The 72089-nt window shown below is 40.3% G+C and overlaps 2 protein-coding genes across 4 annotated transcripts; both read left to right on the top strand.

The window, feature by feature from the left end:
* Positions 1-14915: 14915 nt before the first annotated feature.
* Positions 14916-28156, top strand: LOC118654608 (integrin binding sialoprotein). The gene is made up of 7 exons (XM_036306032.1): positions 14916-15003; positions 17368-17435; positions 17529-17579; positions 17675-17752; positions 22226-22288; positions 26402-26560; positions 27120-28156. Exons 2-7 carry the CDS (start codon positions 17382-17384, stop codon positions 27639-27641), a joined length of 927 nt encoding a protein of 308 aa, XP_036161925.1. The 5' UTR covers positions 14916-15003; positions 17368-17381; the 3' UTR covers positions 27642-28156.
* Positions 28157-42884: 14728 nt separating this feature from the next.
* Positions 42885-53274, top strand: MEPE (matrix extracellular phosphoglycoprotein). Of its 3 annotated transcripts, XM_036325761.1 has the most exons (5): positions 42885-42938; positions 48073-48126; positions 49079-49171; positions 50310-50312; positions 51805-53274. In XM_036325761.1, exons 1-5 carry the CDS (start codon positions 42885-42887, stop codon positions 53272-53274), a joined length of 1674 nt encoding a protein of 557 aa, XP_036181654.1. The 3 variants fall into 3 exon arrangements, with proteins under 3 accessions (XP_036181654.1, XP_036181663.1, XP_036181672.1); XM_036325770.1 differs by lacking the exon at positions 50310-50312; XM_036325779.1 differs by lacking the exon at positions 49079-49171.
* The last annotated feature ends 18815 nt before the right edge of the window (positions 53275-72089 follow it).

Raw genomic sequence — 72089 nt, forward strand, 5'->3', positions numbered from 1 at the left:
TAAAGGCTTGCTCCTCCATGCCAGCCTGATCTCGCCCCTAACTGTTTGCTCTCTTGCCGGCCTGATCACCCCTAACTGCTTGCTCCCTGATGGCCTGATTGCCCCCAACCACCTCTTCCTCAGCCCCCACCACTGTGGCTTTGTCTGGAAGGAAGTCGGACATCCAGAAGATATCCGGTTGACCCAGTCTAATTAGCATATTACCTTTTTATTAGTATAGATTGTTTAATTTTTTTAAAAATTGAGGGAAGACATGTCATCTCATCTTTTGCCTTTAAGCATGGCTGTGCCTGCAGAATATAAAGATATAGACAATCAGCTTGAGTTTAAAAATCCCTCTGAGAAATGCATTTCTTAGGCATTTAAAAATTTGAATCTACCTGCAGCTAATATAATATGGTATCTCAACTATAATTGAAAAATAAAAAATATATTTAAAAAATTGAATCTAAATAGCTGATATTTTATTAGTTGGGGTTGTGGGTAGGGTAAGGAGGAGGAAGGAACTTATGTCCCTAGCTCAAATTCTGGTATAGAAGGAAGATTCCTCTTCAGTAGCAAGGAACACATTCAAGAAAATTAGTCATTCAGTTAGTTACCCAATATTTAATAAATTCTTCCTAAATGTGCAGTATCATGAAAGCAATATAAAATCTTTTGGGAATGGAGAAAAGCAATGAACTAAGTAGAACATAGCAAAAGGGAAAAAAGGAACCTAAAACTGGAAGTTTTTAGGACAGGCTATCTACATCAATGTCTAGTTGAAAGGGGTGCAGTACAGGAGTAAGCTGCAATAAAATGAGACTTACATATAGAGATTATTCCTCTATAAGAGAGAAACTTGTTTGGAATGTGCTAGGCCAGAAGTATCCCTAAGAATCCACACTAGATATGTTTAAGCAGAAAAAAAACTAAACTGAATCCAACAAATGTCCACCAAGTGACCAGCTGGCCTTGGATGTCCAATGACTACTGCAACTTTTACAGTTGGTGCAGTGGAGTGAGCCGTATCACACAGAATCACAACAGACCACAAGGAAAGAGGGGCAGTGATTTGTTTTTCTGTGGAATCACAAACTGTTATTATTGCAGGTCACTGCAGAAGGTCCAAGGCAATGGAAAACCCATGGAACACCAAAAATATAACCCCAGCTAGTAACTAAAAGACTATATTTGTCAGTGGTGGAATCCCTAAAATGATGATTTCTGAGAACACACTTCTTAGTTTTTCACTAAAGAATGTGCTGATATAATAGAATATTGGGTATTTTAACACTACAAAGTAAACATTCATGAAATATTCAGGTAATTCACAAGCTAACTGAATAGCTTAGGTAATAGTATGAAACAGAAGATTCTCTGCTACTGTATTCTGGTAAGTAAAAAATTGTTTTTAGCTGAAAACACAGAAAAGGTTAAAGAAAATCATTAAATAAAGAGCAAGATAAAAGTTATCCCTCAGTCTGCCCATATGTAGAAAAGAATTTTGTTTGTTTTTTTCTCAAACAAAACAATTTAATATTGTTGATATAGATATAAACATGAGGCCTTCCCTTCTCAATTCTCAGGTATTACAATGGTTTGTGGCCCTTTAAAGCTCAATTCTGCCCAACAAAATCTTATTCCATAGTATTAAATGTCTCTCCTTAGGGATATATCACATTTAAATTGTCTCCTTAGTGGGAAATAATTAAAAAAAAAGTTAAGAAACACTGTGATAGATGGTCTTTTACTCATTCATTCTTAGTCAACTATTATTTCAAGAATCCTATATAATAAAAGAGAAACATGTAAATTGACCATCCCTTCACTATGCTCACCAGCCAATCAGGAGTGAGAATGCAAATTAATTCAACAAAGATGGTGGGTTAATTTGCATACACAGGCACTGGGGGTGGGTAGAGCAGAGCTGGAGAGCTGGTGGCTTGGGGGGACGTGGATCCCTCGCTCACTCCCCTCAAGCTGCTGGGTGGAGAGCAGAGCAGGAGAGCCGGCGGAGAGTGGAGTGGCTTGGGGAACTTGGCTCCCCAAGCCACCAGATGGAGAGCAGAGAGGGAGAGCTGGTGGCTTGGAGGACTTGGCAGAGTGGGAGGCCATGGGATGGAGACAGAGCAGGAAGGGAAAACCAAGAGTGTGGGGAGCACCAGGAATTCTGGGAATCATAGTTTTGGTGGCAGACGGATCTCCTAGACACTAGAGCAAAGTGAGCCTGGAGCAAGTGACTGTTGTGGTGGGGGATGGAGGGAAAGCAAAGGTGAGAGACATAAGTAAAATCAGAGTGTCTAGGAAAAATTAAAGGGAAGATATCCTAAAACTTCCAGGAAATCTCCACCAATGAAGCAAAGGAAAAAAAAAGCCTCTATTTTTCTGTGAGCAACAAATCAAACTGAGTTGGGGTCTCAGACAATTAGCTCATATGATTGCAAAGACAGACAGAAACTCCTGGATTGGAGAGGGCTCCCCTGAGGGATCCCAGATTGGAGACGGTTCGGGTCAGGCTGAGGGGCCCCCACACCCCCCAGTGCAGTAATGTCGTGCACCAGGCCTCTAGTATTGAATAAATGCCTTACGTCAGATGCTATGATGAGTGGAGATATAACGTAAGTAAGATCCTATCTCTGTGCTTAACAACTCCTAATCTATCCAGAGGGCATGAGAGATGAGCATCCAGCTGCAACAGAGAAGGATCGGTGTTATAGGAGTGCTTTGGAAATATATAGAGGAGGTACTCAACCAAGGTGGGGATAGCAATCAGGACAGGCTTCCTGAAGGATGTGACTTCAGAGCTGAGTCCTGAATGACAGATCAGAGTTAAACAACAAGAGCATGTACAAGGGCTCTGAGAAAATGATATGGGGTACAGGGAAGGAAATGGGCTATTTCAGTGTGACTTGAGCTTAGTGGGAGGCAGGAAGTATAAGAGGTAGGACTGGAGTCATATGTAAGAGTCAGATTCTGAAGGACTGTCTATGCACTGAAAAGTTTACATTTTATCCTGACAGTATTAGAATAATGGAGGATTTTAAGCAGAGATTGAAAATATATTATTGTGTTTTTAAATTTTATTTTGAATTTTTTAAAAATATATTTAATTGTTTTTTTTACAGGGACAAAGGGAGAGGGATAGAGAGTTAGAAATATCGACGAGAGAGAAACATCCATCAGCTGCCTCCTGCACACTCCCCACTGGGCATGTGCCCGCAACCAAGGTACATGCCCTTGACCAGAATCGAACCCGGGACCCTTGAGTCCGCAGGCCGATGCTCCATCCACCAAGCCAAACCAGTTAGGGCTTATTTTGAATTCTTTATTGTTGAAAGTATCACATATGTCCCCTTTCCCCCCATTGACCTCTCCAAGCCCGCCCCCACCCCCCAGCCCAGACCTTCATCCCTCCTATTGTCTGTGTTCATTGGTTATACTTATATGCACACAAGTTCTGGTTGATCCCTTATTACCCCCCCGCCCCCCATACAAACACACACAGCACACCCTCCCCTGCCTTCCCTCTGAGGTTTGACAGTCTGTTCAAAGTTTCCATGTCTCTGGATCTATTTTTGTTCATCAGTTTACATTGTTCATTATATTCCACAAATGAGTGAGATCGTGTGATACTTATCTTTCTCTGACTGGCTTATTTTGCTTAGTATAATGCTCTCCAGGCCCATCCATGCAGTTGCAAATGATGAGTTCTTTCTTTTTTATAGCAGCATAGTATTCCATTGTGTAGATGTACCATATTTTTTTTAATCTGCTCATCTGCTGATGGGCATTTAAGCTGTTTCCAAATCTTAGCTATTGTAAATTGTGCTTCTATGAACATATGGGTGCATATATTCTTTCTGATTGGTGTTTCTAATAAAAAAATATATTATTGGTGTTTTAGAAAGTTTATTTTGACCATAGTGTGAAAACCAGATAGGAGAGAAAGATGCCAAGATATTCTTGTAAATAACAGTGAGAAAAGAGTAGCCTCAAGTAAGAAAACTGGTAGTGGAGGTGGATAGACATAAGATTCAAGAAATGTAGAACTGACAGGACTACACTTATGTAGGGTGATAAGGGACTGATAGGTGACAAGGATGGCATCCAGATTTCTAGCATGAGCAACTAAACAAACAAACAAATGGAAAGAAGAAGAAGGCAGGGCAGTTGGGAAATTGAGATAATTTTGGAACTTCCAAGTTGAGATTTCCACAATAAGTTTTATATACAACTCTGAAGTGCAGGAGGAAAATCTGTGTATATATTTGTAAAAAAAGATAAGTACATGAAGTCATGGGAATCAAAGACATAATCTGGAGACAATCTGAAGAATAAGGACAGATTCCTGAAAACATAAACATCTAAAAGATAGTTGGAGACTTCTCAGTATATATATGAAGATACTCAAAACACTAATTCGAAAAAATATATGCACCCCTATGTTCATTGGAGCTTATCTACAATAGCCAATCTATGGAAGCAACCCAAATGCCCATCAATAGACAAGTGGATAAAAAAGCTGTACATATACAGTATATATATAATAGATTATATTACTTGGGCATAAGAAAGAATGAAATTTTAGCATTTTCAACAGCATGGATGTACCTTATTTCATGATAAGTGAAATAAGTCAGCCAGAGAAAGTCAAATACCATATGACTTCATATATATGTGGAAACCTAAATAACAATATAAATGAACAAACAAAACAGAAGCAGACTCATAGATACAGAAAACAGATTGATGATTGTCATTGGGGAGGAGGATTGGGGGACTAGGTGAAAAAGGTGAAGGGATTGAGAAGTACAGATTGGTAGTTACAAAATAGTCATGGGGGGGGTTACCCAAAATAGTAAAATAGTCATGGGGGGGGGTTACCCAAAATAGTAAAGTAGAGCATAGGAAATATAGTCAATAATCCTATCTAATAAAAGAGAAACATGGTAATTATCCGTACCTCCGCTACCCTTCCCATTGGCTAATCAGGGTGATATGCAAATTAACTGCCAGCCAAGATGGCGGCTGGCAGCCAGGCAGCTTGAAGCGAACATGAGGCTTGCTTGCTTCAGTGACAGAGGAAGCTAACATTCCCCGCCTGCCGCTGCCAGCCTCGGAGCTTGCAGTTTGAAACATTGTTACAAATATAGAATCTAAACAAACTCCAGAAACCTGCTTTCAGCCAGCCGGGATCTCAGAGCTGGAGTTGAAACAGTGTTTCGATTATAGAACCCCAAAAAACCAGATACCTGCTTTCAACAGCAGAGGCCTCAGAGCTGGAGCCAAGCCTCAGAGCTAAAGCTGGCCCAGAATAAAAAAAAAAAGAAAAGAAAGGAGCAGTTGGGAGCTTCAGTCACCCGCCAGCCTGAAAACAGCCCTCAGCCCCTCACCCAGACTGGCCAGGCACCCCAGTGGGGACCCCCACCCTGAAGGGTGTGTGACCAGCTGCAAACAGCCATCATCCCCTCACCCAGGCTGGCCAGGCACCCCAGTGGGGACCCCCACTCTGATCCAGGACACCCTTCAGGGCAAACCAGCTGGCCCCCACCCGTGCACCAGGCCTCTATCCTATATAGTAAAAGGGTAATATGCCTCCCAGCACTGGGATCAGCATGGCAGGGGGCAGCACCCAAACCCTCTGATTGCCCTGCGGCTCTGTGTGTGACAGGAGGCAGGGCCACAACCTCCTTATCTGCCCTGCTCTGTTCATGACAGGGGAAGGCACCACAACCCCCTGATCAGCCCTGCTCTGTGCCTGATAGGGGGGAGCTCCCCAACCCCCTGATCGCCCTGCAGCTCTGTGTGTGACAGGGTGCGGCTCCCCAACCCCTGATCCGCCCTGCTTTGTGGGTGATAGAGGGCGGCGCCCCAACTGCCCCCCACGGGCCCTGCTCTGTGTGTGACGGGGTAGAGCCATAACCTCCCCATCGGCCCTGCCCTGAGTGTGACAGGGTGTGGTGCCCCAACTCCCTGATCCACCCTGCTCTGTGTGTGACAGGGGGTGGTGCCCCAACTCCCCTATCGGCCCTACTCTGTGAGTGTCAGGGGGGAGTTCCTCAACCCCCTGATCGGCCCCGCTCTGTGCGTGACAGGGCGTGGCGCCACAACCTCCCCATCAACCCTGCCTTGAGTGTGACAGGGGGCAGTGCCCCAACCTCCCAATTGACCCTACCCTGAGCGTGACTGAGGGTGGCATCGCAACTGCCCAATCCGCCCTGCTCTGTGCATGACAGGGGGCGGCGCCCCAACTCCCCAATCGGCCCTGCTCTGAGTCCAACCAGGGGCTGCACCTAGGGATTGGGCCTGCCCTCTGCCACCCGGGAGCAGGCCTAAGCCAGCAGGTCGTTATCTCCCGAGGGGTCCCAGACTGCGAGAGGGCACAGGCCGGACTGAGGGACCTCCCCACCCTCCGAGTGCACAAATTTTTGTGCACCGGGCCTCTAGTCTATATAATAAAAACCTAAGCGACCTTTACGGCAGAATTACCGGAACAACTGGTCGCTATGATGCACACTGACCACCAGGGGCAGATGTTTAACACAGGAGCTGTCCCCTGGTGGTCAGTATGCTGCCACAGGGGGAGTGGCTGCTCAGCCAGAAGCTGGGCTCATGGCTGGTGAGCGCAGCGGTGGTGGCAAGAACCTCTCCCAACTCTGTGGCAGTGCTAAGGAGCAGCAAGCTAAGCCGTAAGGAATGAGCAAGCAGGAGGTAAGGAGTGAGGGTATCCTGGATTATGAGAGGGATGCCCCCCCTCCCCCATGGGGATCGGGCCTAAGCCCACAGGCGGACATCCCTTGAGGGGTCCCAGACTGTGAGAAGGCGCAGGCCAGGCTGAGGGGACCCTCCCCCGCACTGCACGAGTTTTGTGCACTGGGCCTCTAGTCTCGTAATAACTATGGATGGTGTCAGTTTGGGACTGGAAATATCAGGGGGAACACTTTGTAAAGTATATGATTATCTAACCACTAGGCTAAATACCTGAAACTAATATAAAACAATATTGAATGTAAATTAAAATTGAAAAAAATTTTAATATTAAAAATATAAAAGGCAGCTGGAAAAAAGAGTAGTACATAAAAGCAATTGAGAAATAGCAGGCAGGGAGGGAAGAGAAAGCCAAAGAATGTAGCACCATGCATGTGTCAGGTAGGTAGAGTTTTTGCAAAAGGAGGAATCAGTCCATGGCACCTACAACTATAAACATCACCTAGGAAAGTGACTGAAAAGTGTTCATTTCAGTTAACAGGCGAGAACTCTTTGGTCAACCAGAATGAAGTCGTTGGTAACCTTTATGAGACAAGTTTCCACAACGTTATGGGGCCAAAGGCCTTATTTCAGTGGGTTGAAAAATGAGTGGAAGTTGAAGAAACTGGGTCATTAAATGTTGACAGCTCTTAAGAAACTTGGCCATCAAGAGGAAGACAGAAATATATAAGTAGCTGGATAAAGTGGGGCTTTTATTTCATTGTTTTATGAAAGAGACTTGAAAATTAAATGCCAATGAGAGAAGGCCAACAGGGAGAAGTAGATGATATCATAGAGAAGGAAAGTACCTGGAAAGGCTATAGAGAGATCCAACCAGGTTTAAATAAAGAAGATTTGGAAGGAGAAAAACAAATTTAGGATCTTTCCCTTGGAAATAGGAACCACATCCAGAGAATAGTCTGTAAGTACTCTGCTCTTAGATCCACTCTCTGCTAACAGCAGTGTATGTTCATCTTTGCCTCCTCTTTCAGAAAGGATAAAAAAAATTGACTGATATATCTCACTAATGTTCACCTGATGTCAGGTTCTGTGAGAACTTCCAGTCTCATGTAAATAACTATAGATGTGGTTTCCATGATTCCATATACAGTAATTTAAATAGATACAGTCCTTGCCTTCCAGAAACTCACAATAAAAAACAGATGACATGGACACACAGCCACCACCACCACTACCACACGAGGACACAATATTATAGTAAGAGAACATGATGGTTCTTAAATAAGAACTTATATTAGGTACAAGTCTGGTATTTGCTATTTCTGGCTATGGAATGCATGAACCTTTTGCTGGGAAACTGGGTAGGGTAAGGAAAAGAGTTACTTGACTTTTATATAAACAGGAGAGGCCTGGGAGGGAAGAGAGGAGTGAGAGCTTGACTAGATTATAAACTCTGAGGGGGGAAAATATGACTCTTTTTAAAAATCTTTATTTTAATTTATTTTTTCTTTTTATTGAATTTATTGGAGTGATACTGGTTAACAAAATTATATAATTTTCAGGTTTACGATTCTACAACACATCATCTGTACGTTGTACTGTGTGTTCATTATCCCAAGTCAAGTCTCCATTAGAATACTGCTCAGCCACACAGAAGAAGGAAATCTCCTTTGCGACAGCATGGATGCACCTGGAGAGTATTACGCTAAGTGAAATAAGCCAGTCAGAGAAAGACAGGTACCATATTTCACTCATATGTGGAATCTAATGAACTTACAAGCAAAATAGTGACAGACTCAGAGATGGAGAGAAAACTAACAGGGTGTTGGGGGAGGGGGAGGTGAAGGGATTGAACAAAAAAGAAAAAAAAAAGAGAGAGAAGTAAAAACCTCATGGACATGGATAACAGTGTGGAATACAGGTTGGTGCAGCCACTGTAGAAAGCAGTATGGAGTTACCTAAAAAAAAGTTTTAAATGGTATTGCCTTACGACCCAGCAATTCCACTTCTGGGAATTTATCTGAAGAAACCTGAAGCACTAATTCAAAAGAATATATGCACCCCTATATTCATTGCATCGGCATTTACCATAGCCAAGATTTGGAAGCAGCCCAAGTATCCATCAGTAGATGAGTGGATTAAACAATCTGTCTCTTGTATCCTCCTCCACCGGGGCTTACAAGAGCTTAATTTGTGATAGCAATTGACTGACTATATAGAGTCCTAAATCCAGAGACTTACTGATAAAAAGAAAACTAGGCAAACATTGAACAAGTAAGCCTGGATGGAAGGCAAATGTATACTGCAACTCAGAGTAGAGGTATAAAACCTTAGACTGGCTAGAAAAGGTTTCCAGTGATGGGTTTATCAAAGAGCAAGCAGGCTGATGGTGAGACAGCTCAGGAGAATACTGTAGAGGTGAGGATTGGTGCCCAACCTTTTGGCTTCAGAGAGAAAACGTGGATGTAGAAGACATTGAAGGAACTGTATAAGGGTTTATTAATAAATAGAATGTTGGTATAGCCAAGATTTTAGCATTTTTCTGATAAAGGAGAGGAAATTTTGTCATTTGTTCCATAAAATTCTAGATTAGTGTACGATCCATTAAGAGCTGCAAAATGTTTTAAAGTACCTATATTTTTGACTATTCAAAAGTCTTATATAAAGCATATTGAAATGTATTCTAGCAGGCAGGAAGTATTAAATAATATTGGAAAGGTAAGCTGGGGTCAGATTTTTTAGGTTGAGAAAATTTTATAAGCTAGCAAGAGACAGCACCAGGACTTTACCTCTATTTGATGCTAAATCCTGTCATCACAGAGTTGCAGACCACTTGTAAATCACAAGATTTTATCTTCCCCAACTAAGGACACCCTGAGAGAAAATGGTTAATAACTCTCTCCCTAATCAGAGAACAGGAAAGGCGAGGGGGTGGGGGGGAGGAGAAGGGGGAATTTTATCTCACTTATTGAACAAAGAAGTCAGCAGTCTTGGGACTTGCCAAGATAAAAAACAATTTCCAAATGTTCTCATAAATTCTGGGAAAAGGCACAACAAAGTAAAAGGGGGACCTTGAAATCGAGTTTGTTGCCCAAGATGTCCTGCAGAAGAACCTTGACACTTGTAGACAGAAAAATATAAAATCCCTAAACCTTTATAGGTGTGGTGCTCAGATTAGCTGGGTGCCCACTTGTGCTATATGCCAAGTGTATTTTTAATAAATTTGCCTGCCTTGCTTCCTTAATACATTCAATTGCTTTGCTATAATGCTGCTGTCTGTCACTCATCTGAAATATTTCTTATGAGAGGAGGGGACAGCCCTCTCCCTCCAACTCAGGCAGCTGAGTATGAATCTCTAAAAGGTAAGAATTCTGTTCAAAAACATAATAATATCACTATACCTACAAAATTAACATAATTTCTCAATACTATAAAATATTTGGTCAGCAGTCAACATTTCTCCAATCTATATATATAAAAGCCTAAGCGATCAAGTGACTGGAACAACTGGAATGACTGGAATGACCGGTCGCTATGACAAGCACTGACCACCAGGGGGCAGACGCTCAATGAAGGAGCTGCCACCTGGTGGTCAGTGTGCTCCCACAGTGGGAACACTGCTCAGCTGACTGACCAGTCCTTGCACTCACTCTCTCAGTACTACTGCAGTTACAATCTCCAGAGAATGGACCAGGCACTGATGGACCAGCGCTGCTGGCACAGTTCCAACCATGACCCCTTCCCCTCCCTAGGTGCTCCACAAGGAAGAAAGGATATAAAAGCAGCCGCCAGGTGGCTCCTGAAAACTGGTGAAAATGTCAGCGGGACAGATCCAGATCCTGGGTCAGCAAGGGCATCCTACCGCCCGCCTGGAGGACTGATTGCATCCTGCCCACCCACCCCCCAACCCCCTTCAGGACCCCACCCAGGCATGAATTCATGCACCGGGCCTCTCGTTGTTTCATAATTTCTCTAGATATGTCCCTGAGGCCCTTTTAATCTGTTGTTTCCTTTTTTTTCCGTTTTTTCTCCTGCTAATAAAATAGAAAAATAGAAGTCAGATACTACGTCTTATAAAGTTTCCCACATTCTGGATTTTGCTTAATACATCCCAGTGGTGTCATTTTACACATCCTTGTGTTCCCTGTAATTCCTCTAACCTAGTAGCTACAGAGACTTCATCAGATTCAAGCTTTATTTTTTGGCAAGAATGCATCACAGGTGATGGAATCAGACAATGGCTGCTTCTTTTTTGGTGTGAAAACCGCTTGTTTCTAAAAGATGGATTAAATCGAAGCCTTGGGGTGGTTAAGTGCTTAACATAGCAGTAGAATCAAGAGCAAAACCCCAATCTTATGGTAGTCAGTATGCTACACCTTTCATTATATAATACATTTGTAACAACTTGCTGAGTGATTATAGTACACCAATTACTCTGCTAGGTTTGTGTGAGATAGGGTTCCAGCATCCATAAAACTACCCACGCCACAAATCCAGAATCCTAGGGTCTAGGCTTCTTCACTTTCCTTACTGTTATTAAATCCTATTAATTTTTTTTATTTAAAATCTCTCTCATTTGTTGAATGCTTTCCATCCCCACTGCTACTGCTTTAGTTCAGACTTTTATCATTGCTTTCTAAAATGATAAAGGTCTGATAGCTTCTGGAAGCTCCTCTCCTTCATAATGATATTGCCATTTTTAGCCCAGTTCTGCCTTGAACACAGAATATTGTTTTCAAGATGCAATATTAAATATATTATTATTCTGCTTTAACCCTTTGATATTCCTAATTTCCAGGATGGAGTCCATACCCCTTAGTGCAACCTATAGCCCCATTCCATCCTCTAGTCTTTGCCTATCCAATCACTGTCATTAGTCAGTACTTTCACTCACTCTATTCCAATCTATTGAATTAACAAAGCTTTCTGAACGTGCCAATGAGGATATGTAGTGATTAAAAGTAGACTCTAGAATTAGACAGACTTAACTTTGGTCCCTAGATTCTCCCACTTATTAGCTGTGAAACCCAGGGTATACTTACCATCACTGTGACTCACTTACCTCACCTATCAAATGGGAATGATAGCCCGAGTGGAAGAAATAGCATGAAAGCACTCAGCACAGATGGTGCTTATGCTGTTCGTACATTTCCATGTCTTTTAAACCCATTCCCAAGAATGCTTTCCTAGCATTTGATAACCTAGCGAATTCCTATTCTGAAGTCAGGACCCAGCTCCACTGCCCTTTTGTCATTTAGAATTAAACCTCCTTATTTCTGCAGCAAAATATCTTGTAGGTAGTTTGATTGCTGTGTCCTAGGACTATAAGTCTGTCTCACTGCACAACAGAAAAAATTTTAAAGATGGGGACCAGATCTTTCTTAGATTTGGCTCTCTATGTCCTGGTTCATTGAGTCTCCATTACCCTGGTTCAGGACAATAAGTGGAAGGCTCAATAATTTAAAGTTTGGTAAGCTGACCTAAATTGATGGGGTTGAATGAAATCAAAAGGGCCTATCTACATTCTCTTTTTATGAGTCTATATTTTCCAGGCAACTTTTCTGAAATAAAAGGTGATTTATTCAAAACATCTGTGGCAGGTTAGTAAGAAGCTAGAATATTCCTTGGCAGGAGGAATGAGGAAATTGAGACAGATATTTAAACAAATGGTTGAGCAATTAACAGACAGCTAATAAATTACAAGATTTTATCTTCCCTAACAAAGGACATTTAGGAGAAAATGGTTTACATCTCTCCTCTCCAACCAGAGAGTGAGTAGCTTAAATCACCCTAGTAAGGGAGACAGATATCAGAGACCCAAATGGTGCCATTAGTGCCAGCCAAACCCCAGAATGGATGAAGTCAGGGAAACAAATAACACAAAAACCAATTAGAACCAGACAAATCCAAGATAAAAATAAAGCTGACCAGAAAATTATCCCAACCCTCCCCATCCCCCATATGCTCATTTTGATTCATCAGCCTATTAAAGGACACACGTGGAAAGCTGATGAATATTCTGTTGAAACTTTACCCTGATACCTCCCCTAAAATTCCTGCCTTTAGAAAACAGATAAAAAACTTTAAGACAAAGGATGCTCTCCCTTGAGCATGCATGTCCCCCTCCTTCTTTGCTTTCTTTCTCTTAAGCTGTAAGGATTCCCAGGAGACTTGCAACCAGGGAGCATTGGGCAGCGGCACTTCATCCTGGGCGGCACTAACCCCCTGAACCTGCTACCAAGGGCCCTCCTTTTGCCTCTGTAACTTGTTTCCTGAGTCCATGCTGCCCAGCATGGCTCACTTCTTTTTCTATGACTTTCATTCTGAAAGAGCCAAGGCAGGCCCTGGTCAGTGTGGCTTCGTTGGTTGGAGCATCATCCAATATATCAAAAGGTTTTGGGTTTTTTGATTCCTGGTTGGGGCACATTACTGGGTTGCTGGTTTGATCTCCCATCAGGGCATGTATGGAGAGCAGACAATCAGTGTTCTCTCTCACATCAATGTTTCTCTCTCCTCTCCCCCCCCCCTTGGGTGAGGATTTAAGTATATATATACATATACTAGTTATATATATATACTAGTGTCCTGGTGCATGAAATTCATGCACGAGCATGGGGGGAGTTTCCCTCAGCCCCGCCTGCACCCTCTCCAATCTGGGACCCCTTGGGGGATGTCTGAGTTCCAGTGTATGCCAGATCCCTGTGGGATTGGGTCTAAACCGGTACTCAGACATCCCTCTCCCAATCCGGGACCATTGGCTCCTAACTGCTCACCTGCTTGCCTGCCTGATCACCCCTAACCACTCTGCCTGTCAGCCTGATCCCCCCCAACTGCCACCCCCTGCCAGCCTGTTCACCCCCAACTGCCCCCCCCGCCGGCCAGCTTGCCTCCAACTGCCCCCCCCCCGCTTGCCAACTCGCCCCACCTGCCCCCTGCTGGCCTGCTCACCCCCAACTGCCTCCCCTGCCAGCCTGCTTGCCCCCAACTGCTCCCCCCCACCAGCCTGCTCACCCCCAACTGACCCCCCCCCCCGCCCCACTGGTCTGCTCGCCCCCAACTGCCACTCCCTATTGGCCTGCTCAACCCCAACTGCCCCCCGCCCCCCCGCCGGCCTGCTTGCTCCCAACTGCTCATCCCTACCAGCCTGCTTGCCCCCAACTGCCCTCCTCTGCCAGCATAATTGCCCCTAACTACCTTGGCCCTGCCACCATGGCTTTGTCCAGAATGAAGTCCAAAAGGTCTCCTGGAAGGTCTACCAGTCTAATTAGTATATTACCCTTTTATTAGTATAGATATATTTATTAATTTTTGATTTCTCAGGTAGAATAAAATTACTTGGGGAAGAATAAAATTACTGAACAAGGAGAATATACAAGCTATTAAACTAAATTTCCCTTTGCAAATTAAAAAATTTAGCACTTTAGTTTATCAATTAGTCCTTTGTGTGTTCAGTTTTCATGAATCATTTCAGTAACAACAGATCACACTTGCCAGCTCTAATTCTATTTTTCTATATATATAAAACATTAAATATGAAAATGAACAGAAAAGCGCTATACAGAAGCCCAAGGGAAAGAAAAATTTGGTTGCATTGCTTCTGCAATAAGAAAGGACCATATAAATAACTAATCTAAGAGGTTTATTTTACAAAACAAAAACTAAAACCTTCCTATCAGTAGCATGATCCTTAAAAGTTTAAACTTTTATCCTCAGTGATATTTTAGCAAATATATCTTATAAATCCTGACATTTAATTATACTGATTTTTAACTCATGAAGCAGTGAAGCATATTTCAAGAAAATATAAGATAATTGATATGAAATATTGTTATTCAGTACTTTATTATTTAATTGTTTTTACTAAACTAATAATGTAGGACCATATTTGATGACTAAGTATTTTTCCTTTCAACATAGTAAACACTTGTATAATTATGACATTTTTAAATGGTTAAATGTTTTGCTATTTTAATTCAAATCCAGTATATTATATATATTCAGAAAGCAAACTATTCATCTTCATCTAACCCTTCAATTAAACTCCACAATGCAAACTTCTTGGCACTAGAACTATGTTTCATGTTTATTCAACTGAGCCTGTGTCTTGAAAAAGTGTTGATGTTTGGGGGTTTTCTGGTGAGAATCCACATTCTGACATCACCTTGACCGTGACAGTGATTGGCTGTTGGAAGGCAAAGGAGAGTTTATATCCAGCAAGGGCAAGTGAATGAGTGAGTGTGAGGACAGAGGAAATACTCAATCTGTGTCACTCACTCCTGTGAGCCTGCCTCCTCATTCCAGGACTGCAAACGGGTAAGATTTAATATGACAGCTTCGTTATCCTAAAAATCAAACAGTCCATGTTTTACATTTCTGGACTTGGCTTTAAATTTTTTTATTTAAATGTTGATATTATTGAACTGTATAGAATGACTATGTAATTTCATACTTGTTTACCATTAAATTAGTACCTCAGACTTTAGATTTTTCCCTCCAAAAGACTGAGCTTATTAACTAGACAAGTATGCTTCCTGCTTTCTATCTCTGCATCTCATAGATAACTGTTTATTTCCTCATTCTGAGACAGTCCAGACAACCTGAATGAATTCTATTTTGCATTTGCAAATCTGCCTCATTGTATGCAGATCACTCCATAAGTTATGCCTAATTAGCATTTCCATTATATAAAATCTTTTCAATACATTATACATTCAGTTTCAAAGTGTTACTATCCTATAGCTCTGAAATCAGCATGGAAAAATATTTAGTGCTAGAGAAATAGATGATATTGGTGGTTTATTGTACTTTTCCCAACAAAAACTTGTAATCAGAGTCACAAAACTATCCTTTAAGAATATTTAAATTGTTGTCTGGGTTATTATGGTCAATATAGAGGTCTTTGCTTTTGCTGAATTGCAAAGTAAATAAAATGAGATTTATGTAGGCAGCCAGTTGTTGCCTACCTGAATATCTCGGTTCTTTTCATATTGCCCCTGCTATGTTTTCATCTAGTTATCTTTATGGTTTGTTCTAAGAAATTTACATAATGAAAACTCTTTCTACAGCCCTATGTATTTAACTTTTTATCTCTTTAAGATATTATTAATATCCCAACTCTTTTTCATAAAGCTACAGAACAACAATCTTTCTGTTTTTGGGGGAGGGGTGGGGGTGGAGGTAGGGGGGCTGGATTATAGCTGGCAAAGTTCAAAGTATTATTCAGAGCACCCCAAGGACAATGAAAGCTTCTTAAACAGATGAACCCCCTTCAGGGGCAAGATCTCTTTATCCAGTGTGACCACCAAGAACTTTTCCTAAAGTAGGAAGACTGTGAGGAAATGTGTCGGCATCAAAATCAAAGACCCACTCTGCCACAAATAGAATGTGGCTTAGGACCCAACAAGCTCCTTCAGGCCTCAAACCTTCCCTGATGTAATGTTTACTTTTAGCATGAGATACCCAGAACGGATACAATAAATCTTGTGAATGGTGACAAAATGTAAATCAACCTCCATGGTACAGTATATACATGGGTTTTACACATTTTAAATGTAACTTTTCCAAGTGTGCCTATAGGGAAATTGCCATCACCATTACATATTGCTTCTAGAAGGTAGCAAAGCTGTCGCTCTGACTGAGAAAGCACTCATGGTTAAATGTGTATGTCAGTGCAAGTGGGTGGGTGTTAGTAGGCTGTCAGCTAGTTTATGCAGCCTCTATTAAACTGGGTTTTATCAAATACAATTCAATTAAGGTAGGATTTCACTAATTCTCTTCCCTTTACTTATGAGGATTCCACATGGAACTGAAATCTTTGCATGGCTACAAACCCCAAGACTGTTCAGGAATTACTCCCACTCTGAGAGTGGCATCTTCAGTTCCCTGACCCCAGAAAACCTCTGACCTACCCCATGACAGACTCCCCTACTAGTGACGGAAAGTGTAAATGGAGCTGGAGAAAAACCTAATTTAAGGAAATTTGCCCCCGATATTTTAAGGTGACACTCTGATGAACTCTTCCCACAGCAACATCCTAAGACATGGCTGTTGGTGCAACATGCTATGAGAATAGTATTTCACATATTATGGATCACTCCACACACACACAAAGATACCGAGTATTCTAAAATATTCATAGGAAAATGGTGCCTCATCTAAATTTCACAAATGACATTTTAGTTCAAAAGCTACATAGAAGTTGGAAACACCTGTAGAATCATTGGCATGAAAACAATCATTTCAATGTATTCAATTTTTGCTTTGTTTTTAATTAAAAAGAAAAGAAACAGATCTCATAACCACACTAACAACTCAATTCACTTAGCTAATAATCCTATGTCAGTGATATTAGGAGGCCTACCAGCCCCAGTGTGACGTGTGCTAAGCATTCATACCCTTTGAAGTGAAGAGATGGTCTTCTAGTGACACATCATAGCAGATAGGTTAAGACCAAATATGGGACTAAAGATTATTTAAACAGGTGGGTACAGTCAGTCTTCTATCCCTTAAATAAAAGGAACAAATTTTAAACAAAAGCAGAAATTTGGTCATAATTACTCAAAACTATAATTGGGGAGAAATAAAAACAAATTAAATATTTCATCATCTAGTATGAGCAAAAAAAAATTGCACTTTTATTTTTAATATTTATTAACTTTACCACTTCATTAATTCCAGAAGCAATCACCAAAATGAAGACTGCTTTAATTTTGCTCAGCATTTTGGGAATGGCCTGTGCTTTCTCAGTAAGTTCTTTATTAAAAACGTATATTTATTTCCATTTTTATCTTTTTTATGTCAATGAGAGGATATGTAATAATTAAATATTTTTTAAACAGATGAAAAATTTTCACAGAAGAGCCAAATTAGAGGATTCTGAAGAAAATGCGGTAATTAATTTTAGCATACTTCCTTGGCCTGACTACACTTACTCTGGGTGTATTTGCACATTAAACATGAATATATATTTATTTTGTTTATGCAGGTTTTTAAGTACAGACCACGGTATTATCTTTATAAGCACGCCTACTTTTATCCTCCTCTAAAACGATTTGCAGTTCAGGTAAGTATAAACACTAATTTTTCTTTTTACCCATTTCAATTGAAAGAGAATCAAATTTTTTTAAATTTTGTTTTATTGCTTAAAATATTACAAAGAGTAGTACATATATCTCCTTTTTATTTTCCCCCTTGACCTTTCCCTGGCCTCCCCTACTCCCCAGTGTCTTGTGTCAAATTTAACTATGAAACACTGAATTAAACTCTCACTGAAACTCAGCCAGAAAGATCACTTAATACACAAAGTTTGTTTTTAACATAATAAAATAAAATTTATCCTTAGTTCTCTTTTAAAGCAAAGATATACCAAACAGAGTAAAATCATTTGGGTCCAGTCTAGAATATAATAAAAGCAAATCCCTTGGCATATTGAATTCAGGTATTTTGGCTAACTCACTGACAAAAGTGGACGATTTCATCAGTTGTTGATAACTGTCAATGACAAGGCCATTAATCATCATGTTATAGTTGATTCAATACCGTCATACAGTTGTTTTACATCCAACAATTTTAGAAACCTTTAATTGGTAGAAAAAATTGACTTTATAAACAGTGGAGACCATTTAAAAAGAAATTTTTGATAATCAATGTTGATTGCTGAGGATTTTTTGAACCTTTGACCTGTGTAGGTCACATTGGAGCATAATTATTATAATGACTCAAGAACTGCAGAGGAAAGAGAGAAATTCATGAAGTAAACCAACATGCTTATGAGAAAAACAAAACATTCTTGAAAACAAAAAGAAAAATAGCCAAACTAAAAATACAAGTTTCCATTTTTATTGGGTTACCTGTGAAGAGGGCCTTTGAAAACTGGAGGGTGTGGTGTTGATTTTAAATACACAACAAACCAGAATTGCACTATTTTTATTCCTATACAGTTTGGGTTGAGGGTACCAATTATGCACCATTTGACTCAGGACTCCTGAGACACTAAAAGCAGTCAAGATACTGAAAAGAATGCCTCAGCATAGTGGCTTGGCACAGCATTCTCCCATATGTTGGGCCAACCCATCTCTAACTCATACAATGATAGGAAATGATCATTTTAAAGTATTTCTAGCACCATGATAATTATGGGAAATGTGTGTGGCCAAAGAAATATGAACACAAATGATACAAGAGCTGTGGGTTTTCAGAATTGTCTTCCATTCTTTGGTTCACCTCAAGCCCATAAATAAACACTGTTCATTTGAAAGTTTACTTCGTTTTCTTTCTTAAATAAAACAGAAATGATAATAAATTCAACTTTCTGAGTAGCTCCTCAACTTTCTAAAATATCAGGTACTTAAAAAGATATTCACACCTAGAAATTTATATATGTGGTCCAATTAAAATATCTATACCGAAATGATATTAGGAAAAGTTTTATTTTCCATTGACAGACTCTAAGTATATCTTTAATATACAAAATTTCCACAAATTATCTGCAAATTGGTCCATCTCAACTAATTAAAAATATGAAAGTAAGATAGTTGTTTTTTAAAAAAAGAATCCAATAAAATATATCTCCCCATTTAACACTCTTACATAGTATTTATGATATACTCTTCTATTTTGCAGTTTGACTTTCAAGACTTTTTTCTTACGCTTACTTGTATATTTTTCATTGCTCTTCATTATTTATTCTCTCAAGCCTATTACTTACTGCTCAGATTGTCACTCCACAATGGATTCAGCTGTATTGACTTTGGAATTTGTGTTTTATTTAAACAAATCTATTTATATACAATTATTTCTAAAATACCAACTTGTATGAAACATGCTATAGTGATTGCAAAGCTATTAACAGTCTACCATAACTTATCTATTGGTGTGCTATAGACATTAAAGTATAAATAAGGTCATATCTTAAGCATTTTTTAATTGAAGAAATTGCTTTTTTATGATTTTTATGATTCAATTGATAATTGATTAATATGTGAACTATTTGAGGGCAGGAACATTATCTTATATTTCTCACTAGGGGCTCAGTGCACGAAATTTGTGCACTCAGGGCAGGGGGTCCCTCAGCTCGGCCTGCGCCCTCTCACAGTCCAGGAGCCCTCAGGGGATGTCTGACTGACAGTGTAGGCCTGCTCCCCACAGTTGGACATCCTTAGCTCTGCCGCAGAGGCGGGAGAGGCTCCTGCCACTGCTGCTGCAGTCGCCAGCCATGAGCCCAGCTTCTGGCTGAACAGCACTCCCCCTGTGGGAGCACACTGACCACCAGAGGGCAGCTCCTGCGTTGAGCAAGATCAGGCCAAAACTGGCTCTCCAACATCCCCTGAGGGGTCCTGGATTGCGAGAGGTCACAGCCCACGCCGAGGGACCCCACCGGAGTATGATAGGGGCCGGGAGGGATGCGGGGGGTTGGCCAGCTGGGGAGGGACTGCGGGAGGGCTCCAGGGTGTGTCCTGCCAGTCTCACTCAGTCTGATTGGCCGGACCACAGCAGCAAGCTAACCTACCAGTCGGAGCATATGCCCCTTGGTGGTCAGTGCATGTCATACTGACTGGTCAACTGGTAGACTGTCTGCCCCCTGGTGGTCAGTGCACATCATAGTGAGTGGTTGAGCGGCCTTAGCATATCATTAGCATATTATGTTTTGATTGGTTGAATGGATGACTGGACAACTGGACACAGCATATTAGACTTTTATTATATAGGATATTGAATTCATCTCAGCTATCACAGTGGTCAATACAGAGAAATTGTCCATATTTCCAAACTCATCTCTTGTTATGACCCTCATTCTCAGTACAATGCCTGGAATGTATACTTGGGAGTTGAATAGGTGGAGTGATAGAAGTTAGAAGGAGTAATGGTTAAAATATATATATGTACACTTTTGGAAAATCCATAGGATTTAGTGACAAATTATAATAGGAATAAATGGAAGACAGGAAATGAAGGAAAAGCCCAGGCTTCAAGGCATTACATTCAGTTTTACAATTGTTCTCACTGTAGATATTAACTGAAGAGGATGTGTTTGGGCTAGGAATAAAGCTAGACATGAGAAAGTTTGGAAAATGATGAAACACTCCCACTGAAGCAAAATATGCTGTCCTCTCTATGTAATTTAACTAACAAATAAAAGTAGTTCAAATATAATATCTTTCTTTATTTACTCTCTGGGCTGGGAAAAGAACAACCATTAAGGTCATGGCAGTGGAAGAGCAGGTCTAATTATTCTCTTTTCCACCCAAGGTTATTCTTGGCTCAAGGGGACAAGCATTCCCTTTCCTTGGGTGGAAGGTGTGGCCACCTGAGGAATAAGCCCAGCAGGATGGCCCTGAGTAGGATTGGATCCGGACTGTTTCCTAAAATCCGATTTCTAACCTGGAGGTTCTTCTGCAGCTATATTGTCTAAGGCCCATGGAATTTAACTGAGTCATAATCAAAATTAACATTTGCAAAGTAGAAAATGACAGACTCATAAGTTGGGTATCCATTTGTATACCTGCTGCCTTTAAAAGTTGTGGCACAGAAAAAAGGAAACTTCAATTAGATTAAAACTGGGAGAAAGATGAAGAATCTCCTCCACTGTCTTAAAGGCTCTGAAAGCAAAAGTTTAGATTTGCATTTTCCTGTAAAAAGTAGCAAAGCTCATTAATTTATAATTATATTTGTATATCAGATTCCTTGGTTCAATTTATTCTCATTCAATATTGAGCTCTACAGAGGGATGGTACTCTAAAATTTCATAAATGAATTAATTTTTCTCTTAAATAACTTCCAATATACAGGGTGGCCAAAATAGGTTTACAGCTGTGAGTATGCAAGAGAGATTATTTTTATATTATTATTTATTTATTTATTTATTTATTATGTTATTTTTATATTACAACTATAAACCTACTTTTGCCCATACCTGTATACTAATACATATTACAATTTTAGATATTAGTTTTATAGAGAAAGATAATAAAAATTATATGCAAGTTTAATTTCAAGTCAAATTCTAATTTAAACTCACCGGGAACATGAATTACTTAAGAGAATCATTTTACTAGTATAATAAACCTAATCATCATTTTATTCATATTTTATAAAGAAAAGAAAATAATGTGATCTACGCCTAGCCCAAGATTTGCCTTGAACTGGTTGATGTCATGACCATTCTTGGCTTCAGATTCCTTCTTTGTAAAAAAAAGAAATTGGACCAGATAATCCTCTTGGTCTCTTAGAGCTAAACAATTTTGTAATTCATTGCTCTAGTTTTTACATACAAAGTGTTTGTAACAGATTGTCTATGCTTTGAGGGTAAAAATGGAATATCTCATACATATCTTGATCATTGTAAAATACCTTTTCCTCACGGGCGCCCGGCTAGCTCAGTCGGTAAAGCATGAGACTCTTAAAATACCTTTTCCTCTCTAACGTCATTTTATTTGTGCCCAATCTCCTTTTTCACATTAGCACGAGAACTGTTCTAATAAATGTAAATCTACGTATATAATCACATGTGTATGAATTCATGTGTACATTTTCTTAGAACAGTGACTCATCTGAAGAAAATGGAGATGGTGATAGCTCAGAAGAGGAGGAAGGGGAAGAGGTAAGAAATTTCTGCAGTTTTTTTCTAACAAACCAGGCAGCACAAAAACAAATAGGAAACTAGTTTACTGTAGTAGGGACTCAGCAAACAGCATTGCCAGCTTACCAACTGCCCACAGTCTTCTATTTTGGATAAGTAAAATGTTACTTAAATTAGAATAAACTAAAATGACCTGTTTAAAACTATTGCAGTTTGGGGTTAAAGTGACCTGTACACAAAACCAAAAGTGGCCCCATTTTAAGTGGAAGAAGTTTGAATTCTGATAAAAAGGAAAGAAAGTGTTATTTATATTTAAGTGGATAGAACATGATGGTAAAATACAAGTGTATAATAGTTCTAAACTCAGTGAAATGCTTATTTTAATGACTAAATTTACCAAGTGAGTAGTATTTGAAAAATAATCTTATATCCTCTACACTACAGTGTTATTATGGTTCATCAGCCTTTCTTGACCCACCAAAGTAGCATTGTTCTTTTTAATAGGAATTTCATGTCTTTTTTGATTAATGACAAAATTCATGTTTTTACAGAAATGCAAATACTCAAGATGTAAAAATGTCTTCCAATATCGTACTAAAAATCAGTGTAGTCATGGCTAAAATTCATCTATATATCTTGGAAATTGTGCTAACATGTTTATAATTGACACTCTTACCCAAGGATATGTACTAATTCGGTACATTTTTCTGGGTTATCAATTATAGCAATCCACTGGTTTGGGAACCTTCTAAGTTCAGGTATTCATAGGTGCTATTTATGAATGGACAATGACAGTAAAAAATGGATCATGAATAAATGTTTGTTAATCTTGAAAACAAAACAGTGCAGGAACTTTAAAAATGACAATTAGTTTAATGTTTTAAACTGTAAAATTAACATTTCCAGTACAATAATTTACCCTACTAGCTTAAAGAAAGGCCTTAACAAGAATATCAAGCCAGTACCAGGAAAAATGCCACCTACTAAATCCCACAAATTTCTGCCTGTATCGAACATAGTAATCTTACAGAAGAACTAAGCTAGGATAATCCACTTAACTACAGCTGTTCACTGTACAGTGATTGTAAAATTGCCTTGCCAGCTAGATTTCCCAAGGCTCTTCACTTGTAATGGTGGTTGGGGATGGAGGAGGAATAGGATGCCTTTACTACTCAGATGCAATCACACACACTCAAAATTTTGCCAATAACCACTGAACATATATGATCCTCCAAGAAATTATCTTTAAACTCCCCATGACCCAGGGAACTTAGAGAATCCAGGGGTCCTCAAACTACGGCCCGCGGGCCACATGCAAATACAAATATTGTATTTGTTCCTGTTTTGTTTTTTTACTTCAAAATAAGATATGTGCAGTGTGCATAGGAATTTGTTCATAGTTTTTTTTTTTAAACTATAGTCCAGCCCTCCAATGGTCTGAGGGACAGTGAACTGGCCCCCTGTTTAAAAAGTTTGAGGGCCCCTCTGTTAAAATACAATACACTTAGCACAATTATCATGAGTATGCAGATTGCTGAAATTTCAGAAACTGAACACACAAGTGTAACGGGCACTCATATAAAAAAGCAACCCATGCTTTGGGCTCTATTCCATTCATTAACCAACCCCCACCAAGGCAACTGCTATGTTGCCTCGCAACAGATTTTTTTACCTTTCTGTGTATTGTATGCATATATGGAATCACACAGCATATACTCTTTCATGTGTGGCCTGTTCTACTTTCAATTTCAGAGACTGATTCATATTGTTCTATAGTTGTAAATTATTCACTCTCATTGTTAGTATTTCATTATGTTAATGTACCACAATGTATTATTCTTCTGTTTATGGGCATTTTGGTAGTTTCTATGAACATTCTAGTATTCCCTCTGGTGAGCATATGCATTCACTTCTGGTCACCAATTTACTTGGAAGTGAAATTCCTAAGTCAAAAGGCTATGCATATGTTTAACCTGAGTAGATTAAACTAAACAGCTTTCCAAGGCAGGTGTACCAACGTGAACTCCCACTGTCAGTAGGAGGGTTCTCACCAACACTTTTTCTTTCAGTCATTTTAGCATTCTAGTGGGTTAATAATACTTTTTAAAGTACAAGTTACTGCTAATAAACAGATTGGCCTATTTTCCTTTATAACTTATTGCAGCAGGACATCCTCAAATAGAATATCTAGGAAAAGAAAAGGTGTTGTAGGAGAAAATGTAAATGTCTATAAATTGGGAGTTTGGGCCTTTATTCATGACCCTGCCACTAATTAACTGCTGTCTATTGACCTCATATGAGTCATTTATTTCATTGGACCTCAGATTTTTCACCTGTGAAATGAGGGTATAGGACCCAACTTGTATATCTCCATACTCTAAGGATCATCCCTCCTCCACACCTGAAAGATTTCATTTGTTGGACTAAAACGTAAACATGAAAAAATAAATAAACAGTATGGTGTTTGTGGACTATTTAACACAATTAGCTTGGAGATTGTTTTGGGGTTGACTCTAGCATTCCCAAGAATTCACTGAAACAGTGGAATTTATAAATTTTCTGAAGCAAACATTTATTTTTATATTTAAATATGTCTTTATTGATTTTAGAGAGAGTAAGGGAGACAGAGAGAGAGCAATAAAAACATCAATGATGAGAGAATCGTTGATGGGCTGCCTCCTACATGCCCCCTACTGAGGACTGAGCCCACAACCTGAGCATGTGCCCTGACCGAGAATTGAACTAAGATCTCGTGGTTCCTGGGCTGATGCTCAACCACTAAGCCACACCTGCCGAGCAAACATATTCTTTTTTAATAATAAGGCAGACTAAATCTGAGTTTTGTTTGTTTTTCAAGTCTTCAAATATAGGACCCCTAGTTAAAGTAATCCTAACATCACACTATATTTAAAAATACATTAAAATAAATTCAATTTCCAGGACTTAAAGTAAATAAATTCTATAGAAATGAATTCCTGATTTTTAATATTAGCTATGAAATACTTTGTGAAATTAATTCAATTAACAAACAGTTGCCTAACAACATGGAGTAAAGGAAAAAGACTAAAATGTTAAAAGATTATAATAAGCATTCATTTGAGGAGAGGTAATTTTTAAAAAACATATTCATGCAGAGCATAATATATTACTAGGGTTTCTTGGAGTGTCTAGTTTCCTCATTGCACAGGAAAACTGATTGCATGTCAAATTCTTGACATCTTTTGAATACTGCATATGCCATAGAACTGGCTTACAATTGGCAGATAGATTTTGAATTAAATATATCCTTTTTCTTTTAATAAGCTTAAAAACTAATGAGATGCATTCATTATTTTTTTTTTTGGTAATAAATAAGACATGCTATCAATTTGTTTGAAAGGAGTTGGTTTATATAAAAAAATTCCCTTTTGAAAAATATATACTAGTGGTAATGTGGACAACTCAGATAAATTCTAACCATCATCAAAAACTTCAAAGGCTCAGCTTTTTGAGTTAGAAAGATATAGTTTCATCACTTACCATGAGAACTTAAGCAAGTTTTTAGCTTTTCTGAGCTCAATTTCTTTTTCTAAAGAGTAAGAACAATAATCCTGCCTTACAGTGCTGCTATGAAGAATTAAAGAAAAATAGGTATAAAGTTCTCAGCTAATTTGTCAACAAGTATAAGAATTAATTTGCTACCATGTTGTAGTAGTTGCTAATAAGATTTTTTAAATTTTAATTATTTAAATCAAACATTTTTAATCAACTTAAATTGAATCAACTTAAATTATATTACTTCAGTTAACGAAAAAGACTTTAATTGTGAGACTTTAAGAACCTAAATCCTGTATGTTGTGATACCGGATAGAAAGATATGCTGAAATTTTTATACAAATATTTATGAATTAATTAAATAGAATGTAAAAATATCTAAAACACACCATAGTGAGATACATAGCATTTGGTAACTTTGAGTTGAGTTATAAAAAGTTAGAAGTGCAAATGGCATAAGAGGAAGCAGAATTATCAACATGGGTGATGAGCTGGCTGAGCAATACAAAGCCTTTTTCCCAACAGTGGTCCATGACTCCAACAAATCTCGAGTTATCTTCTGGCTAAAATAACTTTTTTTGCTCTGGACGTTTCTACCAGGAGAATTCAAATGAAGAAGAAAACAATGAAGAGTCTAATGAAGATGAAGAATCCGAGGCTGAGAACTCCACCCTTTCTGCTACGACACCTGGCTATGGCGAGGAGACCACGCCTGGAACGGGAAATGTAGGCCTAGCTGCCATCCAACTTCCCAAGAAGGTAATAATTTACCCCAATGTTAAATATGACCTCATTCCTCCACTGAAGCTTAAGGTTATCCTGACACTATATACAGAGAATTCTGTATTGTCTTTTTAACTTACTGAGAAAGCAAGAGCAGATACAATTTTCTGGTTTACAAATAAGGAAAGATCTTTTTCCATGCAAGTTCTCTTCCCATGATATTACAGTGACTTGTATATTATAACAGAAGATTAAGGACAAGCATCTTAGCAATGGATTAAAGGTCTTGAGAGATGCCATTACATTTCAGAGAACAGGATTCAAGACAGAAAGCGAGTAGCAAAGCTATAGAAAGCATCTCCTACAGAGATAGCTCATTTATCAAGTACATTTTTCTCCTTCAAAACCCAGAGACAAAGGTCCAAATTCTGAATTTTTGAAGTCCCCACCAATCCTTTTGTAAGTTAAATTGGCTTCAATTCAGAATTACATCTAGAACAAGGCTATCAGTACAATCGGTGTTGAATGAAGTGATGCAGCCTTTTTTACAATTTTTCATGCCTAGATTTGGATTCTTTCAAATTTTCCCTTCCAGGCTGGAGATGTAGGAAAGAAGGCTACAAAAAAGGAGGAAAGTGAAGAAGAAGAAGATGAAGAGGAAGAGGAAGAAAACGAAAATGAAGAAAACGAAGCAGAAGTGGATGAAAATGGGCAAGGCATAAATGGCACTAGCACCAACAGCACAGATGTAGAAAATGGCAATGGCAGCAGTGGTGGAGACAATGGAGAAGAAGAAGGAGAAGAAGGGGAAGAAGAAAATGCAGAAGGAACCACAGTGGCTGGAGAGCAGGACAATGGTGGGTTTGAACCCACCACTCCACCACAGGAGGTCTATGGGACCACCCCCCCACCACAGGGGGGAACCACTACCACTGAATATGAGGGGGAGTATGAACAAACAGGCACCAATGAATATGACAATGGATATGAAGTCTATGAAAATGAGAATGCGGAACCTCGAGGGGACAATTACCGAGCCTATGAGGATGAGTACAGCTACTATAAAGGGCGTGGCTATGATAGCTATGATGGTCAAAATTACTACTACCACCAGTGAAGGCCCAGGCTGAGATGAAGTCATCCATTTTGGTGTTTCATATGGCTACAGTTTTCAATGTCCAACTCAGGAAGGTGCAATGTAACACACGTGCATATAGTAATGTGGAACGGTGCTACTGTTCCGAAGGGATTTTCTGTAATTGCTTCTGCAAGTGATGGGCTTCATGCTGCTTTCCCCTGTTATGTTATTGAGAGGTCATTGTAAATCAGGGTCATTTGTCAAGTGGTAAACAAATCTATGAGATCGAGTTCAATTGAATGTTTTGAAGTTGTAGTTGTTCTATAAGTAGTATTTTTAACGTGTTTGCTCTATTACTGCTAAAACATACTTTTTGTGCAAGAAGTGCTTCTAAGAAGAAACTCATTGACATTAGTGACACTGTATACAATAAATGTGTAATTCTTTAATCATACTACCTATCCAACACTGTATAGTTTAATTATCATCCTCATGTATTTTTATGTGACCTGTATGTATATTCTATTATGGGTTTTATCACAAATAAAAATGCAATCCTTAAAATGTGTTATATGAAGAAAAGTGAGAGATTAGGAATGAAAACAATGTGAGGCAAGTAGGGGGACAATTCAGCTAAAAGGATAAAGGCTTATTTCCACTATAATTGAAAATTCAGAAAAACTATAAACATTTTCTTATAGATAAATCAACTTATCTAAGATTTTTACATGCCTGTGGGCAGGGTCAGCCATATACATCAGGGGGAATAAATGGCTTTTATTAGGGTTACCATATTTAACAAATAAAAAATATGATGCCTTTTACAAATTGAATTACAGGTAAACAATGAATAATTTTTAGTATAAATATGTTCCATGGAATATTTCGCCTTTGTGAACTATTTGGACCATACTTATATTAAACTAGAGGCCCGGTGCACAAAAATTTGTGCACTCGGGGGGGGGGGGGAGGGGGGTTCCCTCAGCCCAGCCTGAGTCCTCTCGCAGTCTGGGACCCCTCGGGAGATAACGACCTGCTGGCTTAGGCCTGCTCCTGGGTGACAGAGGGCAGGCCCAATCCCTAGGTGCACCCCATGGTCGGGCTCAGAGCAGGGCCGATTGGGGAGTTGGGGTGCTGCCCCCTGTCATGCACAGAGCAGGGCAGATCAGGAGGTTGCGATGCCACCCTCAGTCACGCTCAGGGTAGGGCCGATTGGGGGGTTGGGGCACCGCCCCCTGTCACACTTAAGGCAGGGTCGATGGGGAGGTTGCAGCGCCACCCCCTGTCACACACAGAGCAGGGCCAATCAGGGAGTTGGGGCGCTGGCCCCTGTCACTCACAGAGCAGGGCTCATCAGGGGGGTTGGAGCTCCGTACCCTGTCACACACAGAGCAGGGCCAATCAGGGAGTTGGGGCGCTGCCCCCTGTCACGCACAGAGCAGGGTCGATCAGGGGGTTGGGGAGCTCCCCCCTGTCACACACAGAGCAGGGCCGATAGGGCAGTTGGGGCACCGCCCCCTGTCACACACAGAGCAGGGCAGATCAGGGGGTTGGGGCACTGCACCCTGTCACACTCAGGGCAGGGCCGATGGGGAGGTTATGACTCTACCCCGTCACACACAGAGTAGGGCCTGTGTGTGTGTGGGGGGGGGGAGGGGGGTTGGGGTGCCACACCCTGTCACACACAGAGCAGGGCCGATCAGGGGGTTGGGGCACCGCAGCCTGTCACACACAGAGCCGCAGGGCGATCAGGGGGTTGGGGTGCCTTCCCCTGTCACGAACAGAGCAGGGCAGATAGGGAGGTTGTGGCCCCGCTCCCTGTCACACACAGAGCCACAGGGCGATCAGGGGGTTTGGGCGCTGCCCCCTGTCACACTGATCCCGGTGCCGGGAGGCCTCTCAGCTCCGCTGAGCCCGGTGCTGGGAGGCATATTACACTCTTACTATATAGGATAGAGGCCTCGTGTACGGGTGGGGGCCGGCCGGTTTGCCCTGAAGGGTGTCCTGGATCAGGGTGGGGTCCCCACTCGGTTGCCTGGCCAGCCTGGATGAGGGGATGATGGCTGTTTGCAGCTGTTCACACACCCTTCAGGGTGGGGGTCCCCACTGGGGTGCCTGGCCAGTCTGGGTGAGGGGCTGAGGGCTGTTTTCAGGCTGGCGGGTGACTGAAGCTCCCAACCGCTCCTTTTTTTCTTTCCTTTTTTTAATTCTGGGCCAGCTTTAGCTCTGAGGCTTGGCTCCAGCTCTTAGGCCTCAGCTGCTGAAAGCAGGTATCTGGTTTGTTTGGGTTCTATAATCAAAACACTGTTTCAACTCCAGCTCTGATATCCCGGCTGGCTGAAAGCAGATTTCTGGGGTTTTGTTCAGCTTCTATATTTGTAACAATGTTTCAAACTGCAAGCTCCGAGGCTGGCAGCGGCAGGCGGGGAACATTGGTTTCCTCCGTCACTGAAGCAAGCAAGCCTCATGTTCGCTTTAAGCTGCCTGGCTGCTGGCCGCCATCTTGGCTGGCAGTTAATTTGCATATCACCCTGATTAGCCAATGGGAAGGGTAGCGGACCTATGGCTAATTACCATGTTTCTCTTTTATTAGATAGGATGATTCATTGTTGCCTGAAATCCAAATTTAATAGGATGTTCTGTTATATCTGGCAACCCTACTCCTATTTAATTTGCTTTAAGGTGTGGTAGGGAATAGGGTAGGATATTAAACACTTAAACACATACACCACACATACGCACACAGAGCTGATATGCAAACGCTTAACTGCAATTTATGCTTTAATCTAACCCCACAAACAAATTTCTAATGGGAGTAGAAAAGGAAAGTAAGTAGTGGTAAGAAGCAAGAAGACAAAAATTTATTCATCTTATTATTTAGTCATGTATAAGTTGCTTTGAGCATTGACTATGGAGCAGGACAATGTTTAAACATTGAGTATATGAAAACAAAGAATCCTGTCCTCAAAGTGATTTCCATCTGATAACTAATAGTTGTAAGGTATTACATGCATCAATTCATTGTCTTCTCACTTTTTATTTTGAAAAATACAAAGCTTTCAGAAAAGTTGGAAGACTAGTACATGAGCACTTTTATTACACCTTTCACCTAGATCTACCAAGGCTTAACACTTTGCTATATTTATGTTACCTCTTTCTGTCTATTTCTGCATGTCTGTCTTCATATGCATATGTGTATATACTTCTTTTCCAAATGACTAGAGTGATTGTAGATATCATAACATTATGACTCTTCACCCTAAATACTTTAAAATTTGGTGTAAGAATAAGGGATTCATATACATAATCACAATACTGTTCTCTTTCGCAAGATGTAATATTTTCTAATATACAATCTATATTCAAATTTTTCCAATTATTACAATAATTTCCTTTATTGATAATTTATTCAATTCTTGCAAAACTCTATCAGGCACAAAGAAGTTATCTGTGAAGTTTATTTATTTATTAATACCCCAAAGTTATTCATTTTTATATAGCAAAATTGGTTCATCTTTCCCTCATGGTTTCTTCCTTTGCTTTTGACTCATGGATTGTGGGTAACCATTATCCTCCCTCAGGGATTTGAGCTAGCTCACTTCCATCCCTGAGTGCAGAATGATAACTATTCTTCAACATTGCTCCAAGCATCTAGGCGTCTCCTTTAGACTAGTGGGGTTTGTTAAGAGAGCTGTGGCAAAGTATTTCTTAGAGTAGGCAATTCCAGCCAGCAGAGGGAAGATTCCTGGCCTCCCCCCAGATGCCAGCATGAGTAGGCAGTCAATTGGAGTCTGTAGACAACCAACTACCCAAGGGCCTAGATGGAAGCAACATAAAGTTCTTAGATGAAGACAAAGGGGTGGGCTGGTGAGAGCTATGATTTAACACAATTCCTAGGCACACCAATGCCTCTTTCAGTAGTTCTTTCAATCATACCTGCAAAATCTTCTGTATGGAAACCCCCCTCTTGAAATATTTATCCTACTTAGGATCACATATTAGAGTCTTAGCCTCCTTCTCTCATCCTAGCTAGCTAGGCTTGCTGGCCTCTTGCTCCAAGTTCTCTTTGACTTTCCCTACTAAAGCTCTATTTTCTGTATTCCCCCATGGATGACCTATTTGGAAGAAATTTGATGAGAATTCAAAGTATTTGAAAAGAAAAGAGAACACTTTTATTCTTCCAAGATAATCCTTCCCCTGAGAGTGAATCAAATGGCTCTTTTTAATGGAGGAAAGATTAAGAATGAAGTAAGCTATGCTCATGGCATCTCTTCACCAGGCTGCTTATCCTTTCTTGCTCCAGATGGAATCACAAAACACTTTGCCAAGACTTGGGAAGGAGCGCACTCAGTCCTTGCCCATGTGTCTATCTGGAAACAGGTCAGGTTGTCAGGAAGTGCCTCAGAGCTCCTCCCCTACATGCCTCTTCCAGATCCCAAAACTTGGGAGGCTTATGAGTGTCCTGGGCCACTCTAAAGGACGCTGGCCACGCAGCGGAGTTGGCATAAGAAGAAAAAAAAGGTCTTAAGGCATAAAGAGGATTACTTCTCTGAGTTGAGCCATGGCAGGCATGTAGGCCCTTGCCAGGCAGCAGTGTGCTGAGAGGTTTCTCAGCACAGGCCTCATGGTGGGGTGGATGTCTGTGGGTGTCAGCATGGCCACAGGGCAGCTGCTTCTCAGAGATGACTCTGTCCCTCTCCCTGTGGTCATCCTAGGTCCTGTTCCCTCATTTTAAGTCCTTCTTATTTACTTCAACATGATGCCTCAATCAATATCCTCCCCAGATAGTAACCTGGGGTGTGTGCATATTTAATCTATGGGAAACAATGAATAACTCCCCTTCAACCCTCTCAATTTATTAGGTGACATAAATTCTATACCCTGCTTCTTTCATGGCTAACCCTGTGAATGTCCTACCACCCTTTCTTCTCTTTACTTAGAGACCATAGGTTTCATTCTTTACAAAATTTTCGCCTTGAAAAGTTAAGCTTTGTCTTTCAAAATGATTGCATCTATTGAGAGCTCCAAGGGCCTATTTCAGAACCAAAAAAACAAAAGCTGACTTTCTTTCCATTTGGATTTCACTTATAAAACAAAACAAAATAAAACACAATCCATCTCTAGGCAAAGTGAATCATTCTGAATGGTGAGAAATAATTAAAGTGAGAGAAAAGTAGAAAAATAAATACTCTTTTGAAAAGGATAATCCAATATCAAGAAATATTAGTCTCACTTAGAAAAAGAATCAATATTAATTAAAAGGAAACAATGAAGCAATCACTTGGATGTTTTGTTTCAGCAAATGCAAATATTTGTAAATATTTTCTGCCCTTAGATTTTGAAAATACTTAGTGGGTTAAAAACTCATTAACTTGATTTGTTGGTCTAAGACTGAAAGTTCCCATGCAAATTACATTCTATTATATGTTCTTTCTCAGGATATTTCCCTCTTGCATTTCACAACACCCAGGGTCCAACAAAGTAAGACCTCCATCAATGTGTACACAACTTGTCTTATCTCTTTTTACAATACAAATTCAAACTTCAATATTTTAGTCAGAGGTAATCAAACTTTCTCTGCAGCAAAAGTCAGCAAACTTTTTCTGTAAAGGATAAGATAGTAAATATTTTTGGTTTTGTAAGCCATACGGTTTCTGTCACAACTACTCAAATCTGTCATTGTAACAAAAGCAGCCATAGATAGTATGCAAACAAATTGGCTTGGCTGTGTTCCAATAAAACTTTATTTGCAAAAACAAATGATGAGTCAGATTTGGCCCACAGACTATAGTTTGCTGACTCCTTATTTAGATGATTGACTAAAGTCATTACTATGAAGAACTGATTAAAATTTTAACTGTTTAATCACTTCGGATATAAACAAAGGATCAGTGAACTCATTATCATTCTCTTCTTTTCTTCCAACTTGAAACTTGGTCCTTTGTTTGAAACTCTTTAAAAATTAGTAAAATATCTGGTGTTTAATACAGTAATCGGTGAGTTATCTCCTTTTTGCAAATACTTGATAAAATGCTCCCTATAGTTCTTGGGCCTAAATGCATCAAAGTATTATCTTTGATAAGTAATATTTGAGGATATCTTTTTCGCTATACTAATTATCTTTAGAACTTTTATGGAAAGATATTATCAGGTAAGTCTCAACATTTAGTCAGCTGAGAGAAAGCTTGACCTTGATTCTAGCTGTGGGATAGTTATGTAAAGACTGCACAACATAAGCCATTACTTATTCTGTGTAGAATGGGTTATCATCAAATCTAGTATTGTGATAATAAATTCTGAGTCAACTTGACTGGGTCGAGGGGTGCCCAAATTAAACATTATTTTAGGATGTGTCTGTGAGAGCATTTCTGGATAAGATTAGTATTTGAATAGTGGACCACAGTAAAGTTGATTGCCCTCAATAATATGGGTAATCATCATTTAACCCATTGAGGCCTAAATAGACAAAGGGCCTCAGAAAGGAAGAGGCCTCCTGAGAAAGGACAGAGTATAACAAACATAATTTGCATGAAAACTTTTATTCTTAGCCCAACAAATCCAGTTAATGAGTTTTTAACCCACCGAGTATGTTAGGTCTTAAGCCATGATGTAGGAAGTCCAGACTATTCTGCTGAAGAGAGATGTCACACACATGAAGAAGCACCAAGGTGCTATCTTGGATGTGCAGGCTGGTCAAGTCTTCACATAACTTTTACACCCACCCCTCTCTGACTGTCTGAAATGAGAGATTCTGAGTGAGGACCTTGCAGCTGAGCCAAGTGAACCCATAAAACATTGAGAAATAACAATAAATTGATGTGTTTTTAAAATATAATATTTTGTATTGATTTCAGAGAGGGAGGGAGTGATAGAAACATCAATGATGAGAGAGAATAATTGATTGGCTGCCTCATGCATGTCCCCCACTGGGGATCAAGTCTGCAACCGGGGCATGTGCCCTGACCAGGATCTAACCATGACCTCCTGGTTCATGGTTCGGCTCTCAACCACTGAGCTATGCCAGCCAGGCAAATTGGTGTCGTAAACCACTAAGTTTTGTGGTAGTTGATTACATAGCAATAGATAACTGGGACAGTAACTGACAAGCATAGAGAAAATCTTAGTTCATGAGAATTAAGAAAATCATGAGAGAAGAGCTAAAATAAAATAACAATGCAGATAAGTATGAAGTTAAAAACTTAGAAGACTAAATGTGCTCCAATCTGGTAGGAAAACATCAGTATGTGTCCAGCACAATGAATAACTAGCTGGCAAATGTAGTCATATTTTGTATCCTAAGGAGAAGAGTCTTGGTTTCGAAAGACAAAGCGCTGCCTCAGAAAAAGACTATTTTGAGAATGAGAGATATTTCCCCCTTGAGGTCACACAACAAAGTTTTGTAGCCACTTCCAGCAATATCATCATGTCCTGAAGGAAAGGGTTGGTTCATAATTACATTTTAACTACATCCTCTGAGTTACATTTTAAGGTGTAATAAGACATCATTCTAATATAAAAATAAAATAAAATTACATTGACATGTCTTCTCTTTGCTAGTAACAGCGGAACAAGTAAACAAATGGCCTAGAGAAAAGAACACAGCTAGCTTCACGCTGTTCCATGACCCTCCATGGTTCCGTATCTGGCAGGAATTTTTATGTACTTCTGTTGAAATTCCCAAATAATTGAGAGAGGAAATAAAAAAACTACCTTAAAAATAAAAATAATTTTGGGGTAGATGAGAAAGTTGGTTGTAAGTGATGTTTTAGAAAAAAAATGACCTTTTAAAAACTTAGAATGAATATTGATACTTATGAATGAACATATTTAAAACAGAAACATTTCCTTCTGCTAAAAACAGGGCAAGACTCCCAGCACACCCCACTCTGGGATCAGTGGGGAATAAATGCCTGAAGCCTTGTCAAAGCTTTAAGGGTCTTTATGGGAAAGTGGAGACTGTTCAACAATGGCCCCTCTTCCCCGCTCACAACACTGTAATGATTCCTCTGAACCAGGGAAATGCTGTATATTTGTTGTGTATGTAAATTACAAGATAGTTATTTTATGTCAAAACACATGAAAAAATATATATAGAATGTGTTTATGTCTACCTGCCTAAGACGATACAGAGAAATGTGTTATCTAATAGTGTTAAGAATAAGTTGGAAAAGAGGATTAAAAGATTGCTTTCAATGTTAAGTTTTAAAAAATGTAAATCAAAGCAACTGGGCCTAGTATAATGAAATATAGAGGATTTGGATGGGAGGTTCCAGAAATAGACGGGAAAAGAAAAGAAAACAAACAAACAAAAAAAAAACCAAGTCCTTACTCCTGGATGAGGGTTTACTAGCTGAAACTTGTGTTGCAGCTTGCTAGTTAGGTCTATTTTAAATGATTGTTCTCCCTTGAGTTAAGGGTAAGAAATGAAAAAGCCACCACAGAAGGAAACATGCTCCATGAACTGCTTTTACCAAAAATCTCTTGGAGGAGCGACTCCACGCGGCAGCCTGAGGAAAGCCGGGCTAGAGCACCATCGGTGATGTCTGTCCCTGAACCATGAACCGAGGACCAGAGAAAGTTCCAGTGTCCATTGCTTGCCCTTTTGTATTGCTTCCTAGTTTTGTTTTATTTTCTAGTTAAATTGAGACGGTGTGAGGATAAATAACCTTTCTTTATAGAACCCTGATCTTTATCTTTCCTTATTGGTTCCTAAGAAATTTACAGCAAAACTGCACAAAAACTTAAGAAAATTTTTGCTGAGTTTTTGAAGCTCAAGCTCAACCCAAGATGTAAGCTACCAGAGGGTTGAAGTGACACCTCACCTTCACAGACCTTTAACAAATGGTCATTCTCAGGCTTTTCTCCCTAGAGTTTCTTCTCCGTAACCTTCCAGTCAGAATAGGGTGTTGTTTTGTTTTGCTGTGTGTGTGTGTGTGTGTGTGTGTGTGTGTGTGTGTGTGTGTGTTTTGCCAATTGTAGGTTCTAAATTTAAGGCTCAAGTTGAATTTTTTTTTTTTTTTTAGCTTTGAATTCATTTTAGCTTTAGAGCATATATATTTAGCTACTACCATTTACTCCTTGGTAGGACTAGTAGCTACATCAACTTTTCTCTCTTAAAATTTTCTCTCATAGAACACAGCTTAATCTAGATTGAACTAGATGCTTTCCCATGACTTATCAGGACTGGGGAACCTTTTTTGTACCAGGGGCCATTTGGATATTTATAGCATCATTCTCAGGCCATACAAAATTATCAACTTAAAAATTAACCTGCTATATTTGGTGAAATATTTAATTAACTCACCCCTAATACCATGGCTGGGCCAGACCAAATGATTTCAAGGGCCTTATAGGGCCTGCGGGCCAGACGTTCCCCACCCCTGACTTAAATGAAGGGGAAATCTCTTTCATACACACTAAACTTCTTTAGGGAAAAGAAAAAACAAAGGAAAAGCAATATCTAAACTACTGAAACTATAAAATAATATCAGTGAAAAAGTCAACAAACATTTTCCAAGGCTGTACCATGTATGAGGCACATTCCAGGGGTCTACTTTCTCTGAATCATTCAAAAGTATAAAGATAATATTACAAAACAATGCACAACCGTAAAACACTGCATCACTTGCTAATTGTTATAGGAATTCCTGAATTATTCATTGCCTTAATGGAATGTGAAAATGAGCATTTTTGTGGTATTCACATCTGGCTACTGTTTAGATAGCTCTATTTTTCTGTTCAGTGTTATGGTTCCCTGAGCACTCTTTCTTGTTGTCTTTTTTCTTTCCATTTCCTTGGTAGACTCTTTCTGCATTACCCAAATCCTTTGCACTTTGCTGAAATTCTGGTCATTAGTATTTATGATGTCTAGAGCAATAGCTCTTAAACGTGAACTCTATTATATTTTTCACTACTGCATTGTTTTTTCCCTTATCAAGTAAGTCGTAGAAGACCTGGTGGGCAAACAGAGGACAGAAAGAGACACCGAAGGATGTCATCTGAATACCAGATTATCATTTAATGATAGGAAGACTGAGTGGGATGGATAGCTATTATTTATTTACCATGTAATTTAGAATTAGGTGCTGGACTAAGCACCGTGTAAACATTTGTTCATTTAATGTTTATGCTGACTTTATGAGAGAGTATTGTGTCGTGGTTTTCAAACCTCACTTCGGAGTCAGATTGCCTGATTACATAGTATGGCTTTTTATACATGCTAGATATGTGACCCTAAGCAAGTCACTTTACTGCTTTATGTCTCATCACTAAAATCAGGGTGATAATAGCAGCACCTGCAGTATAGAGCTCTTGTAAACATTAATGAGTTAATGCACCTTATTTATTTATTAAAGATAGTTATAGTTTACTCTTTTTAAATATATACTAGAGGCCTGGTGCACAAAATTTGTGCACTGGGGGGTGATCCCTCAGCCTGGCCTGCGCCCTCTCACAGTCCGGGACCCCTCACTCCTTACCGCCCACCTGCTCACTGCTCCTTAGCGCTTGGCTTGCTGCTCCTTAGCACTGCTGTGGAGGCAGGAGAGGCTCCCGCCACCACTGCTGGGCTCGCCAACCATGAGCCTGGCTTCTAGCTGAGCGGTGCTCCCCCTGTGGGAGCGCACTGACCACCAGGGGGCAGCTCCTGTGGTGAACGTCTGCCTCCTAGTGGTCAGTGCACATCATAGCGACAGGTTGTTCTGGTAGTTCCATGATAATGGTTGCTTAGGCTTTTATTATATAGATATATATTTATTGATTTCGGAGAGGGAGAGAGAGATAAAAACATCAATGATGACAGAGAATCATTGATTGGCTGCCATTTGAGTCAGGGGTGTATGCCCCCTACTGGGGATCAAGCCTGTAACCCAGGAATGTGACCTGGACCGAAACTGAACCCAGGACCCTTCAGTCCGCAGGCCAATGCTCTGGCCACTGAGCCAAACTGGTTAGGGCAATGTACCACATTTAAAATAATGCTTGGACCAGAGTAACCACTCAATAAAAATTTAGCTTATGACTATGCTCCCCCTGTTTTCAGATGGCAAACTTGAGGCTTACAGAAGCTCAATTTAGTTGCTTAAGCAACTGACCCAGCAAGTCAGTACTAGAACTCAGGTAAGTTTGATTCTAAATATAATTAAGTTAAAGGTTTCCATTGTCAATGATAATGTTTAAATACTCCAAAATCCATGGTGAATGACTGAGAGTCAACAGTGGCCCTAGCTCAATAGCTCAAATTTTAGTCCCAGCAAGTGTTTTAAAAACCAGCTCCAGCTGCTCAGAAGAGGAGCTTCAGAATTTGGATGAAGCAAAAACAGGGATTAGACTGAACTAGAAAAGACACCATTCTCTCAGCTACAGCTATCCAAGGGCTATTTGTTTGTTTCATTTCTTTCTCTTTGTCTAAACAGGAAGTTAGGAGAAATTGGGAGTTTATACTTAACTCTCATTAGATATCATTTATGGTCTGTTAAAATTGTGTTTATAGGTAGTTCTCATCACTTGGTATGTCATAAAGAACACTTGTTACCTTTTATTGATGTTTCACACAGATTCCTAATATAAGTTACCCCTCAAGGTATTATAATATTTTTAGACTGACTGGAACCCCTTGAACTATTGCAATTATAATTTTGACAACCAGATTGGGCAAAACAGAAGAGCAGGCAATTGTCCTAGAAAAGCATATTCCCATATGGTATACTGTGTCCACCTACTCAGAAAGTCAGTATCCTCAATAACATTCATAGTCAAACCCAAGCTGTCAATATTTCCCCCAAACCACTTCTTCTGCAGTTTCCCCCATATCAATAAAAGGCAGCTTCATCCTTCCAGTTGCTCAAAACAAAAAACTTGGTATCATCCTTCATTCTTGACTTTCTCTCACGACCCACATCTCATGCATCACCAAATTCTATTGCCTTTACTTTCAAAATACATTCAGAACATACCCACTTCTCCCCACCCCTTCTGCTACCACTCTGGTTCACGTCCCATCAGCTCTTCCTCACATTACCCAAAGAGCTTCCCAGCCGGCCTCTGCCTATTCCTATCTCATTTGCTCCCTCAGTCACTCTTCTTACCCAGACCTCCAAGGGCTGCCTTCTCCTACCAAAGCCTTGCCATGAGCCATAGGCCCTTTATCACCTGCCACCTGATGCCTTTCTGACCTCATTTCCTGTTATTCCCCTTGTCAGTCCCTTCAGCCAAGCTGACCTCTTCTCTGTTTCTGGAAGAAGCGAGCAGGCTCTTGCCTCTGGGCCCTCCTCTTCCTCTTCCTTCTGACTAGAATGCTCTTCCCTTAGATAGTCATATGTCTCCAGGTCTTTACTCAAAAGTCACCTCTCAATGAGCCCTTCCCAGGATTCCCTGTCTAAAATGTTAACCTAGTGTCCCCACCCCCTTCCTGAAATGCTTTTTCTTCTTAGACTAAGTCTGTGTCACTATATAACTCACTCTATTTTACTTATTTATTCTGTGTAGTATCTGTCTCCCCACCAGGAGACAGATATGAAGACGGGATTTTTTTTTCTGTTTTGTTCACTGCTATTTCCCCAGTGGCTGGCACACAACAAGCACTCAACATTTTTCTTAAGTGTTACTGAATTTAATTTAGACAAAATTGAAATTATAAACTTTCTACGTAAAATGATTGCTAAAATGTTTTCCATTTTAAAACTTGTTAATTATTCAGCCAGTCTTAATCAATAGTTTTGAAATCAATCTTAATGATCTGACAACATGATACACCAAACTGAGGTATTTATATTTTCTGTTTATCCCACTTTCTGGAACATTTGATAGCAGCTTTCCACCGCAAAAACATTTTTAGATTAAAATTACTTTGCCCCCTATGGTTGCCTGTGGGCACTGGTAACAAATTGTTTTTGCTAGTGCTAAGTGAGCCCATGCTGATTGGCCATTGGGAACTCTAACAAACTTTAAATTTCAGCAAAATGCCAGAAACTGCTAATCCTGAAGAAGAAGCCAGGTATTCTGAAGCTACAGGATACCAGGTAATTTGGCTTTCTTGATGGCTTTACAATGCAATTGTTTACATTTTCAGGTTGCATGCCAACCAGGTAGAGAGATGACTTTTGAAACTAAATGCAAATTGAAGGTATTCTCTATTGAGCACAACTGTGCAATACTTAGTGCTTTGTCTTATACAACAGAAAGTATATTACCAAGCTCTAGAAATTAATAGCTAAAACTGATGGCAATTTCTTCTTTGATTTAACTGTCAGCATTATCAAGATCCACAATAACTCAAAGACTCTAATAGTACTCCCCGCCTTCACTTATAAATCAGGATGAAGATAATGTGATCTTATTCATACTTTCCAACCTCGTCTGTGCTGGTATCATCTGGACTGATATTTCTCAGCATTAAGTCGTTTAATAAGTGACTTGTATTGTCCTGATCTGTAAAATGCTTGGATGGCTACATTACAGATAGAAATAAGGTTCTTAAAATTATATTAATTTTGAAGAGAATAGCCTAGAATTTTAGAATATATTAAATAGTTATATGTATTCAAATAAAAGGTGTTTTTAACCCTGAAATGTTTGAAGATTACAACATTATTTAGATTATTTTTTCCCATTAAAAGTGCTTTTCCCCAAGTATTCTCAAAGAGTGGTATACATTTTTTATTCTCATATTGGTTGTTATATGTCTGTGTGGTACTTAGTAAAATACTTAATGTTTAGTAAAATCAACAGATTAGTAACTCAATGCTATGTTGACTTTTATTTTCAATCTAATGGCCACTTGACTTAGTTTTCAGTGAACTAACTAGATCCTTTTAGTATATTTACGGAAGGATAAACATGTACCTTTATCCACAGCTAAATGACAATGTTTTTTTAAATTTATTGTTGACAATATTACAGATGTTCCTCATTTCCTCCCTTTGCCCCCTTCACCCAGGTCCCGCCCCAGCCCAAGCCTTCTCATACTACCGTCTGTGTCCATGGGTTATGCATATATGCGTGTATGTTCTTTGGTTAATCACTTCCCAACCCCTCCCCCCACCTTTTTTACTGAGATTTGTCATTCTGGTCCATTAAATGTTAATGTTTTAAACATAATTTTGTTGAGCCCAATATCAAATATTATTTGCTTTTAAATCAACTACATATAGATTTCTCTATAATAAATGAAAGAATGAAAACATTCCAAGTGGCATAAAGTTTTGGTTAAGAATACTGGCTCTCTGGCTACATTGCCAGTTATTAATCCCAGTTCTGCCCTTATGCTTGGGAATTCTGGGACAAGTTCCTTGACTTTCTGTGTCTATTTCCTAACATATAAAACAGGAATAGTAATGCCACCTAACTCATAGGGATATTATGGGGCTTTATTAATTGAATAAGTGTAAAATTTTTAGAATGCTTGGCTCATTTTAGTATTAATATATGGTAGCTATCAATATAAATATCACATCGTTTGTTTCACTCTCCAGCCCATGGATGGATACTAGATCAGATTCATTGCTAATGAATATAAGAGCATATATTGGGGAACCAGTCTGGTAGCAGACAAAATTATATTCCTCACCACGGAGCCTGCTACCCTGACAAATCATTTAAAGAGTATGTTATAAGCTGCTATACTAAACTTAATGTTATTATGAATTATATAAGTAAATAAATTAAATGATCTCTCTCTAAAGACAAAAGGAAAAAGTTTAGGCTGACAATAGAGCGAATAAATAAGTCTATAAAATTCTTTTATATGAACTGACTTCATTGCCTTACTAATATTGGACACCCCTAGCCAGTTTGGCTCAGTGGATAAAGCGTCAGCCTGCGGACCGAAGCGTCTTGGATTCGATTCTGGTCAAGGGCATGTACCTTGGTTGCAGGCTCCTCCCCAGCCCGGGCCCTGGTTGGGGCTCATGCAAGAAGCAACCAATCGATGTGCTTCTCTCACATCAATATTTCTCTCTGCCTTTCCCTCTCTCTTCCACTTTGTAAAAATCAATGGAAAAATACCTTCAGGTGAGGATTAAAAAATAAAAATTAAAAAAAATAATATTGGACAATTTTCATTTTCACATGGAATAATTAGACATATGAAAGCACTTTCATTAAAGTATCCACACATGGGTATAAGTAAATTATACCTAGTTTGTTGTTTTTTAATTAAAAAAGGACTTCTAGGAGAAGGGTGTTTGAATATGCTTTTGTATTATATTACTTCTTAGAACTGCAGTTTGTAATTGACAATGCTTTAAGGTAAAATATATTGTCTTTTTACAGAGATTCTCAAAGATGCAAATTGTCTGCTTGGGACTGCTTCTATCCCATCTGACCTGGGCAGCACCAGTAAGCATTTCCCATTTTAGTTGCGCGTCATAAAACCTATTGCTCTTTTTACCTATTTTTCTCTTAAGCAATGTCTTTTCAAGTTAGTAACGCTTACCTAGTTCAGTGATAATGAAGCAAAAAGAAAGCATCCAGCACTAGACACCAAAGCCTCCCCCAAGGAGGCCTTCAATGAACAAGTGCTGAATTTCAGCACGTCCACACACTGCCTTTCAGGAAACACCAAAAAGAGTACTTTTGAGAAAAGCAAGAGCCAGCCACAGTGTTTCAAATCAGCTAACACTAATGAGAAAAGGCTCAGAGACCCAAATTACAACATGTCAAAAGAACTTTTCAATATCTTACTAAAAATAGAAAAAAAATGACTTGAATATTTTAAGGCTAAACAGCTAGATTTTGTAAATATATGGCAACACAAAAGGAGCAGAGCTTTCCTGTAATTCTTGTAACACCTCAACACTGTGAGATCCTGGTCATGATTTTCTCTTCACCAGTGAGGCTAAAGATGGGAGGGAGTGCCCCATGTTTACCCCAAATCAAGCTCCAATTTCCTTTGTGTCTCTTTTCCCCTCTGATTCACCCAGATGAGTCCTCAGGATGTGACTAAATTATCTTGTGAGAATGCTGAGCGTTACCGATATTTTCTGCAATGCAGACGCGGTGCCAATTAGATAATGTCTGGAAAGCATCCGAACTTCCCAGAGTAACCTTTCCGTTGGAGAACCATGGAAACCAGCGGTCATTCTGTTACCAGAAGTCCTTAAATATAGGTCCTGAGCGAGTGGGTGGCCAATTGGGTTACCCGCTGACAAGCATGAACCATGTCATCGGATGAGGACAGCAGAAGTTGAGAAAAGCTTGTCCCCTCTCAGCTGACAGCCTCCAGCAGACCTGTGGGGGCCGTGCTGCTTAAAATAGACATCTGCCAGGCCCAATCCACATGGCTCAGCTCAATCAGGGCCACCAGGCATGTGCTTAGGCATGATGGGGGTCAAGTGGGTCTTGCTGACCCAGCTCAATCCCACCAGCCCAGGATGAATCTATTTTGAGCAGCACGGTCCAAGGAACAGTGGGAGTGGCACTCTCCAACCATTTTCCAGTAAATGTGCTATGTCAACATCAATCCAGTGACCACTGGTCAAAAGCAGGTGCCAGAGTTCCTCCCCAGTGGGAGACAATGCCATCTCCATTGCACGGCCACATTCATGCACAGGAGAGCTGCCAAGTGGGTATCGGGGGAGAGGGGAGGGGTGCAAATTTCAAATGAAAGAGGATTTGCAAAGACATAGAAACAAAATTTGGAATTATAAATGGCTATATGGCTAAATATGATATTTTCTCCCAGATATATAAGATTCTATTTGAGCATTTATCTAAATTAGTTAATAATAGTTTGGTGTTATCAGAAATTGGCATATATTGAGTCATTTACATATGTTTTGGAACTAGAATCCAGATTCAAATTGTAGGGGAGGAAAAAAAATGTTTTCTCGACTTTTCCAGGGTTCCTGGCAAGGTCTGAAAAATTAACTGACAAAGATATGTTAACAGGAGGAAAGCATACAAGTTTTATTGAATTTTTATATGTACTGGGAGCCTTTATAAGAGAATGAAGAACTGAAGAAGCGACTAGGGGAGGAAGCTTTTATTTTATCTTTTAGACAAAGAAACAATACATTTGTGAAGCATTGACAAGACAAAAAGGTTTAGACTATGGGTACTCCAGCTAGGGTAGGGAGACCTTATTGTCCTCAAGTAAGAGCATTGGGGTTAGTTTAACAAGGTTTGCTTGCACATTCCTCAGGTGTGGGTTCTGGATGGTAAAAGTCTCTTTGTAGTAAAAGGAGAATTTATTTTCTGCCTTTAGACAGAAGAGGAGGAACTTTTTCTCCTCACTACTTTTTAATTGCCTTCAGCTCAGAATAATTTTTTATGTCAAAGAGGTATATGTGGGAGTCATATTCTGGTTTCCTTCAAAAACAAAATTTAAAAATGGAAGAAAAGATTGATTATTGGGCCATGTAATTTAATTAATATTCATCAATTGCACTTGACTCTAACAACTTTGTGATAAGTCGCTCTGTTATAAGTTCAGGCTTATGATTGTGAACTACATTAAGGTACTCTATCCTATCAAGTATGTTTTTAATACATGCGCATGTGTTATGTTCTCTGAGACGATGCCAAATACCACAAACTGTCATTTCTTTTTAAAATTAGTATCTAATCATCTAATTTTGATGCTTTCTCCTTCCTGGAGCCCCATTTCCAGATTTGTTTTCACTGTTTTGACATTTTTGGAGAAATGATGCAAAGATCTAAATGTAAATGCACAAGGTCACTTAAGAACCAACATAAAAAAGGCAATAAAAGATAAAATGATAAAAGATGCCTGAAAGTACTTAATATGAAGTATAGGAACATTACCTCTTGTTATTAAATATGTTTTTTCCCATATATCAGGCCATTTAGAAATTTATTATTTTAACCCTGGGACTTTGAGGCAGAGGCTTTAGGCCAAAATATCTCCTTAACTTGCACTAGTGGGACCAGCTGTGTAAGTGTAGGCCATTCTGCTTCTCTGCTTCCTTTCTCACAGGGATTATTACGGAAATCAGATGAGACTGTTTACAGGAAAGTAGTTTACAAACTGTATAGCGCCATATAAATATAAGGTGTCATCGACAATGTATTTTTTTCATACAAATTTGTGCTTTTATTTTTATGAGCAAGGGTTGTACTTTTATTTTCTATAATAGACAGATTTCTAAGAATAGAAGTATTGAGTAGAAGGAACTGGTTTTTTTCCCTTAGATATTGCCATATTTTCTTCCCCAAGTGCTATACATCTTCATATTCTCACCACCAATATGTATCATACTACCCTTCCTTCTAGATCCCCATCCACTGAGTATAAAATTGTATTTCAATATTTATTTAATGTGTATTTCTCTGTCTTTTAAAGGTTGGATTATAATTGACATACGATATTATATTAGTTTCAGGTTTACAAAATAGTGATTCAATACTTTGGTACATTATAAAATGATCACCACAAAAAGACCGTCCCCATACAAAGTTATTACAATATTATTGCCTATGTTCCCTAGGCTGTACATGTCCCTGACTTACTTTATAACTGGAAGTTTGTACCTCTTAATTCCCTTTACTTATATTGCCCGTCCCTCTACCTCCTCCCTTCTGGCAGCCACCAGTTTGTTCTCTGTATCTATAGTTGGCTAACTTTTGTTGTTTCTAGAATGAAATGGCATGTCAAGCAGAGCTGCCTTATAGCTCAGCCAATAGAGCACTTTGACGAACGTTCTGAGTTTATTTCTAAGATGATTTCGTCAGTCAGGGTTCAGTCAGGAAAACAGAATTCATGACAGGGATTTCAGTAGGGAGGGTTCTATTTGGAGAGTAGTTACAAAGGACAGGATGAACAGAAAGGGCCAACCAAGGGTGATGGAGCAACATGAAGACGGCCTTGGGCTGGAGGGACAAGGAAGGACGTGGTGGCCCCAAAAGAGACGCATCCAATCCTAGAGATGCAGCCCAATGGGGAGAGCAGGGAAGGACATACCTTGGCCTCTCCTACCCTTCAGTCTCAGGTGCGTCTCCCATCAGCCAAGCCCAGACTAGAGCCAGATGGCAAAGTAACTCAGAAAATGTCATGCGTAGGGATCATCACAGAGAGAGCAGAAGTACGGTATCTGAAAGCAAGCAGGATTACTGCTCATATCTTACTGCTGGGAAATACAGAATTCTAAGGCTTAGTCAGGCATAATACTCTCTTTCCCTAAAGGGTTTTCTCTCTTACATGACTGGCACCACCATTATGCCCGTTTCCCCTTCAGCATACACAGTCAAACACAAACCAGCCCCACCCATTGGCTCCTCTGGCCAAATCTGAGATAACAGGAATTTCAGAAATAAATAAGGAAATAAAAATACCAAGACTAAAAGAATTGGTATACCCGTTGCTTCCATGGTGAGCTCGCTCTAGAATTCTCAGGTCTTCTTCTGCATGCTCTCCTGTGACACCTAAATTTTACCCTAAAAACTTGGAACAAGATCCCTGGGTCTATGTCTTTTTAGTTTCTGGCCTTTCTCTTACCCCAAGAGAAGTATTTTGTCCCAATCTGCAGGTTGCACCATTTTCCTTTCCCTGAAAGAAATATCTGCCCAGGTGACTGGCACGATAAAGTCCCATCCTCAGGTGTGGTACCTCCCCTTCCATGCAGGGCCGTGGCTTTACTCTTGCAGGATAACCAGCGGCAGCCTATCTGAACTCACAAAGCCATTACTGAATTTTTTTAAATGTATTTTTATTGGGAGAGGAAAAGAAAGAGAGAAATATCAATGATGAGAGAGAATCATTGATCGGCTGCCTCCTGCACACACACCCCACTGGGGATCGAGCCCACAATCAGGCATGTGCCCTGACCAGGAATTGAACTGTGATCTCCTGGTTTAGTGGTCGGCAAACCGCGGCTCCCGAGCCACGTGCGGCTCTTTGGCCCCTTGAGTGTGGCTCTTCCACAAAAATACCACGTGCGGGCACGCACGTACAGTGTGATTGAAACTTCGTGGCCCATGCGCAGAAGTCGGTTTTCGGCCTGGGAGAGTCTATTTTGAAGAAGCGGCGTTAGAAGAAGTGGGGATTGAGGACGTTTTTAGCAAAGGCCAGCTTAGGAGTACCCTAATTAAGTTAATAACAATGTACCTACCTATATAGTTTAAGTTTAAAAAATTTGGCTCTGAAAAGAAATTTCAACCGTTGTACTGTTGATATTTGGCTCTGTTGACTAATGAGTTTGCCGACCACTGTCCTGGTCCATAGGTTGATGCTCAGCTACTGAGCCACACTGGCCGGGAACCATTACCGAATTTATGCAACAGTGTTGTTCTGTAATGGCGATGGCATCGTCTCCCTGTGGGGGAGGTGTGCGGGCACCCGCTTGTAGCACTGAGACAAATATTAACGTGCTGAGTGTATCCATCCTTTCTGGTCAGGATGATTTCCCACATCGAGTGGTACAACCCAGTGAGGGAAAAAGAAAAGATTTGCTATTTGAAGACATGAATGAAAGAATGGATGTTTGGTGAAGTTTTATTTCTTGTTTCCTTTCAGACGGTTCAACCACAGGCTGAGAAAACTAGGCAAGACTGTGTGGAAGAACAGAGGGTAAACAGAGTTATTCTTCTCAAATAAATCCATTTCAGCTCTGTAAAGGAAAAAGTCAGTCAGAGGAAATGTTAACCATCAGAAATAGTCTTGTGTACTTACGGTGAAAGCACAAAACCATACACCATAACTTTGGCACTTTAATTCCGTCACGGTGTGTGACAGAAAAGAGAAAAGCATTCTAACTGGAGATTTATCTTCAATATGAGTTCTTCTTTCAGAGGGATAAGCTAGTAAAAATCCTGGGATATTGTTATTAGCAAACACCATTTTCCACACGTGTACAGGAGAACAGAGCAATAAATGAGGGAGAAAACAAAGGAAAGAGCATGGATGAGCCATAAGGGGAGTTCTGTTTACTTGGAGTGAGTTTCCGTCTACATCCAGAAAGTTAAACAAGCCCCCTCCGCTTCTCAGGTCACCAAATTGCAGCTTACTCCTGCCTGCCAGGGCTTCTTCTGGCAGTCTCCGAAAATTCCCTTCCAAGAACTAACAATGTTCTGTTCTCTGTCTCGGTTGAAAATACAAAGGCAAAAACTGCAAATTTAAGAGCCTGGATTTTCATGCTGCGAGTTTTGCCAATTTGACATCAGACATGTATATTGTAAAATCTGCTTTTCTTCTAATCCCCTGCCCCCTCCCACCTGAAAATATTCCAAGTGCTCCATTTCCACTGAAATGTGGTCATCAAATTGATACACCAGGGAGAGAGGGAAGTTGATAGTCATCCTTAAGGAAAAAGGATTTAGAGACATGCAGAAAAGAAAGAAACAGGCTATCTTCAGGGACTGGTGGACACACGCCCTCCTGTGGTTATAGGAAGAACTGCCATTTGTGAGAGGCAGAATTAAACTTCGCCCAAATTTTAAAATATCTGTACTATCAAAAAGAGAGCCAGGAAACTTCGTAGTCAGAGATAAACCCATCTTAATAGAATGTTGTATTTTTGTAGGTCACCTACAAGGGTCACCATGAGAAACATGGGTATTATATTTTCAAGTATGTTTACACATCACCTGGGAGGAAAAATCAAACGGACATAAAGGTAAGCTGAATTTCTGAGTGATGATCCTTATCAGGAGTCAAACTATGACAAATTCTAGGGGGACAGAGTTTGCTTTTCTCCTGCTCTGGGGTTTTGGTCTGCGGCTGGTGCCTTTGTCCTTCCCTCACACCCCAGGCTCCTCAGGCGGCTGTGCTGTGGGACTCTGTGTTCCTGACACTGGTGGGCCACCCAAGGCCCTGGCCCAAACCTTGCCCTCCTTCAGGACCTGTCGAGCCAGGTGTGGTACTGGTGGACCCCGGACAACCATGAAATTATTTTTGGTTTATTGCTTCTGATTAATGTTTGGTGTTTTATGGGGAGGTTTTCTGGTACTATATGCTCTAACGGTGAGGATTAGAGGTCATTTTGGCCTAAAGAGTGACACCTTCTAATGTCCCTTAAATGCATTGCACAGAGGACGCCATCTGTGTCAGGATGTTCAGAAGAGAAAGAATAAGGGCCTTGTCTCTGGAATGGAACAATAATTCTTTTCATTCAGTTCCTTCTTATAAATTCATTGGCCAAGGAGCTGGACACAGCTTAAAATGCCATCAGCAAAAAGGACTACTTACTTTTCCCCAAATCTGGCTTCACTTCCCATGAAAGTTGTAGTTTCCCTTCAGAATGTTGTTTTGTTCTGCTTGATATTCTGCAGATGCATCTCTAAGACTAACTTCCTGTTAAACTTACTTGTTGGAACACCTATGTATTGAGCACTTCCTACTGTGCAAGATGCTATGTGAAATGAAATGATTGAGAGAACTTAATTCTCTCTCTCCAGGACGTTAGAATTATAAAGGGAACAAATGGCACTTACAAAAATCATTAACCCCAGACAGAATGTGCAAAGTGCTACATAAGAGGTAGTTAGAATAGTGTGCTTCTGGGCTTGGATTAGAAAAAGATTAGTTCCTAGCCGGGTGTTCAGGGAAAAGTACGTCATGGGAGTAATTGAGCTGTGGAGGATGAGTAGGATTTGAGCAAGCACGCGGCTGGGAGAGGCCATATCCACGAAAAGAACAGTGTAAGTGAAGGTGCACAGATAGAGAAACAGAGCAGAGGAAAGCAGAGCAGCCAGCTGACACAGAGATCATCACACAGTCAACAGTGCAACCATCAGGCAATCAGTTAACACAAGCAAGTGCAAAAATAATTGAGCACCACACAAAACAATTTAAAAGTTGTTTTATGTTTTCACTCATAAAAGAACTCTGTTCAGTCTTTAGTAAAACGCACAGAATTCATTAGTATATCTGCTACTGCTTTAAAAGCAGTAAAAGCACTAAATGTAAAATAAAACTTCTCACTGCAGAATACAGAGGGAGGAAAGGTAAGAAGGAATTATTATAATCTAATGATTTTCTAATGCACCTGCTTAAACTCAAAAGAATAACTAGCAATAAGCAAACAAACTTGATTGCAAAGGGAAATATAAATGTCCATGTAAAACTTGCCAAGATTTAATGTCTTAAAATAAGTCAAATGTTTAAAATACTTCTTATTTGCCAAGCTGGCATGGGTTGGTGATTGAGCTTTGATGTATGAACCCGGAGGTCACTGTTCGATTCCCAGTCAGGACATATGCCCGGGCTGTGGGCTCCATCCCCAGTGGGGGACGTGCAGTAGGCAGCCAATCAATGATCCTCTCAAATCATTGATGTTTTCATCTCTCTCTCCCTCTCCCTTCCTCTCCAAAATCAATAAAAATATATATTAAAAAATAAAATACTTCTTACTTAAAAACAACTCACTGTAAAGTTTTTTCTATTATATTTTTTCCTAATTGCAAACTCTTATTTTCAGAATATACCTGCCAAATAAAAGATTAGTGAATAATGATGTTAAAACTCCTCAAATAAATCATTTCATATTAGCTCTTAAAATTTGGAACTTTTGTATATTGCATATTAGCCAGCTTCATAAGAAAAGAGGGCATGTCCATAAGCCATTTTTATCTTGAGATTCAAGTGTGAGCTGATGCAACAATTTCCTCACTGCTTCTAACATTTATAAAGTACATGTATAAAACCAAGCAGTCCTTCAAGTAGAACAGTACTATATTTGAGGGAGGGAGGGGAGAAGGGGGGAGAGAGAGAGAGAGAGAGAGAGAGAGAGAGAGAGAGAGAGAGAGAAGAATATGAGAATAGGGGAGAGAATAGTTTTAAAAATATGAGCTCTGTGTCACTTGCAATGACTCATTAGTCACAAGATGAAGACCACACTGTCTTCCTTCAAAATCAGGCCCTAATCATCTACATTTCCAAATTTATTTCTTATTCTCTTCTGTAGGATTTCTCAACTCTAAACTTATAGTGTTATTCACAGTATCTTTCAAATGTTTCCTGGTTTCAAACCTTTGAATATGCAAACTTATTCTTAAAATATTCTCACCACTTCCCTTCCATGTATCTGAATCGTGCCCCTCCTTCAAACCTTGTTCATCCCTCTTTCTCCATAAAACCTGCGTTGGCCATTCCAGAGTTAGCTCTACTAACAAACCTCTCTTGAGTTAATAGAATCTTTGTATTAAGAATCTGGTTTGTTTTTTTTAAATATATGTCTCCTAAGAATTATTCGATTTTTAAAAGTTAACATAAAATAATCACTTTATGTTAAAAATTACACTTTGCCAGGAAGAAAGAAACAAAGACAACATCGCTCTCCACCTTTCCGGCAAGAGAAGAAATAAAGAGCCAGCACCTAGAGACAGCACTGCCCAAGAGAGAGAGAGAGACGTGTCCCTCTTTGGAGCTGATAACAACAACCGAATTAGTAAATCCCCAAATCTTTTTGAAAATAGACAGACAACAAATGAAGACTATAGTATTAGTCACAAAGATAACGCCCACAATGACCTACAGATGCCCATTTACCCCGCATCCACTGGGAATAACGGGTCTGAGGATGGAGAGGATGCTCTCAGCGGACTTCATGACCAAGAAGAATACAGAGCAGCTCTCACCAGAAATAATACACAACTTATAATGGCACCAGGAGCTGTGATTGAGCCATTAGGGGACGAAAACAAAGATATCAAACCCAGGAATGTTCCAAGCAAAATTCCAGCAAGTGCAAACCATGCTAAAGCCCCCTCAAAAGGTAAGAAGAATCATCAAAGAGATCCGCAAGCCCCCAATATTCCAGCCAAAGGCAAAAGCACGCACCACATCCAATACAACACAGACTATCTAAAACAGATCCCCACACTCAAAAAAATCCCCAGCGATTTCGAAGGCAGCGGTTATCCAGATCTTCAAGAGAGGGGGGACGGTATCTCTCCTTTCAGTGGAGATGGCCAGCCTTTTAAGGACGTTTCAGGTAAAGGAGAAGCTATGGGTCCTGACCTGGAGGGTGCAGATATTCAAACAGAGCTTTCCGGCCCGGGGGAAGCAGAGACCACTGACCCCGAAGCAGGAGGCCCGGGTTATAACGAAATCCCAGAGAGAGCAGAAGATGGCAGAAGTGCCATTGGAACCCGGGGTGAAACAGCACGAGAGGCAAACACCGCCGATGTCAGCCTCGTGGGGGGCAGCAACGACATCACAGGGAGCACCAATTTCAGGGAACTCCCTGGAAAAGAAGGAAACAGAGTGGATGCAGGCGGCCAAAATGCTCACCAAGGGAAAGTGGAGTTTCATTACCCTCATGTACCCCCAAAAGAGAAAAGAAGAGAAGGCAGTCGCGACGTTGCTGAAAGTACGAATTATAATGAAATCCCGAGAAATGGCAAAGGGGGGAGTAGGAAAGGTACGGAACATTCTAACAGGAACCAAGTGACCGCGAGTGAAAAGCAAAGGTTTCCTAATAAGAGCAAAAGCCCAGGCCAGCTCATTCCCCATCAGGGCCTTGACAATGACATTAAAAGTGAAAGAGGTCCCCACAGTGACCCCAATAATGAAGGGACTGTACCCACACACAGTGGGAGAAATCAGTACGGACCCCACAGGCAGAACAGCTCCACCTGGGGTCAGGGTCTGCCGCGGAGAAGGGGCTCCTGGGCTCACAGAAAATCCCACCCCAGCAGGAGGGTGAGGCCCCCCAGAAAGCACGGCAGCAGTGACTCCTCTGACAGCACCAGCTCCAGCGAGAGCGATGGGGACTAGGCCACTAGGAACTCCCAGCAGGATCAAGTTCAAATCCCCAGACACCCCCGACTTGACCTGACCTGACCGTGAAGGAGGGCCACCCAGTAGCGGACCGGGTGAAGGTGAAGAGGGGTGGGGCAGGGAGCGGAGGAAGTCTAGAAACGCAGCCTCTTGGACAGAACTGTGGCTATGTTTATGGTCATGGTATGAAATTCTCTCCAACGTTACGATGCTTTATGAAATTCTATTGAAAATCATGATGCTTTTTTAAGGGAAAAAATCATTAAGGATTTATGGAATAGGTAGTATTTGAATAGGCGTCATTTAAAAGTAGTTTGTGAATGTCAAGCCTCTCTTGCTGTTGCTCTGCAGATAGGAAAACAAACAGTATCTCTCATATCGTAATCTGTAATAAATGATCAATAAGAAAAGTCTGTTGGCTCTGGCGGTTCATTTCAGAGACAACAGCTTAGTCCTGCGCCTGGCAAAGGCAGTGCTGTGAAGTCCACCTGCTGAATAAAGCTCGCGAGCTGCCTAAGCCAGCGTTTCCCTCTTCTCTGAAGGCCCTTTGCTCTGGCAAACATACCCTGTTGCTCAGCCTGCTGCACTCTCTTCTGCTGCACATCTCCAGCTTCACAGAAGGCAAATGGTATTTCCAGAAATGTTGGGGTCCAGCCCCAGCAGGTCCAGGGATTCCCAAAGGTGTAGACGGAGTTGGTAAAGAATGAATGACACAGAGACAGCGTTCAGTTGATCAGCATAGCCAGGTTCTCTATTTATTGTCCTGTTACATCTGTATTTATACCATTTGATCCAATAAGCATGCCTCTATAGTCACATAATGGTATGTTTTGGGTCCTCCCTTAACCTTCTACAGTTCCTTGTTTCATGTCCATAGTTTCTTATCTGACCTTTGCCAAAAATCCTGTCTCTATCTAATTCTGTTGATTTTAATCTTGTCTAGGTTAATCTCTGTGTTCCATTATAAGGGCTATTCCAAGGTCACTATTCTACTGCTCTACTGATAAACTACAAGGAAGTGACTGAAGGAGATTATCCTACCCAGTAAAGGTTATGTGTTCCCAGCCTCGCTGCTTGCCTTCCCTGGGACTGCCCTGTGTTGGTGGGTCTCCAGGGGTATAGGCCTTGGTGCTTTCCCTGGTGGGCAGACCCCTGGGGATGTGGGCCCAACAAGTCCCAAATTTATTGCCAACAGTCTTAGTCCAAGTTCTTCATAAGTAGTACATGGTATTCTGTAACACTAGGGGGTTTTACTGATTCATTCCCCTCCCCAGTCCCGTCAATCCCCAACTCCAGTCCCGTCAATCCCCAACATCCCCACCTGGGGAAACAACCTTTCTCAGGGAGGTGGCCCTGGTTAAAACACATAGGGCTAAGAGGGGGAGGAAACATATTAAGAACAGTATGCCATATGTGCCAGGTTCCTTGAAACATATGCTGTGCAGATGTTTCTTCCCTGCAGCGACTGTGTCAAGCAGCAAGGACTGGCTTCCGGCACAGAAACAAATCACCATGTTCTCATTTCTACCTCACTTCCACACAAAGAGAAAAAGAACCTGAACGAAATGATAAGGGAACCTGAAAACAAGGATTATCTTTTCCCCCTAATTTATTCTCCATCTTCCAAGTATAACAGAAATCAGTATTAATGGAAAGACTTAACATATCACCCAATAACTTAGGCAGAATTCCAGAATAAACTATTCCTAGCAATTTTTTTTAATAAAAGACAATTTGGTGCACGAACACACACACACACACACACACACACACACACACACACACACACACACACAACTAGAGGCAATGAATGAAGTGAAGGAAACTGTATCTGAATTGTAATTGCATACACATGAATTGAAGTAAAGCTGCTACTTATATCCCAGATTATATCAGACTGATACATGTGAATGGTCTGAACACATGAAAAACACTTGGCGTTTTAAAGGGGAAAAAATGAGCTTCTAGAGAAAATGAATGCTTTCTTTGGGTTTATAGGCAGGACCTTCCGCAGGCCGTCTGTCCTCGTCTGCTATCTAGTGGAGAAACTGCGTTTCAACCCTCTGGTCAAATAGTATTTCCTCTCTCCCAGTTTGAGCGTTCATGCACATTTATTCACATTTTCTTCATCCTTTTAAGGGAAATTCAATGTTTCAAAATCTGCAGTGCGTTACTGTGGGGCTTGGGCAGGAGTCCAACCTGGAAGGCGCCGAGACCTGGAAGCACAGAGGCCGGTCTGCTCGGGTCTGGGCTTCAGCTACACCCGGGTTTCAGCCATGATGCTGCACGAGCTTTGCTTTTTTTTTTTTTTTTAAAAAAACATGCATTTCCAAAATAGGACAGAAAATATCAGCCTCACAAAGCTGCCTTATATGTGGTGACTGACATGGGCATAGCCTGCCACCTTGTGCCCAAAAAGAAAAGATCCTTCTGCCTCACTTGTTTCCAGGCCTGCTACCCGCTCCAGCCCCACCCTCCTGGAGTTCTCTGCTTATGAACAGCCACCTTGACTTTACAGCCCTCATTAATCTGCTCTTGATAACTCCAGCCTGTCGGGGCAGTATACTACCTGATTCTGTTTGACATAACATTCGGCTCAGTTGAAAAACATTTTCTGAAGGATCCCATTTGATGCAATTAAAAGAAGAAGAGAAAAGATGCTTGTGGCCCTTGTGGAGATGACGCTTTAATGAAGGAAAAAAGGCCTAACACAGATGCCTGGTAGACTGTGGTAAGTTCAACAGTAGAAATAAGAAATAAAGTGATTATAGGAACTCCGAGGAAAGAGAGAAACTCCAGCTAAAGGGAACAGCATAAAATCCATTTTCCTTAAGGTATTACACATTCAGAGGGGATGCAGAAAGCAAGTTCCAACAGGCAAATGAGGGCTTGACCGTCAGTGACCTTAAACAATACTACAGATATTTTAGAGCTTAAGAGGGTGGGGTAGTGGTGGTGGGTGGGATGGGTGGGGGAGTTGGAAGGCAGAAGACTAGCAGTGAGGACACCCAAAGGGCTACTGCTATCACCTAGAACAGTGATGGCGAACCTATGACATGCGTGTCAGAGGTGACAAGCAAACTCATTTTTTTGGTTGATTTTTCTTTGTTAAATGGCATTTATTTTTTTTTTTTTTTTTTTTTTAAGTCTGTGATATTTTTATTTTATTTTTTTTTCTTTCTTTTTTTTTAATTAAATCTTTATTGTTCAGATTATTACATTTGTTCCTCTTTTCCCCCCCCCCCATAACTCCCCTCCTCCCAGCTCCCGCCCCACCCTCCGCCCTCACTCCCCACCCACTGTCCTCTTCCATAGGTGCACGATTTTTGTACAGTCTCTTCCCACATCTCCCACACCCCTTTCCCCCCCAAGAATAGTCAGTCCATTCCCTTTCTATGTCCCTGATTCTATTATGATCACCAGATTATTTATTCACTTGATTCTTAGATTCACTTGTTGATAGATGCATATTTGTTGTTCATAATTTGTATCTTTACCTTTTTTTTCTTCTTCCTCTTCTTAAAGGATACCTTTCAGCATTTCATATAATACTGGTTTGGTGGTGATGAACTCCTTTAGCTTTTCCTTATCTGTGAAGCTCTTTATCTGACCTTCAATTCTGAATGATAGCTTTGCTGGATAAAGTAATCTTGGTTGTAGGTTCTTGGTATTCATCACTTTGAATATTTCTTGCCATTCCCTTCTGGCCTGCAAAGTTTCTGTTGAGAAATCAGCTGACAGTCGTATGGGTATTCCCTTGTAGGTAACTGACTTTCTTTCTCTTGCTGCTTTTAAGAGTCTCTCTTTGTCTTTTGCTCTTGGCATTTTAATTATGATGTGTCTTGGTGTGGTCCTCTTTGGATTCCTTTTGTTTGGGGTTCTCTGCGCTTCCTGGACCTGTAGGTCTATTTCTTTCACCAGGTGGGGGAAGTTTTCTGTCATTATTTCTTTAAATAGGTTTTCAATATCTTGCTCTCTCTCATCCTCTGGCACCCCTATAATTCTGATGTTGGTGCGCTTGAAGCTGTCCCAGAGGCTCCTTACACTATTTTCATATTTTCGGATTCTTTTTTCATTTTGCTTTTCCAGTTGGGTGTTTTTTGCTTCTTCGCATTTCGAATCTTTGACTTGATTCTTGCGCTCCTCTGGTCTGCTGTTGGGTGTCTGTATAATATTGTTTATTTCAGTCAGTGTATGCTTAATTTCTAGTTGGTTCTTTATCACAACATCGAGGGTCTCATTAGATTTCTTGAGGATCTCACTACATTTATCGGCAGTCTCACCAGTCTTTTTGAGGGCCTTACTAAGTTTATCAGCAGCTTCTAGACAGTTCTTAAGAGACCTTAAAAGTGTGGTTCTGAACTCAATATCCTCCATTGACAGTTTTGTCCTGTTTCTTTGTCTCCGCATTTTTTATGCTTTCTTGGTGCACCCCCTAGTGGTCTTTGTCCGCAGTCTTGTTGCCTTTAAGCCTTGATTGATGTCGGCAATACCGGGGTGATTTGACCTCCAGGCTAACTGGCTATGAGAGTCTGCTGTGTCTGTAGTGGGAGGGCTTCTGTGCTGGATCTCTAGGGCGGTGCTAATCTAGCGTTTGCCTGAGGCTATCCGGCAAATGGCGCTGCGCAGGGCTTGGGCGGGGCGGGTCCCCGGGGATCTACAGGGCGGGCGGAACGAGCAGTTATGGCGACTCTCAGTTCCTTCCCCAGGGGCTCTGCCTCTCAGAGCCCCAGCAATGGCTGCAAACCTCGGAGAGAAAGCTGCCTTCGAGTTCCGACCGAAGCCAGACAGTCCCGTTTCTCCCGTTTGAGTCTCGGTCCCCAGAGACTCGCCCGGATCTGGAGCTCAGAGTCTGAAACTCCCTCCCGATTGAAAACAACAACCGCGCCCTCCGCCGCCAGCCCGCTCCGCGCGCACACTCCGCACCTGAGTATTTCACTTCAGCACTGCGCCTCCTCTGAGTCTGGGTATGATATTCTCTTTCCTCCTAGTTGTAGAATTTCCACTCAGCCAGCCTTCCCGTGGTTCTGGGTGATGTCCGTTCTGTCCTTTAGTTATATCTCTGAAGTGGTTGTTTGAGGCAGCGATCTCCAGCGTTAACCTATGCCGCCATCTTGGTTTCCTCCTAAGTCTGTCTGTTAAATGGCATTTAAATATATAAAATAAATATCAAAAATATAAGTCTTTGTTTTACTATGGTTGTAAATATCAAAAAATTTCTATATGTGACACGGCACCAGAGTTAAGTTAGGGTTTTTCAAAATGCTGACATGCCGAGCTCAAAAGGTTCACCATCACTGACCTAGAAGAAACATAACAGTGTCTCCTCACTTAGTCTTTAGCATGGGCTGTGAACTCAGTAGGCACACAAGATCACATTCATTTCAGATGCACTCTCATGCTTTCCCAGAAGCACACACACATTTCAAAGACACTACGGTGGGTCCCCAGAAGCCTAAGATTCAGAATCAACTCCTAATAAGGTAAACTCTGTCAGTCAAGATATTGATACTTACAACTAGGTGATAAAATATAGCATTAGTTGACCTGAAGGAAAAGGAAAAGAAATGGATGGGTCTGAATGGAAGTCCTGGAAAGGAAATTTGGGAGCAGAAGGGAAGGAGTGGGGAATAAAGGATTAGAAAAAGCGTAGGAAATACGGAGATAAAGGAGAACAAAATTCCAATACAATTTCACAGCCAGAAACCCAGATGAGGAAAAAATAAAAATGGCAAGTGGATTCACACACCTACAAGAAAGTCTACATGAACATGTATGGTTTAGACTTGAGATAAGAAGGACAAGAAGAGCTGCAGTTGACCTTGTTTACTTAAATGAACAATATTTTATACATTCCTGGGGTTTGTGGAGAACAGCATATATGCTCCCTATTTAGAAATATGGTTATGGCTATATTGAATTTTAAGTAGATTATTACTATTGTTAGGTTAATAGGTTAGAATTTTAAGAATTTTAATTTAACAATTTTAATTTAAAAATAAGATAGAGAAGCCTCTGAAAGATCTCACAGAGACAAAGGAAAAATAAAGATAAAGAAAACTGCTAATAAAAATAATATAATACCAGATAGACATATAAAATATAAGACAATAACAAAATTTATTTTTTGATTTTATATTAGAATATTTATATAAAGTAATCTTTTCTGGAATCATAAATCTTCAAATATCTTAAAACCTGAATATATTACTAACCATAAAAGAAACTGGAAAATGTAATTTTAAAAATTACCTATCAAAAATTTCTCAGGGCCAAACAGTTTTACTAGCATGTTCTTTCATACTTTCAACAAATAGAAAGTTGGCATGATACATGCACTGTGCTGTTTTAGAAATAGTGGGGAAAATGGAAAGCTGTCCACTTCATTTTATGAAGCTAAGATGACATTAATATCAAACCTTCAAAAAAAAAGAATGAAATAAGAAACTATAATACAAACTTCACTTAAGCACATAGATTTAAAAAACCCAAGCAAATGTAATTGCAAAACTACTTTTAAAGAGTCCTTCAGTATGATGAAAAAGAATTTATCCTAGAAGCACAGAAGTGGTTTAATATTATAAAATACTAGAGGTCTGGTGCACAAAATTCATGCACTCAGAGGGGGCGGGACTCTCAGCCCAGATTTCAAGAGGGCGCAGGCCAGGCTGAGGGACCCCACTGGTGCACAATCGGGGCCGGGGAGGGATGCAAGAGGTTGGCCAGCTGGGGAGGGACCCCAGGAGGGCTCCAGGGCTTGTCCAGCCTGTCTTGCTCAGTCCTGATCAGCCGGACCCCAGCAGCAAGCTAACCTACTGGTCAGAGCATCTGCCCCCTGCTAGTCAGTGCACATCATAGTGATGGGTTGAGCGGCCTTAGCATATCATTAGCATATTATGCTTTGATTGGTTGAACGGATGACTGGACACTTAGCATATTAGGCTTTTATTATATAGGATAGTCCTATAATACATCACATCAATAACTCCACTCCCATCACAAAAAATGTCAACATCATTCATTCAACAAATATTTGAGCCAGTTGAGATCAGTTGACTGTCTATGTGCCAGGTACTGTCATAGGTGCTGAGGATGCCCTTGTGGAACTTACATGCTAATGGGAGAAAGATAGGCACTGTATAGGTTCAAAGAAAAGAGTATGTTAGATGGTGATAAAAGTTGTAAATAAAAAGAAGACAGGGAAAGTTGGTAGGAATTGCCATTTTATTTTTTTTTATTTATTTTTTTTTAAAATATATTTTATTGATTTTTTACAGAGAGGAAGGGAGAGAGATAGAGAGTTAGAAACATCGATGAGAGAGAAACATCGATCAGCTGCCTCCTGCACATCTCCCACTGGGGATGTGCCCGCAACCCAGGTACATGCCCTTGACCGGAATCGAACCTGGGACCCCTCAGTCCGCAGGCCGACGCTCTATCCACTGAGCCAAACCGGTTTCGGCAGGAATTGCCATTTTAAATAGGATGATCAAAGAAGGCTGCACTGAGGTGACATTCGAGCAGAATCCTGAGGAAGACAAGGAAGCTCGCTATGTGGATCTGAAGGACAGAAGCATCCCAGGCAGAATGAGCAGCGAGTGTAAAGGCCCTGGGGCCACATCCTGTCTGGTGTACTGAGGACAGCAGGGAAGCCAAGATGGTTTGAGTGCATATGCAAGGGGAGTGGTGTGGTAAATCTGATCAAATCCAAGTAATAGAAGCAGAGAAGACAGAGCCTCATTGACTAAGGAATGAGATGGAAATTTTAAAAAAGGAAGAAAAAAAAAGAAACTCACAACCTGGTGGAGAAACATGCCCTAAGCTGTGTTGCTGTTGCATGATAAGTGGGAGGGCACCAAGGGGGGCTACTAACTCAGCCAGGACGCGTGGGTGGGGTGGTCAGGGAATGATGGTCTAAGCTGAGTCATGAAGAACATGTAGGGCCAGGTAGGCAAAGGGGCATGTAGGAGGCAGTTGATTGATGATTCCCTCTCACCATTGATGTTTCTATATCTCACTCCCTCTCCCTTCCTCTCTGAACTCAAATATATATATATATTTTTAAAGAAATACATGCAAACAGATTACTCTCACTTGCTTTCAATAACTGATAGACAACCAAGCGAAACTGCATAATCCCTGTGAAACCATATGTTGGAGAGTCAGAGTGGTTTCTCTGAGGCTTAGGGAGGTTTGAGGGAAGCTTTTACCCCCACGTTCTCCATTATCATGGATCCCTCCACTCTCCCTCCCTTTGTTATAAAACATGTTGGCCTCCTCCGAGGGGCCCTTCCTTGAAGGAGCTCATCCCTTTTAGTCATCCAGGTCTCTGTGAAGAAAACACCAACACTGAACAGGTCACAAAGGCTGACTTTGTAGGGCACTGCAGGCCCGCGGATTATGGCTCACAAATTCTGCTAGCTGAAAATTGTGTCAACAAGGAACGGTCTCCCAGAACCCAAACCTGGGGGCAACATACGGCAGCAAACACATCTCAACTCAGCCCATTGTGACCTCTGCTCCTCTTGCACTTTCAGCTCTTGCTCCTTTGGTTCCTTCTTTCCTTGTCACACTTTCTGTTCATTCACAGAAGTCCTCTGCGGTCAGATCCATCAGAATGACTGGTTTGTCCGTGACCTGACGGCTCACCACAGCTCCACAGCCACCACATCATCTCCACGTGGGGGTGAACTGGGGAAGCCGCAGCTACATACTCAGAACAAGTTCTGTTTTGAAAGAGCCTGTCTAAAGGTCCGGGTTTGAAGGGTGTCTTATAAGGTCACATGAAATCATTATTTTCATTACGTGTTGATAGAGGTAACCCAAGCACACTGTCTCTTTGTCGTAGACTGAAAGCATTCTCACATTCCAGGTTAACACGGGGAAAGATCTGGCCATAGATCTAGAGCAGCTATTTTCAACTGGTGTACCACAAGAATTTTTAAAACGTGCAATATCTGACTCTTTAGTCAGGGGCACTGACCTGTTTTCCCTTAAGTTGTCAAATAAAAAAAAATGACAACAGCCCAACTAGTGTAGCTCAGTGGATGACCATTGACCTATGAATCAGGAGATCGTGGTTAGAGTTCCATTCAGGGCACATTCCCCAGGCTGTGGGTTCCATCCCCAGTAGGGGGTGTGCAGGAGGCAGCTGATTAATGATTCTCTCTCATTATTGATATTTCTATCTCTACCTCTCCCTTCCTCCTGAAATCAATATTTATTTTTTTTAAAAAATGACAACAGCCAAAACAATAGCCATTTGGTGTGAATGAATCAAAATTATGCCTATTTTTTGTCATATTGGCAAAATATATATGTATTTTTTGGTATGCCACAGTATTTTAGTAATTTGTTTATGTGTCATCAGTTGAAAAAGGTTGAAAATCGCTGGTCTAGAGGACACCTAGGATTGATTGATATGAAAGTCACTGGGGCCGTAACCGGTTTGGCTCAGTGGATAGAGCATTGGCCTGCGGACTGAAAGGCCCCAGGTTCGATTCCGGTCAAGGGCATGTACCTTGGTTGCGGGCACATCCCCAGTAGGAGGTGTGCAGGAGGCAGCTGATCGATGTTTCTCTCTCATCGATGTTTCTAACTCTCTATCTCTCTCCCTTCCTCTCTGTAAAAAATCAATAAAAATATATTTAAAAAAAAAAGAAAGTCACTGGGAAGATACCCAGGCTAGTGGTTTCAAACTTTGGTTTGTACTAAAATCACTTGAGGAACCTATTAAAATGAAGATCCCTCGGCCCCGTTCATGACCTATATGACAAATATCACTCTATCTACTCACTGATACAGTGGTTCCAAGATCAATTCCAAACTACCTACATCAGAATCACTTCTTTGCTAAAAAAACGTAGTTTGCTTTCTTCACATAATCCATCTGGGATTTCAGCATCTATAGAACTATTCGTTCTTTTTAATCTTGTACAGAATCTCACTGCTTGGGTTTACTACCATTTTCAGCCACATTCTATTGATTAATATTTAACTAAGTTTTAGTAAATTTATTAAAACCAATGTAACAATAAACATCTTTGGCTGTGTGTCTTTGAGTATAACCATAGCGCGTATTTTAGGAGTGCCAGGCCTATTTAAGTATCAGCAATACATACAAAGATGCAACACCATGTTATTCATATCCCTGAAACCAGGTTCTTAAGCATGTAGGTCAATGCTGCATTTTACATAAATTTGCCTCTGTGACAGCCCCCATACACACACACATACACACACACACACACACACACACACAATATGCCCATAGGGCAGTTCATTTCAAACGCTGGTGGTAGACTAAGTGCGGTAGAGCCTTCTGAAAAATTTTAAAATTAAGCAGGACCTCTGGAGCCCCGCCTCCAAAGATTCTGATTCCAGCCTCAGGTGGGTCCCAGGAATCCACAGTTTAGGAAACTTCCAGGTGTACAAATGCACAGCCAGGTTTGAGCATCACTGCTATTCAAGAGCCTCTAACGTTAAAAACCAGAAAACAGTCACTAGGTGGCAACCTTGCTTACTTTTTTTTTTAAGCACTGAAAAAATTAAGCAGAACATTTGAGAGATAAAGATAGAGATATGATGATAGCTAGCTAGATAGATAGATAGATAGATAGATAGACAGAGTGAGAAAAAATCTTTCTTCTCCTTCATGATTATATTTGGAGACATTATCTCCCCATAGGAAGTCATTTTTTTTAAAGGCACAACAGGTGTTTCTCTTTTATAATACCCACATCCCATTACTTTTGAACACCACAATAAAAAAACAAGGGCTCTTTTGTTTGAATAATAATCCCCCTGGAAAATTTTAATCCAGCTCTTGTTTGCACACATCTCTCCTATAAAACCCTAAATTTCCTGTTTCCTCAGATAATAGCTGAAATTTATCATAACTAAAAACACCACTTTCCTTTCTTAGTAATGTCTGGATCTCATTAAAGCCAAAGACCAGCTGTACTCCATTTTGTGAGGCTAAACCTCTTGACATTAACACCCCCATTTTTTCCTGATTCTGCTTACAGGGGTGTACGGATTCTTGGAAGGAACCCCAGAAGCCCTCTAGTTCGGGGCACCTAATGCAGGATCACTTTCTCTTATCCCTTTCTTTTAGCTGGTCACGTTGCCACTCCTTACTTATACTAACAGGGAACTCACTGTCTTGCACTTTTGTGAGAATGATTCATTCTTTTCCACATGACATCTTCCTGTTCTCTACCCTTCTCCTCATCAAATTCAACATTTTTCAATGACCTTTCATGTGACCTGTCACCATGCTCATCACCTCCAATTCCTGTCTACATATTGTCCACATATCTCAGCACACAGTGTGACACTTACCTCCCTTATTCTGGCCACTCACTCCTGTTAATATAGTCCAGGATGGTGTCAGATTCCTTAACATCTGCAACATTCTTGTGTCAGTGCTTAGCCCAAAATACAGACTGAATTAATATCAGTCTTCTTTGCTTCTCATTTAATTTAAAATTATACACATACTGTATTTTGTTTGCTTATTGCTTGTTCCTTAAAAACCACTATTAGACCAGCTCTGCCCTTAGTACTACATAATTTATTTTCTGAATTAAAATGCATAATGTAATATTTATAATACTATTTGATCGAGGTTTTTTGAATCTTCATTTCAGGATCCAATATAAAACTCCCCTTTTTTGAGATTTAAATATATCATTATCATTTAGGCCTTCATCTCAGCTGTTTGTAAGAACGTTGAACAGAGCAGAGGCGGGGACAGTGCCCTGCTGCAGGCCGTGTTGGCTCCACTGCATTCTTCAGCATTATGTAATTCTATAAGCCCAGTAGCGCTATTAAAATCAGGGTAGTGGCAAAACTATACAAAAATTGTGATGCTGTAAATTTAATAAAATAATATCATCTCTCACCACTTCTTTTTAACATACTGGAAGTCCTTACTCATGCAATATGGCAAAAAAAAAAAAGTAGGAGTGGGTATGCATACTGGGAAGGAAGGTATAAAACTGATTTTGTTCACAGATGACATGATCGCCTATATAGAAAATGCAAAAGAATAAACAAAAAAACAAAACAACAACCTGGAACTAATAAGCAAGGTAGTAAGGTTGCAGAAAAAAGTTAATATACAAAAGTCAACTGCTTTCCTATATACCAGCAAAGAACAAGTGGAATTTGAAATTAAAGACACAACAGCATTTATACTAGAACACCCCAAAATTAAGTACTTAGGTATAAATCTAACAAAATATATAAAAGATAAAAGATCTATATGAGGAAAACTATAAAACTCTGATGAGCAAACTCAAAAAACTAAATAAATGGAGACATATTCCCTGTTCATGGATAGAAAGACTCAATATTGTCAAGATGTCAGTTTTTCACAACTTGATCTGTAGATTCAATGCAATCCCAACCAAAGTCCCAGGAAGTTATTTTAGGGATATTAATAAGCTGGTCCTAAAGTTTACATGGAGAAGCAAAATACCCAGGAGAGCAAACACAATATTGCAGGAGAACAAAGTTGGAAGACTGACACTACCTGACTTCAAGACTGACTATTCAGCTACAGTGCGGTACTGGTGAAATGATAGACAAATAGATCAATGGAACAGAATAGAGGGCCCGGAAAAAGACCTACATGAACATATTTAACCAATCTTTGACAAGAGAACAAAGACAATGCAATAAAGCAAAGGTAGTCTCTTCAACAAATGAACAATTGAGCACCCAGAGTCAAAAAAATTGAATCTAGACATAGACCTTACAACCTTCTCAAACACTAACTTATAATGGATCATTGACCTAAATACAAATGCAAACTATAAAACTAATAGAAGATAACACTGGAACAAACCTAGATGACCTAAAGTATAGTGATGACTTTTTAGATACAATGCCCAAAGCATAATATACAAAAGAAAGAATTGATAAGTTCTACTTCATTAAAATGAAAAACTCGTGCCCTGCAAAAGACAAGGTCAAAAGAATTAAGAGACAAGTCACAGAGAAAATATTTATAAAAGACACATCTGATAAAGGACTGTTTTCCAAAATACACAAAAAACTCTAAAATTCAACATAAGAAAACAAGCAACCTAACTAAAAAAAAAAAAAAGAAGGTCAAAGACCTTAACAGACACCTCACTGAAGAAGATATACAAATGGCAAATAAGCATATAAAAAGTTGCTCCCCACCAAAAGTTATCAGGAAATGCAAGTTAAAACGACAATGAAATACCACTACGTACCTAGAAGTCAAGATCCGGACACTGACAACACCAAATGCTGGCTATTTGACTTTTCACTCATTGCTGGTGGAAATGCAAAATGGTCCCGTCACTTAGGAAGACAGTTTGGCAGTATCTTACAAAACTAATAATACAATCATTATATAATCCAGCTATTACTCTCCTTAGTATTTACCCCAAAAAGTTAAAAACATGACCACATAAAAACCTGCACAGGGTTGTTTATAGCAACTTTATTCATAATTGTCAAAACTTGGAAGCAACCAAGATATCCTTCAGTGGGTGAATGGCTACATAAACTATGATACATTCAGACAATGGAAAATTACTCAGCACTAAGAAGAAATGAGCTATCAAACCATGCAAAGATATGGAGGAAACTTAAGTTCATACTACTGAATGGAAGAAGCAATCTGGAAAGGCTGTGAACTGTATGACCCCAACCAGATAACGTTCTAGGAAATTCAAAAGTATGGAAATTATACATAGATCATTGTGAGGGGTGAATAAGCAAAGCAAAGAGGACTTCTTGGCAGATATCATATTCTGTATGATGTATAATTATGGATATACATCATTATACACTTGTCCAAACCCATAAATGTACAAGGGTGAACTATGGACTTTGAGTGATCATAATGTGTCAATATAGGTTCATCCTTGGTAACAAATGTACCATGCTGGTGAATGATATTGATAATGGGGGAGGCAATAGTATACCTGTATAGGGCAGAGGTATATGGTAAATCTCTGTAGCTTCCTCTCAAGCTTGTTGTGAACGTAAACTTGGTCTTTTTTTTTTTAAGCTTTTAAAAATGCACACCTGCCCAACTTCTAATTCTAGAACTTCACATTCTTGCCTAAGGTCTCTTTATGGCACAGGAGTCTGCTGTACCACCAAAACTGGCTGGACATGCCAGGAAATTAATGCCCATCCAGAAGCCGCTGTCAGTAACTGATAGGAGTCGGGGTATAACTACCTCAGTTTCCTCACCCTTTGGCTAGAATAACTCTGAGGTTTTTCTTTTACACGGTCCCCAGAATTCCCCTGTCAGGGTCATACTCCATTTGCCCATGAAATATCTGTTTTGATAATGAATTCTTTATTGGATTTGTTCATTTCTTTGTCTCAGTTCCTCATTTCCTTACCTTCATTTCCCCTTCTTCAAAATATAAGAACTAAAACATCTACTAGCACTTGAATCATTTCTCAAAGTCTGATTCTGGTGCAACTGAAACTAAGAAAATACCTATTAGACACCCAAAAGGCAATACCATACAAGCAGATGGACACTGGGTCTCTGAGATTTATGGAAAGACTAGGCTCGGGATATAACTTTGGGAGTCATCAGCATATGGACAGTTTAGGAGTCATGGTGCGAATGAGATCATCAAGGGAGTAAGTGAAACAGAAAAGCAATCTAAGAATGGGTTGGAACCCTTGGTCACACTAAAGTTTAGAAGAAATCTAAGGCGGAACCAGCAAACATGCCAGGATGAGGTAGCCAAGAAAGTCAGCGAAAACTCAAGCAAATGAAGAAGTATTTCCAGGCATTAAAAGTATTGATTTCTGGGTCCCACTGCAGATCAAAAGAACCAGCATCTCTATTGGTTCACATAGGAAATTTGCATTTCTGAAGGCTTTTCAGATATTCCTTAAGCATAATAAGGTTCAAGAAACATGAACTCTTAGAAACTCCTATCTTCCTCCCACCTCACTTTTTTTTGGTAGAATGGCCCAGATAAGCTTTTATTCTTTCTTGGTAAGTTCACAACAGAAAAAAAATTGATTTCTCAAAAGCTCATACTGCTACCTAAGCAAACTGTGCCCTTGTAATTAGAGGTGATATAAATGCACAATTTTGAATGTGCTGACTATGCTTTTTTTTTTTTTTTTTGAGTTGTGGTTATCCTGAGTTGATGATGTTAGTTGCTAGGGGTTTCACATTCTTGAGCTGGATCATTAACCCAAAATAGGTCTATAAAACGTTTAATTCTTTTTAAGATATAAAATCAGATGCAAGGTTTCAGCTTTACTTCAGTTCTACAGATAATTGTTTGCACTTATGATTAATGATTATACTAATGAAACTGATTTTATTTATTATCAGTACTTATGCATCTAAGTAAAATATTTTTGAAATAGTAATCTTGGGAAGCTATATGCTACATTTCTGAAAATATTTTTAGAAATACCTTCAGTATGCATATCAATTACACTTGACTGGCACATCTTTATTCTTTTTAGTCTTTGTTTCAGATTTAGTAATACTGATATTAATAATAGTGAGCATCATTTAATGATTGCCATAAACTGAACGTGTGCCTCCAAAATCAGAAGTTGAAACCTAATTCCCAATGTGATGGTATTTGGAGGTATGGCCTTTAGGAGGTGATTAAGTCATCAGGGCAGAGCCCTCCTGAATGGGATTTAGTGCCCTTATAAATGAGACCTCAGAGGGCTCCCATGCCCCTGACACCATGTGAAGCTACAGGAAGACATCTGTCTAGGACAGTGATGGCAAACCTTTTGAGCTCGGCGTGTCAGCGTTTTGAAAAACCCTAACTTAACTCTGGTGCCGTGTCACATATAGAAATTTTTTGATATTTGCAACCATAGTAAAACAAAGACATATTTTTGATATTTATTTTATATATTTAAATGCCATTTAACAAAGAAAAATCAACCAAAAAAATGAGTTCGCTTGTCACCTCTCACACTCGTATCATAGGTTCGCCATCACTGGCCTAGGAGCACGAAGCAGGCCCTCACCAGCCACTAAATCTGCTGGTGTCTTGATCTTGGCCTTCCCACCCTCCAGAACTGTGAATAAGAAATGTTTGCTGCATAAGCCACCCAGTCTATGGTATTTTTGTTACAGCAGCCGAAACAGACAAAGACAATAATTCTCAGAGAATAAACTGACTTCTACAGAGTAATCTCAAGAATGTTTGCAACAGGAGAACCAAGATGGTGGCATAGGCAAACGCCTGTACTCACTGCCTCCCACAACCACATCAAAATTACAACTAAAATACAGAACCACCATCATCTAGAACCGCCAGAAAGCTGGCTGAATGGAAGTCCTACAACAAGAGAAGTAAAGAAGAAAGCACACAGAGACTGGTAGGAGGTGCAGAGGTGCGGAACTGGCTGGTCAGGCTCCCATGTGTGTCACTGTTTTAACTGGGAGGGAGATCATCTCTGGGAAGGCTGCCCAGAAGAGAAAGGGGTCCCAGAATGGGAAGAGAAGTCCCTACGGGCAGTAAGAACTACGGGCTGTAAAAACCAGTGCAGATTGGGGCTCAGTGACACAGAGGCTGCTGGAGACCCAGCTGCTCCTCTTAAAAGGCCAGCACACAAACTAAACTTACAAGGTCCTGCTTCCTCTGTGCTCCAGTGCTGGGCAAGGCTCTGGGGGACCCAGACACATATGAGGAGGAACTGGACTGTTTGGCATCAGGGCAGGAACTTGGGGGCAGCTTTCTCCCAGAGGTGCTCATAGTGGCCATTGTTCCTATGCTAGGACCTTCCTGGTCACAGGGCTGACTGGCAGACATTTCTGTTTGCTCCACCCTGGTGATTCCCTGAGACCCTGCCCCACCCAATTTACAAACCCACCCAAGCTGAGTGCACTGGCTTTTGCATATGAATGTCCTGTCCTTGATTAGACTAAAACCTGTCAAACAAGGTGCAGCTGGGTCAGGGACCCCCAAACCTATCAATAAAAGGCCCAAGACCTGGCACCAGCAGTAGCCTGCCTTGCTTCACAGCTGGGCTTCATCTGGGCACTGCCAAACCCAATATAAAGAGGAGGAATCTGCATCTCTCTCTCTCTAGCTCCTGCTAAGTGGCCCCAGGCAGTGGCTGACTTTACACCTCCCTGGAGACCAAAGAGCCAGTGTACCCAGTGGTCAGTGTCAGACCATACCAGATTAGAACTCTACACATCCATAAGCAAAACACTCAAGGGGCAGACTCAGTGAGCACCAAAGCTCCACTGAAGCAAGTACTGCTCCATAAGGGTATCCCTGCACAGCAGCTCTCCCACTGTAGTTGTAGCTGTTCCCCACAGTCAATTGGCCTGGAAGTCAATTCCTCCCTGTGACACCAGCAGCAATCAAGGATCAACTAAAACAAGACTGTACACACAGCCCACAAAGGGGTGAACCTAGAGTGTCCACCTCAGGTGATTGGGGAGGCTGAACTACTGGGCCCTATAGGACACCTACTACATAAGGCCACTCTGTCAGCTCAATACATAGAAACAAACACAAGGAAGCAGCCAAAATGTGGAGACAAAGAAACATGTCACAAATGAAAGAAATGGAAGAAAGCAAGCTACTGGATATAGAGTTCAAAACCACAGTCATAAGGTTACTCAAGAATCTTCTAGAAACCTGCAAGGAACTTAGTGAGATTTTTAAGGATCTTAGTGAGAATGCAAAATAAAAAAAGAAAAATGGAAAAGGACCAGTCAGAAATTAAGCATACACTGACTGAAATAAATAATAATATAGAGGGATTCAACAGTAGACTAGAGGATCCAGAGAATCAAATCAACGATTTGAAATATGAGGAAGCAAAATACACCCAACCAGAAGAACAAAGAGAAAATAGAATAAAAAAATATGAAGACAGTGTAAGGAGCCTCTGGGACAATTTCAAGCATACCAACATCCGAATTATGGGGACGCCAGAAGAAGAGAGAGAGCAAGATATTGAAAACCTATTTGAAAAAAAAACGACAGACAACTTCCCCTACCTGGTCAAAGAAATAGATTTATAAGTCCAGGAAGCACAGAGAACCCCAAGCAAGAGGAACCCAAAAAGGACCACACCAAGACACATCATAAGTAAATGCCAAGGGTTAAAGACAAAGAGAAAATCTTGAAAGCAGCAAGAGAAAAGCAGTTAGTTACCTACAAGGGAATGTCCATATGACTGTCAGCTGATTTCTCAACAGAAACTATGCAGGCCAGAAGAGAGTTGCAAGAAATATTCAAAGTGATGAACAGCAAGGACCTAAAACCAAAAATATTCTATTCAGCAAAGCTATCATTTAGAATTGAAGGTCAGATAAAGAGCTTCACAGACAAGAAAAAGCAAAGAAGTTTATCACCACCAAACCAGTATTATATGAAATGCTGAAGGGTATTCTTTAAGAAGAGGAAGAAGAAGAAAAGATTAAAAAAAAATATGAACAACAAAATGGCAACAAATACATATCAACAATTGAATCTAAAAATCAAATGAATAAGAAATCTAATGAACAGAATAAACTGTTAAATACAATAGAATCAGAGGCATGGAAATGGAACAGACTGATGATTCTCAGAGGGAAAGGGGTTGGGGGGCAGGAAGAGATTAAACAAAGATCTTATATGCATGTATGCATTACCTATAGACATGGACAATAGGGTGGCGAGGGCCTGGGGTGGTATGGGAACCAGGTGGAAGGGAGACAATTGGGGTGGGGGGGGTGGGGAAAGAGGGACATCTGTAATAATCTCAACAATAAAGATTAAAAAAAAAAAGAATGTTTGCAACAAAATGTTATTATA

The sequence above is a fragment of the Myotis myotis genome, unplaced genomic scaffold (assembly GCF_014108235.1).
Source record: "Myotis myotis isolate mMyoMyo1 unplaced genomic scaffold, mMyoMyo1.p scaffold_m19_p_1, whole genome shotgun sequence".
NCBI classification, from domain to species: Eukaryota; Metazoa; Chordata; class Mammalia; order Chiroptera; family Vespertilionidae; genus Myotis; species Myotis myotis.

Coding starts and splice junctions, on each gene's coding strand:
- MEPE (XM_036325761.1), top strand. CDS start 42,885: ATGCAAATTGTCTGCTTGGGACTGCTTCTATCCCATCTGACCTGGGCA. Junction 42,939..48,072: donor ATCTGACCTGGGCAGCACCA/GTAAGCATTTCC, acceptor GTTTCCTTTCAG/ACGGTTCAACCACAGGCTGA. Junction 48,127..49,078: donor ACTGTGTGGAAGAACAGAGG/GTAAACAGAGTT, acceptor GTATTTTTGTAG/GTCACCTACAAGGGTCACCA.
- LOC118654608 (XM_036306032.1), top strand. CDS start 17,382: ATGAAGACTGCTTTAATTTTGCTCAGCATTTTGGGAATGGCCTGTGCT. Junction 22,289..26,401: donor AAGAGGAGGAAGGGGAAGAG/GTAAGAAATTTC, acceptor CGTTTCTACCAG/GAGAATTCAAATGAAGAAGA. Junction 26,561..27,119: donor CCATCCAACTTCCCAAGAAG/GTAATAATTTAC, acceptor TTTCCCTTCCAG/GCTGGAGATGTAGGAAAGAA.